Source organism: Euprymna scolopes, chromosome 21 (genome assembly GCF_053919585.1).
Source record: "Euprymna scolopes isolate OS-2025 chromosome 21, ASM5391958v1, whole genome shotgun sequence".
Classification (NCBI taxonomy): Eukaryota; Metazoa; Mollusca; class Cephalopoda; order Sepiida; family Sepiolidae; genus Euprymna; species Euprymna scolopes.
The window spans coordinates 98943042-99015130 of record NC_136502.1 but is presented as its reverse complement, the minus strand read 5'-3'; the positions used below and the strand labels follow the sequence as shown (position 1 = coordinate 99015130).

The window sequence follows — 72089 nt, the reverse complement described above, 5'->3', positions numbered from 1 at the left end:
GATTACTCCTTTTTATATATTACTCTTGTTGTAGATTACTCCTTTTTATATATTACTCTTGTTGTAGATTACTCCTTTTTATATATTTCTCTTGTTGTAGATTACTCCTTTTTATATATTAATCTTGTTGTAGATTACTCCTTTTTATATATTTCTCTTGTTGTAGATTACTCCTTTTTATATATTACTCTTGTTGTAGATTACTCCTTTTTATATATTTCTCTTGTTGTAGATTACTCCTTTTTATATATTTCTCTTGTTGTAGATTACTCCTTTTTATATATTAATCTTGTTGTAGATTACTCCTTTTTATATATTTATCTTGTTGTAGATTACTCCTTTTTATATATTACTCTTGTTGTAGATTACTCCTTTTTATATATTACTCTTGTTGTAGATTACTCCTTTTTATATATTTCTCTTGTTGTAGATTACTCCTTTTTATATATTACTCTTGTTGCAGATTACTCCTTTTTATATATTACTCTTGTTGTAGATTACTCCTTTTTATATATTACTCTTGTTGTAGATTACTCCTTTTTATATATTACTCTTGTTGTAGATTACTCCTTTTTATATTTTACTCTTGTTGTAGATTACTCCTTTTTATATATTTCTCTTGTTGTAGATTACTCCTTTTTATATATTAATCTTGTTGTAGATTACTCTTTTTTATATATTTCTCTTGTTGTAGATTACTCTTTTTATATATTTCTCTTGTTGTAGATTACTCCTTTTTATATATTACTCTTGTTATAGATTACTCCTTTTTATATATTTCTCTTGTTGTAGATTACTCCTTTTTATATATTTCTCTTGTTGTAGATTACTCCTTTTTATATATTACTCTTGTTGTAGATTACTCCTTTTTATATATTACTCTTGTTGTAGAGTACTCCTTTTTATATATTACTCTTGTTGTAGATTACTCCTTTTTATATATTACTCTTGTTGTAGATTACTCCTTTTTATATATTTCTCTTGTTGTAGATTACTCCTTTTTATATATTACTCTTGTTGTAGATTACTCCTTTTTATATATTACTCTTGTTGTAGATTACTCCTTTTTATATATTTCTCTTGTTATAGATTACTCCTTTTTATATATTTCTCTTGTCATAATTTACTCCTTTTTATATATTTCTCTTGTTGTAGATTACTCCTTTTTATATATTTCTCTTGTTATAGATTACTCCTTTTTATATATTTCTCTTGTTGTAGATTACTCCTTTTTATATATTACTCTTGTTGTAGATTACTCCTTTTTATATATTTCTCTTGTTGTAGATTACTCCTTTTTATATATTTCTCTTGTTGTAGATTACTCGTTTTTATATATTTCTCTTGTTATAATTTACTCCTTTTTATATATTACTCTTGTTGTAGATTACTCTTTTTTATATATTTCTCTTGTTGTAGATTACTCCTTTTTATATATTACTCTTGTTGTAGATTACTCCTTTTTATATATTTCTCTTGTTATAGATTACTCCTTTTTATATATTTCTCTTGTTGTAGATTACTCCTTTTTATATATTACTCTTGTTATAGATTACTCCTTTTTATATATTACTCTTGTTGTAGATTACTCCTTTTTATATATTACTCTTATTATAGATTACTCCTTTTTATATATTTCTCTTGTTGTAGATTACTCCTTTTTATATATTACTCTTGTTGTAGATTACTCCTTTTTATATATTACTCTTGTTGTAGATTACTCCTTTTTATATATTACTCTTGTTGTAGATTACTCCTTTTTATATATTTCTCTTGTTGTAGATTACTCCTTTTTATATATTTCTCTTGTTGTAGATTACTCCTTTTTATATATTTCTCTTGTTGTAGATTACTCCTTTTTATATATTACTCTTGTTGTAGATTACTCCTTTTTATATATTTCTCTTGTTGTAGATTACTCCTTTTTATATATTTCTCTTGTTGTAGATTACTCCTTTTTATATATTACTCTTGTTGTAGATTACTCCTTTTTATATATTTCTCTTGTTGTAGATTACTCCTTTTTATATATTACTCTTGTTGTAGATTACCCCTTTTTATATATTTCTCTTGTTGTAGATTACTCCTTTTTATATATTACTCTTGTTGTAGATTACTCCTTTTTATATATTTCTCTTGTTGTAGATTACTCCTTTTTATATATTTCTCTTGTTGTAGATTACTCCTTTTTATATATTACTCTTGTTGTAGATTACTCCTTTTTATATATTACTCTTGTTGTAGATTACTCCTTTTTATATATTTCTCTTGTTGTAGATTACTCCTTTTTATATATTTCTCTTGTTGTAGATTACTCCTTTTTATATATTTCTCTTGTTGTAGATTACTCTTTTTTATATATTACTCTTGTTGTAGATTACTCCTTTTTATATATTACTCTTGTTGTAGATTACTCCTTTTTATATATTACTCTTGTTGTAGATTACTCCTTTTTATATATTTCTCTTGTTGTAGATTACTCCTTTTTATATATTACTCTTGTTATAGATTACTCCTTTTTATATATTTCTCTTGTTGTAGATTACTCCTTTTTATATATTACTCTTGTTGTAGATTACTCCTTTTTATATATTTCTCTTGTTGTAGATTACTCCTTTTTATATATTTCTCTTGTTGTAGATTACTCCTTTTTATATATTACTCTTGTTGTAGATTACTCCTTTTTATATATTTCTCTTGTTGTAGATTACTCCTTTTTACATATTTCTCTTGTTGTAGATTACTCCTTTTTATATATTTCTCTTGTTGTAGATTACTCCTTTTTATATATTACTCTTGTTGTAGATTACTCCTTTTTATATATTACTCTTGTTGTAGATTACTCCTTTTTATATATTACTCTTGTTGTAGATTACTCCTTTTTATATATTACTCTTGTTGTAGATTACTCCTTTTTATATATTTCTCTTGTTGTAGATTACTCCTTTTTATATATTTCTCTTGTTGTAGATTACTCCTTTTTATATATTACTCTTGTTATAGATTACTCCTTTTTATATATTTCTCTTGTAGATTACTCCTTTTTATATATTTCTCTTGTTGTAGATTGCTCCTTTTTATATATTTCTCTTGTTGTAGATTACTCCTTTTTATATATTTCTCTTGTTGTAGATTACTCCGTTTTATATATTACTCTTGTTGTAGATTACTCCTTTTTATATATTTCTCTTGTTGTAGATTACTCCTTTTTATATATTACTCTTGTTGTAGATTACTCCTTTTTATATATTTCTCTTGTTGTAGATTACTCCTTTTTATATATTTCTCTTGTTGTAGATTACTCCTTTTTATATATTACTCTTGTTGTAGATTACTCCTTTTTATATATTTCTCTTGTTGTAGATTACTCTTTTTATATATTTCTCTTGTTGTAGATTACTCCTTTTTATATATTACTCTTGTTATAGATTACTCCTTTTTATATATTTCTCTTGTTGTAGATTACTCCTTTTTATATATTTCTCTTGTTGTAGATTACTCCTTTTTATATATTACTCTTGTTGTAGATTACTCCTTTTTATATATTACTCTTGTTGTAGAGTACTCCTTTTTATATATTACTCTTGTTGTAGATTACTCCTTTTTATATATTACTCTTGTTGTAGATTACTCCTTTTTATATATTTCTCTTGTTGTAGATTACTCCTTTTTATATATTACTCTTGTTGTAGATTACTCCTTTTTATATATTACTCTTGTTGTAGATTACTCCTTTTTATATATTTCTCTTGTTATAGATTACTCCTTTTTATATATTTCTCTTGTCATAATTTACTCCTTTTTATATATTTCTCTTGTTGTAGATTACTCCTTTTTATATATTTCTCTTGTTATAGATTACTCCTTTTTATATATTTCTCTTGTTGTAGATTACTCCTTTTTATATATTACTCTTGTTGTAGATTACTCCTTTTTATATATTTCTCTTGTTGTAGATTACTCCTTTTTATATATTTCTCTTGTTGTAGATTACTCGTTTTTATATATTTCTCTTGTTATAATTTACTCCTTTTTATATATTACTCTTGTTGTAGATTACTCTTTTTTATATATTTCTCTTGTTGTAGATTACTCCTTTTTATATATTACTCTTGTTGTAGATTACTCCTTTTTATATATTTCTCTTGTTATAGATTACTCCTTTTTATATATTTCTCTTGTTGTAGATTACTCCTTTTTATATATTACTCTTGTTATAGATAACTCCTTTTTATATATTACTCTTGTTGTAGATTACTCCTTTTTATATATTACTCTTATTATAGATTACTCCTTTTTATATATTTCTCTTGTTGTAGATTACTCCTTTTTATATATTACTCTTGTTGTAGATTACTCCTTTTTATATATTACTCTTGTTGTAGATTACTGCTTTTTATATATTACTCTTGTTGTAGATTACTCCTTTTTATATATTTCTCTTGTTGTAGATTACTCCTTTTTATATATTTCTCTTGTTGTAGATTACTCCTTTTTATATATTTCTCTTGTTGTAGATTACTCCTTTTTATATATTACTCTTGTTGTAGATTACTCCTTTTTATATATTACTCTTGTTGTAGATTACTCCTTTTTATATATTTCTCTTGTTGTAGATTACTACTTTTTATATATTTCTCTTGTTGTAGATTACTCCTTTTTATATATTACTCTTGTTATAGATTACTCCTTTTTATATATTTCTCTTGTTGTAGATTACTCCTTTTTATATATTTCTCTTGTTGTAGATTACTCCTTTTTATATATTACTCTTGTTGTAGATTACTCCTTTTTATATATTTCTCTTGTTGTAGATTACTCCTTTTTATATATTACTCTTGTTGTAGATTACCCCTTTTTATATATTTCTCTTGTTGTAGATTACTCCTTTTTATATATTACTCTTGTTGTAGATTACTCCTTTTTATATATTTCTCTTGTTGTAGATTACTCCTTTTTATATATTTCTCTTGTTGTAGATTACTCCTTTTTATATATTACTCTTGTTGTAGATTACTCCTTTTTATATATTACTCTTGTTGTAGATTACTCCTTTTTATATATTTCTCTTGTTGTAGATTACTCCTTTTTATATATTTCTCTTGTTGTAGATTACTCCTTTTTATATATTTCTCTTGTTGTAGATTACTCTTTTTTATATATTACTCTTGTTGTAGATTACTCCTTTTTATATATTACTCTTGTTGTAGATTACTCCTTTTTATATATTACTCTTGTTGTAGATTACTCCTTTTTATATATTTCTCTTGTTGTAGATTACTCCTTTTTATATATTACTCTTGTTGTAGATTACTCCTTTTTATATATTACTCTTGTTGTAGATTACTCCTTTTTATATATTACTCTTGTTGTAGATTACTCCTTTTTATATATTACTCTTGTTGTAGATTACTCCTTTTTATATATTTCTCTTGTTGTAGATTACTCCTTTTTATATATTTCTCTTGTTGTAGATTACTCCTTTTTATATATTACTCTTGTTATAGATTACTCCTTTTTATATATTTCTCTTGTAGATTACTCCTTTTTATATATTTCTCTTGTTGTAGATTGCTCCTTTTTATATATTTCTCTTGTTGTAGATTACTCCTTTTTATATATTTCTCTTGTTGTAGATTACTCCGTTTTATATATTACTCTTGTTGTAGATTACTCCTTTTTATATATTTCTCTTGTTGTAGATTACTCCTTTTTATATATTACTCTTGTTGTAGATTACTCCTTTTTATATATTTCTCTTGTTGTAGATTACTCCTTTTTATATATTTCTCTTGTTGTAGATTACTCCTTTTTATATATTACTCTTGTTGTAGATTACTCCTTTTTATATATTACTCTTGTTGTAGATTACTCCTTTTTATATATTTCTCTTGTTGTAGATTACTCCTTTTTATATATTTCTCTTGTTGTAGATTACTCCTTTTTATATATTTCTCTTGTTGTAGATTACTCCTTTTTATATATTACTCTTGTTGTAGATTACTCCTTTTTATATATTACTCTTGTTGTAGATTACTCCTTTTTATATATTACTCTTGTTGTAGATTACTCCTTTTTATATATTAATCTTGTTGTAGATTACTCCTTTTTATATATTACTCTTGTTGTAGATTACTATTTTTTATATATTTCTCTTGTTGTAGATTACTCCTTTTTATATATTACTCTTGTTGTAGATTACTCCTTTTTATATATTTCTCTTGTTGTAGATTACTCCTTTTTATATATTTCTCTTGTTGTAGATTACTCCTTTTTATATATTAATCTTGTTGTAGATTACTCCTTTTTATATATTACTCTTGTTGTAGATTACTCCTTTTTATATATTTCTCTTGTTGTAGATTACTCCTTTTTATATATTTCTCTTGTTGTAGATTACTCCTTTTTATATATTACTCTTGTTGTAGATTACTCCTTTTTATATATTACTCTTGTTGTAGATTACTCCTTTTTATATATTTCTCTTGTTGTAGATTACTCCTTTTTATATATTTTTCTTGTTGTAGATTACTCCTTTTTATATATTTCTCTTGTTGTAGATTACTCCTTTTTATATATTACTCTTGTTGTAGATTACTCCTTTTTATATATTACTCTTGTTGTAGATTACTCCTTTTTATATATTAATCTTGTTGTAGATTACTCCTTTTTATATATTACTCTTGTTGTAGATTACTCCTTTTTATATATTTCTCTTGTTGTAGATTACTCCTTTTTATATATTACTCTTGTTGTAGATTACTCCTTTTTATATATTTCTCTTGTTGTAGATTACTCCTTTTTATATATTTCTCTTTTTGTAGATTACTCCTTTTTATATATTTCTCTTGTTGTAGATTACTCCTTTTTATATATTTCTCTTGTTGTAGATTACTCCTTTTTATATATTTCTCTTGTTGTAGATTACTCCTTTTTATATATTAATCTTGTTGTAGATTACTCCTTTTTATATATTACTCTTGTTGTAGATTACTCCTTTTTATATATTACTCTTGTTGTAGATTACTCCTTTTTATATATTAATCTTGTTGTAGATTACTCCTTTTTATATATTTCTCTTGTTGTAGATTACTCCTTTTTATATATTAATTTTGTTGTAGATTACTCCTTTTTATATATTTCTCTTGTTGTAGATTACTCCTTTTTATATATTACTCTTGTTGTAGATTACTCCTTTTTATATATTAATCTTGTTGTAGATTACTCCTTTTTATATATTAATCTTGTTGTAGATTACTCCTTTTTATATATTACTCTTGTTGTAGATTACTCCTTTTTATATATTTCTCTTGTTGTAGATTACTCCTTTTTATATATTACTCTTGTTGTAGATTACTCCTTTTTATATATTACTCTTGTTGTAGATTACTCCTTTTTATATATTACTCTTGTTGTAGATTACTCCTTTTTATATATTAATCTTGTTGTAGATTACTCCTTTTTATATATTACTCTTGTTGTAGATTACTCCTTTTTATATATTACTCTAGTTGTAGATTACTCCTTTTTATATATTACTCTTGTTATAGATTACTCCTTTTTATATATTACTCTTGTTGTAGATTACTCCTTTTTATATATTACTCTTGTTATAGATTACCCCTTTTTATATATTTCTCTTGTTATAGATTACTCCTTTTTATATATTACTCTTGTTGTAGATTACTCCTTTTTATATATTACTCTTGTTATATATTACTCCTTTTTATATATTACTCTTGTTATAGATTACTCCTTTTTATATATTACTCTTGTTGTAGATTACTCCTTTTTATATATTACTCTTGTTATAGATTACTCCTTTTTATATATTACTCTTGTTGTAGATTACTCCTTTTTATATATTACTCTTGTTATAGATTACCCCTTTTTATATATTTCTCTTGTTATAGATTACTCCTTTTTATATATTACTCTTGTTGTAGATTACTCCTTTTTATATATTACTCTTGTTATAGATTACTCCTTTTTATATATTACTCTTGTTGTAGATTACTCCTTTTTATATATTACTCTTGTTATAGATTACCCCTTTTTATATATTTCTCTTGTTATAGATTACTCCTTTTTATATATTACTCTTGTTGTAGATTACTCCTTTTTATATATTACTCTTGTTGTAGATTACTCCTTTTTATATATTACTCTTGTTGTAGATTACTCCTTTTTATATATTACTCTTGTTGTAGATTACTCCTTTTTATATATTACTCTTGTTATACATTACTCCTTTTTATATATTACTCTTGTTGTAGATTACTCCTTTTTATATATTTCTCTTGTTGTAGATTACTCCTTTTTATATATTACTCTTGTAGATTACTCCTTTTTATATATTTCTCTTGTTGTAGATTACTCCTTTTTATATATTACTCTTGTTGTAGATTACTCCTTTTTATATATTACTCTTGTTGTAGATTACTCCTTTTTATATATTACTCTTGTTGTAGATTACTCCTTTTTATATATTTCTCTTGTTATAGATTACTCCTTTTTATATATTTCTCTTGTCATAATTTACTCCTTTTTATATATTTCTCTTGTTGTAGATTACTCCTTTTTATATATTTCTCTTGTTATAGATTACTCCTTTTTATATATTTCTCTTGTTGTAGATTACTCCTTTTTATATATTACTCTTGTTGTAGATTACTCCTTTTTATATATTTCTCTTGTTGTAGATTACTCCTTTTTATATATTTCTCTTGTTGTAGATTACTCGTTTTTATATATTTCTCTTGTTATAATTTACTCCTTTTTATATATTACTCTTGTTGTAGATTACTCTTTTTTATATATTTCTCTTGTTGTAGATTACTCCTTTTTATATATTACTCTTGTTGTAGATTACTCCTTTTTATATATTTCTCTTGTTATAGATTACTCCTTTTTATATATTTCTCTTGTTGTAGATTACTCCTTTTTATATATTACTCTTGTTATAGATTACTCCTTTTTATATATTACTCTTGTTGTAGATTACTCCTTTTTATATATTACTCTTATTATAGATTACTCCTTTTTATATATTTCTCTTGTTGTAGATTACTCCTTTTTATATATTACTCTTGTTGTAGATTACTCCTTTTTATATATTACTCTTGTTGTAGATTACTCCTTTTTATATATTACTCTTGTTGTAGATTACTCCTTTTTATATATTTCTCTTGTTGTAGATTACTCCTTTTTATATATTTCTCTTGTTGTAGATTACTCCTTTTTATATATTTCTCTTGTTGTAGATTACTCCTTTTTATATATTACTCTTGTTGTAGATTACTCCTTTTTATATATTACTCTTGTTGTAGATTACTCCTTTTTATATATTTCTCTTGTTGTAGATTACTACTTTTTATATATTTCTCTTGTTGTAGATTACTCCTTTTTATATATTACTCTTGTTATAGATTACTCCTTTTTATATATTTCTCTTGTTGTAGATTACTCCTTTTTATATATTTCTCTTGTTGTAGATTACTCCTTTTTATATATTACTCTTGTTGTAGATTACTCCTTTTTATATATTTCTCTTGTTGTAGATTACTCCTTTTTATATATTACTCTTGTTGTAGATTACCCCTTTTTATATATTTCTCTTGTTGTAGATTACTCCTTTTTATATATTACTCTTGTTGTAGATTACTCCTTTTTATATATTTCTCTTGTTGTAGATTACTCCTTTTTATATATTTCTCTTGTTGTAGATTACTCCTTTTTATATATTACTCTTGTTGTAGATTACTCCTTTTTATATATTACTCTTGTTGTAGATTACTCCTTTTTATATATTTCTCTTGTTGTAGATTACTCCTTTTTATATATTTCTCTTGTTGTAGATTACTCCTTTTTATATATTTCTCTTGTTGTAGATTACTCTTTTTTATATATTACTCTTGTTGTAGATTACTCCTTTTTATATATTACTCTTGTTGTAGATTACTCCTTTTTATATATTACTCTTGTTGTAGATTACTCCTTTTTATATATTTCTCTTGTTGTAGATTACTCCTTTTTATATATTACTCTTGTTATAGATTACTCCTTTTTATATATTTCTCTTGTTGTAGATTACTCCTTTTTATATATTACTCTTGTTGTAGATTACTCCTTTTTATATATTTCTCTTGTTGTAGATTACTCCTTTTTATATATTTCTCTTGTTGTAGATTACTCCTTTTTATATATTACTCTTGTTGTAGATTACTCCTTTTTATATATTTCTCTTGTTGTAGATTACTCCTTTTTATATATTTCTCTTGTTGTAGATTACTCCTTTTTATATATTTCTCTTGTTGTAGATTACTCCTTTTTATATATTACTCTTGTTGTAGATTACTCCTTTTTATATATTACTCTTGTTGTAGATTACTCCTTTTTATATATTACTCTTGTTGTAGATTACTCCTTTTTATATATTACTCTTGTTGTAGATTACTCCTTTTTATATATTTCTCTTGTTGTAGATTACTCCTTTTTATATATTTCTCTTGTTGTAGATTACTCCTTTTTATATATTACTCTTGTTATAGATTACTCCTTTTTATATATTTCTCTTGTTGTAGATTACTCCTTTTTATATATTACTCTTGTTGTAGATTACTCCTTTTTATATATTACTCTTGTTGTAGATTACTCCTTTTTATATATTTCTCTTGTTGTAGATTACTCCTTTTTATATATTTCTCTTGTTGTAGATTACTCCTTTTTATATATTTCTCTTGTTGTAGATTACTCCTTTTTATATATTACTCTTGTTGTAGATTACTCCTTTTTATATATTACTCTTGTTGTAGATTACTCCTTTTTATATATTACTCTTGTTGTAGATTACTCCTTTTTATATATTAATCTTGTTGTAGATTACTCCTTTTTATATATTACTCTTGTTGTAGATTACTATTTTTTATATATTTCTCTTGTTGTAGATTACTCCTTTTTATATATTACTCTTGTTGTAGATTACTCCTTTTTATATATTTCTCTTGTTGTAGATTACTCCTTTTTATATATTTCTCTTGTTGTAGATTACTCCTTTTTATATATTAATCTTGTTGTAGATTACTCCTTTTTATATATTACTCTTGTTGTAGATTACTCCTTTTTATATATTTCTCTTGTTGTAGATTACTCCTTTTTATATATTTCTCTTGTTGTAGATTACTCCTTTTTATATATTACTCTTGTTGTAGATTACTCCTTTTTATATATTACTCTTGTTGTAGATTACTCCTTTTTATATATTTCTCTTGTTGTAGATTACTCCTTTTTATATATTTTTCTTGTTGTAGATTACTCCTTTTTATATATTTCTCTTGTTGTAGATTACTCCTTTTTATATATTACTCTTGTTGTAGATTACTCCTTTTTATATATTACTCTTGTTGTAGATTACTCCTTTTTATATATTAATCTTGTTGTAGATTACTCCTTTTTATATATTACTCTTGTTGTAGATTACTCCTTTTTATATATTTCTCTTGTTGTAGATTACTCCTTTTTATATATTACTCTTGTTGTAGATTACTCCTTTTTATATATTTCTCTTGTTGTAGATTACTCCTTTTTATATATTTCTCTTGTTGTAGATTACTCCTTTTTATATATTTCTCTTGTTGTAGATTACTCCTTTTTATATATTTCTCTTGTTGTAGATTACTCCTTTTTATATATTTCTCTTGTTGTAGATTACTCCTTTTTATATATTAATCTTGTTGTAGATTACTCCTTTTTATATATTACTCTTGTTGTAGATTACTCCTTTTTATATATTACTCTTGTTGTAGATTACTCCTTTTTATATATTAATCTTGTTGTAGATTACTCCTTTTTATATATTTCTCTTGTTGTAGATTACTCCTTTTTATATATTAATTTTGTTGTAGATTACTCCTTTTTATATATTTCTCTTGTTGTAGATTACTCCTTTTTATATATTACTCTTGTTGTAGATTACTCCTTTTTATATATTAATCTTGTTGTAGATTACTCCTTTTTATATATTAATCTTGTTGTAGATTACTCCTTTTTATATATTACTCTTGTTGTAGATTACTCCTTTTTATATATTTCTCTTGTTGTAGATTACTCCTTTTTATATATTACTCTTGTTGTAGATTACTCCTTTTTATATATTACTCTTGTTGTAGATTACTCCTTTTTATATATTACTCTTGTTGTAGATTACTCCTTTTTATATATTAATCTTGTTGTAGATTACTCCTTTTTATATATTACTCTTGTTGTAGATTACTCCTTTTTATATATTACTCTAGTTGTAGATTACTCCTTTTTATATATTACTCTTGTTATAGATTACTCCTTTTTATATATTACTCTTGTTGTAGATTACTCCTTTTTATATATTACTCTTGTTATAGATTACCCCTTTTTATATATTTCTCTTGTTATAGATTACTCCTTTTTATATATTACTCTTGTTGTAGATTACTCCTTTTTATATATTACTCTTGTTATATATTACTCCTTTTTATATATTACTCTTGTTATAGATTACTCCTTTTTATATATTACTCTTGTTGTAGATTACTCCTTTTTATATATTACTCTTGTTATAGATTACTCCTTTTTATATATTACTCTTGTTGTAGATTACTCCTTTTTATATATTACTCTTGTTATAGATTACCCCTTTTTATATATTTCTCTTGTTATAGATTACTCCTTTTTATATATTACTCTTGTTGTAGATTACTCCTTTTTATATATTACTCTTGTTATAGATTACTCCTTTTTATATATTACTCTTGTTGTAGATTACTCCTTTTTATATATTACTCTTGTTATAGATTACCCCTTTTTATATATTTCTCTTGTTATAGATTACTCCTTTTTATATATTACTCTTGTTGTAGATTACTCCTTTTTATATATTACTCTTGTTGTAGATTACTCCTTTTTATATATTACTCTTGTTGTAGATTACTCCTTTTTATATATTACTCTTGTTATACATTACTCCTTTTTATATATTACTCTTGTTGTAGATTACTCCTTTTTATATATTTCTCTTGTTGTAGATTACTCCTTTTTATATATTACTCTTGTAGATTACTCCTTTTTATATATTTCTCTTGTTGTAGATTACTCCTTTTTATATATTACTCTTGTTGTAGATTACTCCTTTTTATATATTACTCTTGTTATACATTACTCCTTTTTATATATTACTCTTGTTGTAGATTACTCCTTTTTATATATTTCTCCTGTTGTAGATTACTCCTTTTTATATATTTCTCTTGTAGATTACTCCTTTTTATATTTTACTCTTGTTGTAGATTACTCCTTTTTATATATTTCTCTTGTTGTAGATTACTCCTTTTTATATATTTCTCTTGTTGATTACTCCTTTTTATATATTACTCTTGTTGTAGATTACTCCTTTTTATATATTACTCTTGTTGTAGATTACTCCTTTTTATATATTTCTCTTGTTGTAGTTTACTCCTTTTTATATATTAATCTTGTTGTAGATTACTCCTTTTTATATATTTCTCTTGTTGTAGATTACTCCTTTTTATATATTACTCTTGTTATACATTACTCCTTTTTATATATTACTCTTGTTGTAGATTACTCCATTCGTAGATTACTCTTTTTGCTGTTCTTGTTCTCACCAATTAAACATCCTTATTCACTAATTTGTTTCCTCAACTCATTCTATCATTTCGGTTTGCTTTGGTATTCTTTTCACTTACCACAACCATGTCTGGGTGACACTTTCGTCCACCCACAAGTCTGATGCGTTATGTCAAATAATTGTAGTAAAGTGATGTTGAAGCAGAGAAATTTTTATAAGTATATATTTTATAATTATATTTATTTTTTATACTTATATATTTTAATACCTATATAGTTTTATAATCATATATTTTTATACCTATACAGTTTTTATAATTATATATTCTAACAATTATATTTTTATAGGTATATATTTTCATTAAATACCTTATTATATATTTTTATACTTAGTTTTTTTTCATAATTATATATTTTTTTTAATTTTATATAAGTATATGTTTGTAATTATATATTTTTAAAATATATTGTTATATCTATGTATTTTTTATACATTTTTATAATTATATATTTTTTATAAATATTTTAATCATTATATATATTTATAATCACATATATAAAGACGAAACGTTGATGAACACATAATACAGTTTGTTCCTTTTTATTTCTCTATTTTGTTGGAATACTATTTCCTTCATATATATATATATATATATTATAGATTTTTTATAATTATATTTTTATAAAAAATATATAATTATATATTTTTCATAATTATTTTTTATAAATATTTTAATGATTATATATATTTATAATTATATATATATAATAATTATACATTTTCAAAATTATATACTTTCATAATTATATATTTTTCATAATTATTTTTTATAAATATTTTAATGATTATATATTGTTATAATTATATATAACTTTTTTATAATTATATAATTATACATATTTATAATTATATATTCTTTATTATTATAGATTTTTTGTAAGTAAATTTTTAGATTTTCTATAACTATATTTTTAATTCTATATATTTTTATACCTATATTTTAATACATATATATTTTTATAATATATTTCTTATAATTATATTTTTTATATTTATAGTTTTTTAAAATTACCTATTTTCATAAATTATATTTTTTATAATTATATATTTTAATATATTTTTTTAAATGTATATTTTTATAATTATAGATTTTGTAAAATTATATATTTTCATAATTATAGATTTTTATCATCATATATTTTTGATAATTACATAGCTAAATCAAAACTTGCAAATCTTAAGAGTTGAGACATTAAAATCATCAGAGATATTTTGAAGGCATCCTACAGTTTAAAAGAAAAAGAGTTTTAAATGATGTTCCTTATTGTGAAAGATTTTTAAAAAAATAACAGAACATAAGCATATAAGAAATTATGCCCTTTTCAATTATATCATTTTGATATCAATTTCATGGTACTCGTATCAATTTTATATTTATTTCATATCAATTTTATATTTATTTTATATTAGTGTAAATGTATAACAAGCGTCATCATTATCACTTTAACGTCTGCTAATTTATGCTGGCATATGTTGGATGGCTTTTAAAATTGAGGTTGGTCATTACTAAAATGGATGACCAATTTGGGAATTCCAGGCACTGTACATAGCAAGACGTCGACACCTACCTGCAAAAGGAGCAAAATCCTAACGTCATTTCTGCTAATGGGAATATACATGCAACTGGTGACCACTTATGAATTTCATACTACCATGGAACTCCCTCCTTTGGAGAAAGCCGGTTAAACTTGCATCACATTAGTGTCGTTTCCATATAACTGTTCTAAATCTACTTGCTAAAGAACTCTCATTCTTTCAGTAATGTGCAAACCAACTTTATTGCCTGACATCTTCCAAACTTAACCTCCCTCTGAGGTCATCAGATCTAAGACTGTCTTTAACACTCACATTATACCTCACTTATATCATTCTCATTTCCCTGGAGATAAACTTTTGGCACTTCTGCAGTATACAGACGGCGGTAATGTTAGAGGGCAATAACTCCATTTTCTTCTTCGCCAAATACTACGGCAAATAAGTAAAAAAAAAAATTTAAAAAAAACAAACTTGAGTGGCATTAGCAAGAAGCGAAACGGAAAACAAAATTTTGTAAACAGAAAAAACTAAATAAATCAAATTAATTCATAAAAAAATGTTTTTAAATTAACGTGTGCTAGGTACAAACCTACATAACTTAAGTCAGTGAGCGAATGCATTATCGATGGCCCAGGACAACATGTTATAATGTAATAAATTTAGCTTTTTAAAACGGAACGTAACACTTCGTGCAGCGTCGAAAGCAAATTTTTATCTGACCTCCCCCCTCACTTCAAACAAAACATTTCTACACAAAATAATTGACGATTTTTCCCAATTTTTCGATATTTTCTGTCAGAGAGCTCGCTCTTTCTAATAACGCGGATGACAAGTTTTAGCGGACATATGAACATACACAGACGTTTTCTCTTTATATAATAAAATATAAGCTAAAGTTAATTTCTTCCTGATTTTTTTTTTTTATTAATGAATGAAAGATTGGTCGATAAACAGACAAGTCTCTTGTTCCATTAGCCCTGACTGGATGTTCCCGGCACGAAAACCGAGGGAGGAGCGGTTCCCATTTCAACTTAGTTTCACTTTATACGAAAAAGCCAAACCAACACGAGAGGGACTGAAATAGCAAGAATTTTGTAAAAGTCGATGTAAATAAATCTAGACGCGATACGTGTTCGCAAATCGTAGATATTATGATCTACACAGAATATAAAAAGTTGCAAGAAATAGTAACCCGACAGAGAACCCCCCCCTCCCAAATAAAAGCCTTCGCTGGACATACAAAAAATGTGCGCACACATTTTGCCTTATATATATATATATATATATACACAGAAGACTTATTAATTGATTTGGCTTCAGGATCGCTCACTAGCGATAACACACAAATGCGTACACGTTTGTGTGATAAGACTGTTTAATGTTTGTGTTTATGAAAATGTTACATAATAGACACGTTTCTACTTCAATCTGCACCATCATCATCATCTAATAAATAAATCTCACCTGTCTGTTTAAATGTATGTATGTATGTATGTATGTATGTATGCTTGCCTAAAACTTTCGACAGAGACAACGGATTTTCACGAGATCGGTATCGTTTTGAAGCTCGACCCTTCCAATATCGAAAAATTAGCTAAAAATATTAATTCCTTCACCCTCAACTGGGCACTTTTCTACAAGAAGCGGGTCGCTTTCTCCGCCAATATTTTCGAAAGTCATCTCTTTTCGATTGACTAGCCTTAATTTAAACCTTTGCCACTTCCGGTTTAGCAATGGACGCAACAGCAAAAACATCACTGTTTTTTCCCCACGTTCTTTTCCTCCTTCGTGGTACAGATTCAAACCTGCCTGCCTACTACCACTTTTTTTTTTCTCTCAACACATACCTCCAAACACCCGGGCAACGCTGGGCACCCAGGCTAGTGTATCATATATAGGGCTATGACAAGAGAATATTCTTTTCATTGTTTGGACTCTCGAGTATATATCTGACACAGTTAGACACAATTAATAAACCGAGAACCACATCACTCTATATAAAAGCATATCATATAAGATATCAACAGATACACATTTGAGAGTCAAAACAATGAAAAGAATATGCTGTTGTCATAGTTCTAATCATATACCATATCCGGAACTTGGCCATATTTTTTTCGTATATCTTGAAAATAAAATACTAATTGAATTTTTTTTTTTTTATAAACTTGTAATAGTTATAAAAAACCATTTGAGAAAGACGACAGAAATATTCCTCACCAAATAATTTTGAAAATATCACAAATATTTTCTTAAGTTAGGGTCAGAGATCATCTTTACTCACTTGCAAAAAACCGAATCTCCCTCCTACATAAAAAGTTATATATTCCTTGGCACCTTTTTTTTTTTTTTTTTTTTTTCAAAGTGTACAGATAGTTATTCAAGTGCAACTGTTTACTGACAATGATCGACAAGACATGATTTTAAGGTCAACAAGGTCGAGACAAGCTTAAATATAGTAGGCATCTCCACTAAAAATTATGTGACCTACTAATGTCATAGGTGAGGGGTCAGCTTGGTCATCACGTGAAAAGTAAACAAGTCGAAGATATTACAAGAGACAGGTTTGAATATTGTAATCAAATTCAATTACAGCAAAAGTTTGAATTTGGCAAAAAAAAGTCAAAATATAAAGATTCCCGGGCAACACCAGACAGTGACAGCTAGTATTAAATTGTAAGTACTTTAACAAACACTTTCTGGTTTCAGACTTAAAAAAAATAAAAATAAAAAATAAAAAAAAGTTTAGGTGACCTCATTCCTGGTATTTAACACGGCCTTTATAGGAACGCAAGTAAATAGGGATTTTCATGTCTCCCTTTACCTCTTGTCAGCACATTCCCTTATTACTTCTAAAGAATTTTTATTAACATCTTTCTGGGACAAAATGATTTGCAGACTTATCCCTTTTTGCGGTCGCTGAAACGATTTCCATAAAATCCACCATTAACTAAACAAGCTGAGTATGCAAGGTCCTCCTCCACAAGTAAAAAATTTACTTTCACCATGACTAATGTTCCTGCAAAATTTTTTTTTAAATCCAAGGAGTGATTATTGAAAAAAGTGCGAACAAACAAACAAATAATTTGGGGGCAATTTTACCTCTATAATAGCCCTTAGGAGGGCAACTAGATTTAGCCCAGAAAATCCGTTCTGGCAATAGTTTACTTTCACCATGACTAATGTTTGTGTAAAAGTTATAAAAAAATAAATTAATTAAATTTTTTTTTTTTTTTTTTTAAATCGAAGGTATGGTTATTGAGAAAAGTGTAAACAAACGAATGGGAATAAATTACTAGGTCCAATCCCTCCTTTATCGGGGGACCAACAAGATGAATCACCATTGAACAACAGCCAAGGACTATAGTCTCCATTGCCATAGAGTGAAGAAAAAAAAAAAAAAAAAAAAAAAAAAAGGTATAATTTATTTAAAAGAATATTTGCTTATTTTTTTTCTAATCAAATTACTTTTTATGTATCGCCATCATAACTAACTGAAATCAAAGGTCTCCCACCTTACAAAAGAAAAAAAAAAACAAATTGACGGAATAGCTTTATTTTTAAATAAGAAAATCAAATTTTATGAGTAACAGAAAAGGCGGCTGCCTTGTCCACCATTTTGAAAACAATCTTAAAAAAAAAAAAAACTAATTCAAAATTGTAAGATTTAAACTAGAAATTCCAATTATCACTTAAAAATGATTTTCTTTACAAAAATAAAACTACTTGAACACTTTACATAATTTTTGGAATATGATATTTTCATTTGATCATGGGTACGTAAATTTTTTTTTTTTTATCTAAGGAGGAATTCTGAACAGAAACTGGAAAAAAAAAAAAAAAAAAAAAAAAAAAAAAAAATTCACTGCTGCCCGAGACAGAAATGTTCATATATTAAAATAAATTAAAAAAAAAACAAAGAAATTCGAGATCATTTTTATGTTATATGTACAAGTCCATTTGGGGAATGAAATATAAAAAAGTTTCTTTTCAAATGCAGATAATGAAAATGTCATTGTGAAATGCTTCCATATTGCATAAAGGCCATTTTTATATTTAAAAAAAAATAAAAAATAACTTTCTGAGCAATGACTGAAGGTGGGTGAATGTTGGCAGCAATCGTCCATTTCAACTTGTTTCATCAAAAGGTCAACACACACACATATACAGCATTACAAGTATTACATTTTCAAACGATCAATTTTTATCTATTATTTAGCTCTGTTATTACCAAATTGAGCACTTTTAAATATACTTATGCATAGGTAAGCAGGTATACAATTGTTTAGATCTTCAGATAGGTTGAGCAAATTATGTCCATGTATGTAGTCCAGAGGGAGGAGGGGTATCTAAAGCATTTTTGGAAGACTGAAAATCCTTGAGAATCGATGAACAAGAATCATTCAACACTCGTCCAACAATCAAGTGAGATAAAGCTGAAGTTAACGTTTGACAAATTTATTAAAAGAATGTTTTCCTAATAAAACAATTTCTGATAAATCTAATATATAAACTGCTATATGTCTGCCTGTCCGTTTCCATATTTTCAAATTCTATCTCTTTTGAAATTAAAAGTCGCAGAGCGGCACTAGGGGCCTCACATGATTGGATTTCTTACAGAATATTCTTTTATGGGTCTTTCGCCGGTATAGTTTTTAAGGGGTCAAACATGGGTCAAAATTGAAAAAAAAAAAAAATTGTTATACATTTTGTACATTCATCTTAGTTTATTTTTTAATCAGTTCATATGTGTGTCACATTCGTACAGTGGTAACGTCACCAGCTTTGAATGGTAAAGTTTCGGTTTAAGCTGATGGCACCCAAACACTTTTTTTTACTTTTGAAATCATGACTCTTCAATAATATAAACGAAATCTGGACAAATTAAAATATCATACTTTAGCATATTTTATGCTCGGGCAAAGCCGGGTGCCCCCCCCCCCCCTCACTAATGAGAGAAAAAAAAAATTATTTTGAGAATGTCTAATGAAGGAAATCACATTTATTCCAATGTCCAGAAAATATGAGTTTCTATATTTTTTTTTTTTTTAAAAAAAAAAAAAAAAACACATTAATTCAAGTTTTTATAATTTCTACATGAAATGAAAAAAAAAATTCTGCTTATTTAGAATTGCACTTCTAATAAAAATTTTAATTAAAGAAAATGCAGAAGAATCTTTTTGATATATGTACCCATCACAAAATCATCTCTGACTACATTTGCAAGGAACAAACCACACGGCCAACGTTAACCACGAGAAATACAGTTGAACTTAACATTTATAATAAGCATAAATGTCAAAGCCGGACGATCTTATAACATTATGATAATTATTCCAAATTAAGAATATCCAAAGATAAAAATTAATTTAACAAGGTTTACATAAGAATGTTTATTTACATTTGCACTTATGAAAATTTTAATCAAAAGAAAATACAGAAAAATCTTCATGATGTATGTACCTGTAACAGAATGAAACTGGCATATTCCAAAAATCACAATTTTATCAATTTCTTTTTTTTTTTTTATATAAGGATTCAGCTGGGCACCATGTTTTAAATTTGGCCAAAATTCCAAGGCGACAATTTCATTTGAATACAGAGATATTTATATTCAAAATAAAACTTTCATCACTAAATTTTTTTTTTTAAGTACTCGATCAATTTTTGTGATTTTTGGAATATAACATCTCCATGTCATAAGTCAGTACACCATGAAGGTTCTTTTTTTTTTTTTTTTTTCCTTAAATAAGCACAAGTCTAAATAATCATAATTATTTTTAATATGGAAGTTACCGTATATTAATTTTTTTTTTTTTATAAGTTCTTCAATGATAAAACAATTATTATTCAGCGGAAACACATTGGGATTTAGCCAATTGTGAGTTCATACCTTTCCCAACGTTATTCATATGTAATTGAGCCCATCCAGCATAACTGATCCTACTCAAGAAATTGATACATTAAATTATTTGGATTCTTTGGAATACTGTTCCACCTTCTCCAAGTGTATCTTGTCAAACTCTTGAATCTGCACAGAATTTCGAATGAAACCTTTTATTTAATTCACTTGGGTAGCATGCTCTTGTTCCAGCAGCCATGACTGGGTAGAAATTCCAAGTAATTTGCAATTGTATTTGGAGTTTCGGCCACACTGAAGATTGAATCTTCAACCTCGAGATGAGAACAGTAGTCTGAAGAAACCCTCATCTCAAAAATTCAGATCTATTAACTTGAGCAATTTCGCAAAATGCAGAGAAAAGAACAGTTTTCATTCATGTCCACTTTTAAGCAAAGTTTATATGAAAATTTTTAAATAATTCTCACCAAAAATTGTTCTTATAGTGAATTCAGAAATTATATTAAAAAAAAAAAAAAAAAAAGTGGGGAGAAGGGGGGATATAAAAAGAAAATTCCAGAATTCTCTATATTAAAAAAAATATATACACATGACAAAATTAAAATATCATATTCCAAAAATTATGTAAATTGATCAAGTATTTTCATGTAGAAAATCATATTTAAGCAATCAATGGGAATTCATAGGCATTACTACATAAATCTTGTAAGTTTGAATTAGTTATGTTTTCTTTTTTTTTTAGACCTTTTTAAAATGGCAGACAAGACAGCTGCTGTGTATTCATCTTTTTTTTTTTTTTTTTTTTTTGCAGTAGGTTATCCTCATCCTCATAGTTGTTGTTTCACCACGTTTCAACTGACCCATCCACTGGTCTTCGTCCGGTGGTTGACCATGACGAGATAGGAATGTCGGGTCTTATAACTGTACATCCAGTAATTACTGCCTTCCATAGTTGTTGTCTCATCAATTAATCCTCCGGCCTGCTTGGGTAGGATTGAAACTGCTATCTTCAGACAATCTCACCTGAAATCGTAGAGACTTAATGCATCTATCCATTATGCCACGTGCCCTGAAGGATGATCAAGGTTGGATTTTTGTGTTCTTATCTGGTTTTCCATTGTCAGGTCCATACCGAAAGGTGTATTATTACTTTTTTGTTGTTTTAATCCTTAATAATTTTTGTATTCGTTTTTTGAAGACCATTATTCTCATCTTGATAGTTTTTGTTCGAAACGTGGTGAAACAGAAAATATCAAGATGAGGATAACAGTCTGCAAAAAAATGAATGCATTAATTATGAAACCTCATCTCAAAGGATTAAAAAAAAATTAAAAGTGTTATATATATATATATATATATATATATATTTTTCTAATTAAGCCGATGATGAAAGTTCTCATATGGGATTTCTCTCTTTTTACTATTAGGTCCCATTTGACTAGAGACAGACTTCTCTTTGGACTACTGCACTGCCTGGAAAAAAACAATTTTCATTATTTCAGCTGTTTTGAAAACTTTCCAGTCGGATTATATGCATTCTCACGCTGAACTTATTTTGGAATCCATTCTATCTAAAGAACTATTTTGCATTTTGGATCAACTCAAGAGGAGTTTCATTCAAGCTGAAATATTATGCGCGGTTTGTTTTTATATTAGCTTTTTACATAGCCAATATTTTTTTAATTAGCAATTTATAACTATAATAAATTATGGTTTCACTTAATGCCTTAACTAGCAAATTCTAGCATTGCTACAAATATAATTTGCTGATTTCTTTATGTCCTCTGATGAAAAGATAAGAATAGCATTCTTTGAAACTCCATGGAATAAGGACTTTGTAAATTATTTTTTGGAGTATTCAGTCGAACAATAAATTTTGATTGTAGAGTTGTAAAGTTTTAATTTTCTTTCTCTTTTATATATATAGCAATCTTTGCTTTCGTATAAGATGTATCACCTGAACAGATCTCTAGTTACTGGTAACTAGCTGAACGAAACATGCTCATGACTGCTTATGTAAAAACAAATAAGGAATGTGTGTGTGCATATACACATATAGAGTTGAGCATATTGGAAAGTGATACACGATATACCATTAGCGTATTAAGCGATGCTCTTTGTGTAAACAAATCGAACTTAGGTATTCAGACGATGTCAAAACATTGTTAATCCACTACCCGCACAGCAGCTGCCGATTTAGTGTAATGGTTCAATGCCTTGACTGTTGCACAGGCGGTCGGGTTTCGATGCTGGATTAAGGTAGTTGCCTGTCTAGCCGCACTGATGAGCTGGGATACAGCGAAACAGTACTGTATGTGGATGACTATATATAGCTGCTCTATTATTAATCATAAAATGATTTTCTTTATAAAAATAAAACTACTTGATTAATTCATATGATTTTTGGAATATGACTTTTTGTTTAGTCATGGGTGCATACAGCATACAGATTTTTTTTTTTCTTTACTTTTGTTTTTTAATATATGGGAAATACTGGACAGGAACCAAATCACTTGTGACCTTTGACTAAAAATTTCATGAAGAATTGCTGCCGAGGTACCATACTATTTTGGGTTTCATACATTTTTTATTTCATTTTTTTCTTTTTGGTGGAGGGGGGGGGGGGGGGGCAAGTCAAAATGCGTCAAGAAAATAATGTCAATGTGTGTTCGTTAAAATTTAGCATTTGAAATTTACTGATACCAATTTGACCTCCCTCCCTCCCCACCTGAGAAAAAAAACAAAAAACATGCAATCAGGATCATGTGAATCCGAAGCGTTGAATGATGCTCAGTCTTTTGCCATGTCAAGAAATGTATAAAACAAGGTTCCATTTGCATTATCTGCACAAGAAAAGATTGAAAGTAATTACAACTTTTTTTTAACACAATATGAATACATAAAATGAAACTGCATGAAAAGAACTGAAAAATGCATGATGCTGAGATGTTTTTTTTTGTTTTAGTGAAGTTTTTTTTTTTTTTTTTTTAAGAAACGAGTCCTAAGGATGCATAGAAATGGCATCAAAGAGAAGAACTTCCTGCAGTCAGAGATTTAACCAAATCTTCAGTAATCATTACAGAGTTTAGAGTAAAAAAAAAAGAAAAAGAAAAAAATAAAGTATTTGTGTGAAGGCACTGCTTGAAAAAGGGGGATCATTGAGGGAGGAGAGGAGGCGGACAATCAAATATTCAAATATTAACATCCACAACTTAAAATGGAAAAAAAAAAAAAAAAAAAAAAAAAAAAAAATCATACGTATCCGTCATACTTAAAAATTTTGCTCTCTTGCACGTTAAAAACATGTTCCTTTTTATACTCCAACTCTAAAATGGCACCACCACCATCACCACCCCTCCGGCTGCCACAAGAGACATGATTTGCAAACTTGAAAAGCAAAAGTCTTTCATTGTGAGAGTTTATGTGCATGCAACCTGACTCGAATCGACCCGAGGGAAGAAGCTATTTAAGTAGAAGGCTTTTCGGCATCTACAGTCCTCTACAGTGAAGGGGTAGGATTTTGTTGCTAAACGGGTTTGTGGGGGGGGGGGTTATACATAAAGGAGTACAATAGCTTCTTATGACTCATTCTTAATGATATGCAACAGTTGTCAGATTTGATTTATTTTACATTTTTTCAATACTTTTTAAAAATTTATTTTGAAATATTTCTGACCAGGTCTTTATTTATCCATCTTTATCTCAAATTCATACTTCTCACGTTTTGCCTTCCAAAACTACCTCTGCTAATTCAATCACTCTTATCCATTCTATCAACATGGCCATACCAACAAAGTCTCCTGCCTACATCTTATTATACTGCCCTGATGCACTTATTTGAAAAGTAAAATCTGTCAGGAAATTTAAAACCTGAGGACACTGCAGAGAAACAAGAGACAGTTACGTCGCAGAGAATGTTACAACTGGCATGTCGCATGTCTAATATTTTAGATTTAATAAAAATTTAAATAAATGAGAAAAGAAAAAAAAATGTTAATTTTTAAATACTAGTGGTTTAATCGCCACAACAGGGTGGAAAATGACTGGCTCTTCCGAAGCTGCAAATCTTTGCTCCGTTGCACGCTAAACCTTACAAAGAGGTCATCCTCCAGAAATGTTCCGAACTCTGTATCTCGGGGTGATTTCTGTCATGTCAAGTCAATTTTGGACTGGTGATGTAGGAAGGGGTGGAGTGTATAAATATTGAAGGTAGATACAATGTTTTATTATCAGAGGTAACCAAGTTGGATATTAACTGCAGGCCACACACACCTCCCCTCCTGGCAAGCCCCACTTTGTTCATTAGTTCGGACATGTACCATCACACCATGTATATAGACATCCGGTCATCTTCTGAATGATCAGTTATCTGCTAATCCAAGTTCAGGTCGTTCATTTGCAGACTTTCTCATGCACCTCCTCAGTTTCTTTTATTCACTCGAAACCAGATCCTTTTTTTTCTTGGATCCTATTCCTTCTTGGCCGAAGGGTTCGAGTGAAACGGATGAATGATAGTCAAAAACGGAAATGACAGCAACATTTTTCACTGCTTCTTAAAACCTTTTAATATTGGATAAATGTTTTCAAATGCATCATAAATTTCTTGGCGAACTTTAGCACCTGAAATAGAAAATAAAATTATTACTAATTTAATGAATATTAATTCGCGTAATATCTAATCAATATAAAGAGACATTTCCATAAAAAAAAAAAAAGAACACAAAAAACTCAAAAATAAAATAAGATGTGAATTTCATTAAAAAAAAAAAAAAAATTGGTGTTTTTTACAACCTGCCCCAGCGTAGTATAAACACCCCCAACGACCCCATGTTAAGAATGGCTTTTGAAATAAACACACACACACACACACACCCCACCTCCCTATGTTAAGAACGGCTTTCGAGGTTGGGAAGGGGAGGGGTTTATTCCAAAAGTTGTTCTTAACATGGGGTGGTAAGGTGTTTATAATACGCTGGCCACGTCGTAAAAATTTACCAAAAAAAAAAAAAAAAAAATTTTCTTCATGATTTCAAAAAATTTAATTTTTAATTAAAAAATTAAATTTAAAAAATTTTTCTAATTAAAAACATTTTTTTAAAATTTTAATTAAAAAAAATTAAATTAAGAAAATCCAATGTAATTAATAGAAATCCACTTTTAAAAAAATGTAATTTTTTTAAATTAAATTAAAAAATAAATTAAAAAGTATTTATATTTAAATTCATTCTAACACTATTTTTTTCAATTTAATTTTTGTTTGCTCACCAATTCAAATGACTTATGAATGAGACATAGGAAATTGATTAGGTTTGCATTAAGAAGAAAACTGATCACTAGTACTTTTAAATACTTTTTTAAATACTTTTTTAAATACTTTTAAATACTTTTTTAAATACTTTTAAATACTTTTTTAAATACTTTTTAAATACTTTTAAATACTTGGCAAACCAAGAGGTATGAAAAGCATTTCTCCTTTAAGCAACGATTAAAAAACTTGGCAAGGATAGGAGCAACTTTGGTTTGCAGATTCCTAAGTATAAAGACAGGAATGTTGTCAGGATAAGCTGACATCAAAATTCTTGATAACTTTGGCAGCATCACATACAGATATATGAATGTCGCTTAATATTTGTTCAATCATTGGCGAGATTCTGGAAGCAAGTGACCATATCTGAAACAAAGTTCTTTTCAAAAGTTTCACTTTGTCAGATGCAGAGGAAATCACAGCAAGAAGGGCTTTCATCCGTTCATTATAATGTTTGCTATTTTCGAAAAAAGAAAGAAGGCTCTTGAGAAACAAGTTTCTACTTAATAATTCCAAATTTTAAAAGTTTAGGTACAGGACCCTTTCGAATTTTCTATAATCCCTTTGCAGCAGTTGCAACTTTAGTTTCAAAGCATCTGTTCTGTTGATAGCAATTAAAATGATGGTTTCTGTGAGTATTGGCAACAACACAATACGACACCATAGCTGTTTAGTCTTTGTTAGAATTTCTTGGAGAGTATAACAACACTAAATAGCAGTAATTGACTAATCAGACGTCTTAAAGATGACAGACCACATTCTTTTTGAAAATGGAATGCAGAGGAATTTCAGAGATAAAAAATCCAAAGCAATTTTAATCCTTGTATCAATACATTCTGCAATGGAACAGCAAACATTTCTGATCTTAGATTTGATCTTTATGGTAATTGCAAACTCCCAGAGAAACTAAAACATATGCACTGCAAATTATCACAAAAAGTTTGGCTACAAAATGTCCATCAGTATCAGGTACACAAGTGCATTTGTCAACTTCCCTTTATCATCAATGTTGTGAAAAGTATATTTGCATTTAACATTTGTGAACATTAAAATCATCACTGATATGAATATTGGGAGAATATATATATATATATATATATATACATACATACATACTGTATATTTCAGCGTATAAGGCGACTGTCAGATAAGACGAGGTACAAAACTGGATCAAATTTTAATAAATTCATCATATATATCGGTTGTATAAGACGACTGCTTAATCACAAAACCATGTTTGTTTAGCCTAGGTTAGAGATTGCAACACCTGCTATCTTATGAAATCTTGTTTATTTTAAAAATGATTTTTTAACTTTAAGGGCCGTCTTATACACCAAAATATACAATGTGTGTGTGTTTATATGTATATATATATATATATAAGTGAAATTGTCTGTCTGCTCCGTCATTTTAAAGTTTACTGACTCAAGATTTGACACAAGGGGGAATGAGATTTGGGAAAATCTTTTTAATCGGTTTTCAGCCAGAAATTTGGCTGTCAAGGGGGTCAAAGTTCAATGATTTGACCTTTCAAAACTCTACCAAACTCCTCCGCCAATTGTGGGTCTAACCACTTGAAATTTTAGATGTAGGTTACTTGGATATAGATCAAACTTTTTAATTTGATTTGAACCCAAAACAAATGTTATGGGGTTAAAATTGGGGTCAAACTGCTAGTATATATATATATATATATTATATATATATATATATATATATAGGAGGCGACACAAAGACAATTTTTTTGTGAAATAGAAGGCACACTGAAAACACCAATGTCAGATTCTGTATTATCTAAATGAGCTGGAAAGTTGGAATAAAAATCGATAATGTTGACAAAAGAGACCTGGTAGTAAGGTTCCACTGCAAAAGTCGTCATAGAAATATAAAGAGGTGAGTAGAGGAGTTGTGAGCAGAACAGAGAAAAGGAGTTTATCAATTATTTTAGAAAACCATTGAAGAAAGAATATATAACCTGAGGAAATTGATAACTTTCAGCATTCTTATTAGTTGATGGCAATACCAAAATTATACCCAAATCATATTCTTATTAGTTGATGGCAATACCAAAATTATACCCAAATCATATTCTTATTAGTTGATGGCAATACCAAAATTATACCCAAATCATATCCACATAGTACTTACTCAAAACTGCTAACCCAGAGAATTCTCTTTTGTCAGAAACATCACCGATGGAATGTGAGGACTAAAGGACAGATTAGGAAGTAGCAAAAATTATGATGCTGTCAAAAGTAAACACAGACTCCACTTTCTACTCTTCATCAATATGGCTAGCCGTTTGTTGCCATGGAGTTTGACAACTCTTGTCATTAGAGTTGCTAGGTGTCCACATACTTGTTTCATCGCACAAGCCAAGCCCTGCCCAATGTAGGGGCCAGGTTAGTCAACAACAGCTTGGCCATGGAACAGGCAACATTTGTTTACATGGTATCATTAGCAGGTCAATTTTCTGACCAGACTTAAACCTGAATTTTTATCCAAGTAGCATGAAATATACCTGGAAGCATAGACAACAAAATAAAACAAAGTTTATGTAACATCTTTCTTTTTAAAACGTTTCTTTCTTTCTCTTTCTCTCTTTTTATCACCCCCTTTCTCGATGTCAAGTATCATCTCACATCTGAAATTGATTTGAAAATATGAATTAATGTCAAACCAAGACCAGCTAATTTTGTTCTTGTTAAACTCCCCATCCCACACCAAAAATGAATATTACAAAAAATAAAACGTGTTCATATTCTGTCCAAGGAAATCCTGAAAAAGAAAATATCACCTTTGTAGTAGTTTATGACTTTTAGGTGAACAAACACACAGACATACAACAGCTCTTTATACAATAGAAGATGAATGAAACAGTTTATCTACAAGGCTGGGAATACAGAAAATTTGCAAAAAGGAAAAAGGGGGGCAAGGGGGTTCATCCGAACCTGTGTCAATGAATAAAGATCACCTAAAGCCTGTGCCAGTTTAATCATTCACCCATTGGACCTACGATAATTGGAAGACAAATTCTGTACAAGGAATGCAAATAGATTCTCGTTATTCTTTCCAAAGTGGAAGATAGTTCTGTTTTCCTTCAATTACAACATTCAGATCTGACATTTTGGTCAGTTCAATTGAAGTCAAGCGATTGTGCTGGACAACAAATCAGTTAAAGGATGCGCTGTTCAAATTCTTGACCCACAAATCTACAGTTTGACTGTAGTCAAAATTTAAATTTTTAAAAATAGATTTTTTTTTTATAGATATAAAATGTACCTATTTATTTTTATATTTTCCAAACCTGTGGAATATACATGGAAAATACCAGATGTTCTTGAATATGTGAGGAAAGCTGCTCTAAAGGTTAGGATTAATATCTATTCCAAACCTTATCCATTTTTTTTTTTTTTATCAACTAAATGAAAAAAAAAAAAAAAAAAAAACAATGTATACCTGTAAGGACGACTTTGCCAGAGACGAATATTAACAACACAATTCGAGGTTTCACCATCCGATATATCAATCCAGGAAATAATTCAGGTTCGTAACTAAAAAAAAAAATAAAAAAATAAAAAATTTAAAAAAAAAAAAAGGATAATCAATTGTTGGCTTTTTTTTTCATGTTTAATTTACTTTAGGACAAAATATTTAATTGATTTTCATCATAAATTTTTTTTTTCTGATCTCTTACCTTATTTTCTTGTCTAATACGAGAAATATGCAATGAAAATACAAAAAAGACGAGCATTAAGGTGAAGGGAAAACATTTTCAAAAATCTTTCTGAATTAATTTTGCTGACAAAATAATAAAAATGCTCATTTTAAATTTTCCTGTTTTTGTTGATACATTTTTCCCCCAGTTATTTACTTTAAAGACATGAAAGAGAATTTAATGTTTTAATAGATAATGTAATTTGGAAAAAAAAATTGTTTTTTTTTTTTTTTTGTTTTTTTACTCATACATCAAGACTGCATAACGAAGGAGATAAAAATAGAGAAACAAAGACAATTTTGGCATCGTTCATAAATTCTACTCATGATTCTATTTTGCATAAATAACTGGTTGCTATACTTCAGCCACAAAAAATGATGAAGTTGTATTCAGAGTGCAAACCTGGGTAATCTAATGTGGAGAGCAAGCTTGATAATCTTAGAATAGTTCATTGGAAAAGCAAGTATCGATACACACGGTGCTAGTACCATCACAGGAGAGAAGTTGCCAGAATGCTGTTACATCTAGTCTTGGATTTCTTCAGGGCCGACTCACAAAGACCTTCCTATAAGGATATAAGGCCGCAGTCATCATATTTAGTTTACCATTTGTTTTAAGAACTTGATTTCCAAACTAACCTATCTCTGACCAAGACTTTATTCCTCAGGTCCATTTTTATCACTCCATCCCATGTTTTCCTTGACTTTTCTCTGTGAACTGAACTTGCTAACTCAACTGTTCTACATCTATTAACCCATGAACTCTCATATTTTTTTTTTCAACATGGCCATACTTTCAAAGTTTACTCTTCTGCAAACATCTGCATGCAGTGTCCAATTTTTCATTTGAGGTCGTCAAAATTAAGCCTGTCTTTAAGATTCACATTACACATCCACTACATCATTCTCATATCATTTCTTTCTATGCAACACACTTCCATACAGCACATTTAGTAAAAGCTTTAAATGTTAAAATAGAAGTACATCAGAACTTTGTACAGAGTTTGCTTCTTTTTTTTTTGCTTTTTTTTTTTAAAGCATTGTACAGAAGAGATGTTGTATACTGATGATGTAGCACTTGCTTGTGAAATAGTAAAAGGTTTACTTTCTAAATTAAAAACTTGAAGGAATACTATGAAAAGTATGGATTTGAGGGAGATGTCTCCAAAGCCAAAGTATTGATCAGTGTTTGTAGTGGTTGAAATCCAGATTTCTATGCTCAGTTTGTTGTAAAGGAGCTGAGTGCAATTTTCTGTGCTACTTGAAAGAATTGGATGCACAAGAAGTGCAGTGGAATTATTTGAGAGAGAAAAGAGCCAGTTTGTGTTCAAGAAGTCTAAGACAACAGGGATGATTGCAAACTCAGTAGCAGGTGCTAGTGTGATTAGCTACAATTAGGAGTAAATGAAGTTCAAGGAAGTTTTGCCATTACTAACCAACATAGTGTTACCACTGTTGACAAAGAGAAGGGTCTATCAAGCATGTGTACAGAGTATGATGATGTCTGGCAGTGAACACTTATCAGTGAAGTTGAGGACATGTGTTGCATGACAAGAAATACGAGAATGATACGATGGATGTGTAACGCAAGTCTTAAAGACAAGCTTAGTTCTAATGAACTCAGAAGGAGGCTACAATAATATGCCACATTGTAAGAACAAGAGTTTCTAGGTTAATAGATGTAGAACAATTGTGGTAGAAGAATCATCTTATAGAAGAAGGTAAAGGACAACATGGGAGGAAGTGATAAAGATGGGTTTGAGAGAAAAAAGGATAAAGACCTAGCCAGAGATAAGTTAGTTTAGAAGTTATTTTTCTAAAAGCTGTCCCACACATGCCAGCATATACACTCATGAACAAAAAAAATGGGCCAGGAAAGAAATTTACAATTTATTGCACAAAAAGCTGCATTACACAAAATGCAATTAAATAATAAACGAAAATGAGTAAAAAATATAAAGAGCAAGATATTTACTTTAATAAAAACTTAGTATGGAATGGAATTGCCCTTAGATCTTTTTAAAAGATCAATTCTTTTTATCATGCTCTCAACCAACTTGGAGCACTGTGAAGAGGAGATGTTATTCCATTCTCTTTGTACTGCTTCCCATAATTTTTCTTTGTTGGAAAAAGTTTTTCTAACTAATGTACGAGATATTATAGCCCAAATATTTTCCATTGGGTTTAAATCTGGGCTTTGACCAGGCCAAAACATCACATCAATTGAATTATCAGTAAGCCACTTCTTTGTGACTTTTGCTGTGTGTGCAGGGGCATTATCATGTTTAAAAATAATGTCATTGTTCATTACTAACTTCTGGATGCTTGGTAATACACCCCTTTCTAATATTTGAATGTATTCTTTGGCATTAATTGACGCATCACATCTGATAATTTCCCCAACTCCTGCAGCAGAAAAGGTCCCCCATACCATTATTCCTCCGTTTCCATGTTTTTACTGTGGTTTTTATGCAATTCGGTGAAAATCTTTCTCCGGATCTTCGGATGCAACGTTCAGGGGCAAAATCTGGCAAGGCAAAATCTTGATTCGTCCAACCAGAAAACATTTCTAAACCAATCTGCATCTTTCGTATCATAACATGATGCAAATGTCTTTCTGTCACTGATGTTCTTAGTTAACAAAGGTTTTTTTGCACATCTTTTTGATGAAAATCCCATTTCCTTCATCCTTCTGGATATTGTCACTCTAGAAAGAGAATTTCCTTTTGCTGTTTCGAATTGTTTGCTATGGTCAACATAAGTTTTTTTGCGATCCTTCAAAACGGTCATTTTAAGCCTGTGATCGTCCTTCATTGTGGATGCTCTGGGGCGACCAGAACCAACTTTCCTGCTCACTGTGCCTTCAATTTCGAACCTTTGCCCAATTCTCTTCACAGCTGAAAGAGATGTTGCCACCTTTTCTTCTTTCAAAATGTCGAAAATCTGCTTGTAAGTCAAATTTGCCTGTCGTAATCCTGCAATTCGGTTTTTAATTTTTTCATTAAGATGTCGTCTTACTTTTCTTGGACTCATCTTTAATACTAATAATCTGAAAAATACTAAATAACAGCTAATTATTAGCAAACAAGCGATAAAAATTTTAAAAATTGTTTTCTTTCCAATTTCAATCATGGCCCATTTTTTTTGTTCCAATTTTAATCATGGCCCATTTTTTTTGTTCACGAGTGTACAACCAATGTATGTGTAGTGGAGATTTGATAAAGTTTTCCTTCTCTCAGATGAGTTGTCTTCCCAGACAAATGAGCACCTATCAAAAACATTGGTTTTCAAGTGTTGGAGACACGTACACAATGAGAGGAATTTTATAAACATCGAGAGCTTATCCCCATTACGAGCACTCAGTTAGGATAAATAAAACAAAGATCTATCCTTTTAATATGTAGAAATTATTAACACTTTGAAGATACAAAAAAAAGTTTAAATATAACTCAAGAAAATATAAAAAATATAGTGATAAAAAAAAAGTAAAATAAAAACATCTAAAATAATTCATAGAATTATATAACCTTTCACTTAAAGGTCAGTGTTTGAGAAGGGAAATAACTCTCATTGACTAATTTTAGGAAGGGCACTAACAGAAAAAAGGTTTGAATAAAAGAAAAGAAATTAGTGGTTAATCCGTTTATAAATATGTATCAACACTGAGCTTTGAATTTTTTAATTTATCAGCAAAGAAATTCGACAATTTACTGCAATAACTTGAAATTAGTATTTTAATCAAAGTATTTTTTTAATTAAACGTTGATACTTTATAATGAATTCATTTATATGAGCATGAGATGTTAAAAAAAATTTTTTTTAAATAACTAGTTACTTTCCTTTTAGCAAGTCAAATTATCAAACCACCTACAAAGATGTCTGTGCAGAATGTGTCTTCAGTGAAGCAAAGGTTGCACAATCCAAACTGCACCTCTCCTAAACCAATATTTTTAGAATGTTGCATAAAGGAGAAACAATGCCAGAATATGCAAAGAAAGACTGGTTTTATTTATTTTTAGTTTTCCTAGATTAGTTGTCAAAAGTTTGAGAGTTTAGTTTATCCTATGATTTAATTTATAGCTGGATTCATACCTTTTCCCAGGGTATAAGTGAAATTAACTTCGAACACACTGTAGAAATAGTAATGAAAATAGAGTGCTCAATATTTTTAAATATACAAGAGTAAAAAAGGTTGTAGAAATATAGAATAAATCTTTGTATTTATTTTTCAAATTCAATCACATACATCAGTAATAATAGATGGACCCAAAGTTATGGGGCAAAACGTGTCATTTTTGGCCATTTTGGACCCCTGGGGACGCAATGGAAATTTTCACAAAAGATTTTTTTTACTGTGCACATCTGTTTAATGAAATACAATTTGTGGCAAAATTTCAGGAAAAACTAATGGACGGTTATCTGGCAATCGTCCGGAATAATGGATGCATGGGCCCACAGACGCACGCCACTGAAAACATAGGTCTCTCTCCAATAAATCGGGGGACCAATATTGACTTACCGTTTAATGTAACTAGAAATAATTTAGTCTGCTAAAATCTCCCAAAAATCTATGATTATATTTGACATTTGTAAGCTGAAGTGTTTTTCAATTTTATTTTTTTACATAATTTTTTTTTCTGTAAAGAGTTATCACTTGCTAAGGCTAAGATGCACTCGAGGATAAGGGACGATGACTTGTAAAGACTATGACAAGTGTTTTGTTTAGTTTCAGGGAATCAATTATGCAGCAACTTTGTTTTTTATTTTCATAGAAGTCACCAATTATCAAGGCCCGGAGGCCACTCAAGGATAAGGGTTAACATGTTTTAGAAATCGGAAGTTTTGGGAAAGAAACTACATGGAAATTCCGTTTATTGTTAGACACATGAAAGGGAAAAAAAAGTCTTTTCCCATGGTGGTAGTAAGACGAGTTCTTGTTGTGAATGTTTTACAGAGAAGCAGCAGAGACTAAAGCCTTGAGTACTTTCCTTGTAAATAACAAAATAAAAAGACTAGCAACATTGGTTCAGCCACACTCAGGTTACTTCATTTGTAGTCGATTCCACTCCACCACTAGACTGGAAGAAATGTCGCAGTGGTCAACTCAACAGCTGGCTCAAGACAGTGAAGCAGGATGCTGAACTGATTCTGGGCCCTTCCATTTACAGGGTTTGTTAAGGAAAAGGAAGTCTTTTTCCATTGTTATAATAAGACAAGTTCTTGTTATGAATGTTTTACAGAGAATGATGCCGAGTCAAGTATGTTCCTCGGAAATAATAGAATAGAAAGACTAGCAACCGTTTTTCTGTGATAAAAAAAAAAAAGACGCGAGAAAAAAAGATCAGTCAGATAGAGGAGTAAGGATTCACTGCCTCCAAAAATCTCTCCTTGTCAGACACCTTCATTGGTTCAACCATGTCCTTCGACAACACCCAGATGACTTCATCCAGGACGTCATCGATCCAACTACATTACCAGGCTGGGAGGAACGTCACTGTGGTCACCTCAAAACCTGGCTCAAGACAGTGAAGCTGAATGTTGAACCGATTCTAGGCCCTCACCTTCATGGGGTCTGTCGCTGGAATTGCGAATGGTTTGCATTCATAACAGAAGCAGTCTTGATTGCCATGCTTGGTGAACTTGTTGGAAAGAGTCGACCCAACCGATCCAGGGTGAATGCCACAACCATAATCATGACAAAGTCGGATCTGAATTTGATCAAAACAAGAAACCGTACTCTTGATAGCAGAACTCCATCGATCTCATAAATAACCCTAATCTTCGATATTTGAAAGGTATAGAATCTGGGATGAGAATAATCTACTCCAGATGGTAGAAATAAAAAACAGGTCCCATTTCAAATTCCTGGGATGTGATCAACTACAATAAAAGACATTAAAGGTCTGAGAGGTAAAACAGCTGTAATGGCGTGAAGATAAAACTAAATAAGTTGGAAAACTTGTAACAAAAATAAATACTGCAGCTCTATGCATTCAAAGTTGCCTTAATAAAATGAAATACCCGTCAGCTAGGGATCGAAAACAAACGGTTGGATTTTGATCAAATATGATATGCAGATAAATTGGATGAATGTGACCTAGTCAGTCATCAAAAAGGTTCAACAATTCATTCCTTAGATTTTCATGATAAAAAAAAAAAAAAAAAATGTAGATCAACCTTCAAAATCGATATCCAAATAAGATCAGAATGCAACTCCATAAGTCCACAAATACATTTATTTGCTATCGAAAAGCAAACTCTTGATGTTTGAATCGCTTAACTTCAATAAGATCTTGGGAAAAAAGAAAAAAAAAAAAGATCTTCAAATTATTGCCCCTATCCAATACACTTTATTTCTTTGAGAACTTGCAAAAAATAGTTTTAAACTACCCCCCCCCCACACACACACAAAAAAAAAAAAGAAAAAAGTTCACTTTTATTCAGATTATAAATGTTTTATCTTTCTTTTCATAACTGACTAATGAATGTCATAAAATGAGTCATCGAGAGTTATCTCCCATTTCTTATTGGATGTATAGAGCATTAAGAAAAGAGTGTTCTTGCAACTAATCTGCTTGCCGCTAAGTGGAAAGTGCCCTGTGGCAGCTATGACATGACAACTGACACCTAACCATGGGTATGTATAAATTTAAGTCCACTGTTGGTTTTGCTACTCTCTGGACTCCATTGCGACCAGTGTGCTCATCTATGAATAACTAGATTTGTTATTGTCAGAAACAAAAGACAAAAAAAAATTCAGTTCATGGCATCCAGTGGGGAGACTTCAATAGGGAGCTTGAAATCATCCATTTCTTGCTACTACCCTCATGTCCTTTCTGACTCAACACGGTAGTACCTGTTAACGTCTCATCTATGGGCTAAATAGAATGATACAAACGAATATATCCTTTATTTCCAATAATACACATACATTCATATATCCTTTATAACTTTTTGAACAACTTAGAGGCTTTCTGTCAAAAAATGGATAAAGCAAAGAGTTGATATGCCATAAAGCAACCAATCAACAGCACAAAAAATATGAAAAAGAAAATTGTTAGAAAAAAAAAAAAAAAAAGAAAATCAGATGTTATAATAGCTTTGCATAAATCAGTGAGTCCATGAAAAACAAAAAGATCTGACAAGTGAAAAAAAAAAAAAAATTTGAAAAATTATCAAAGTATATAAATACAAGTTTGTACAGCTCTGAATTTTTTTTTTTTTTTTTTTTTTTTTTTAGATTATTAATGTGATTTTTTTTTTTTTTTTTTACAAAGGAATCACTACTTATCAAGACCCGGAGGCTATTCAAGGATACGGGTTAATAAGTGTACAGTTGTCATTGAACAATAGCGTAGTAATTGTTTGCAGTGGAAATTGGATTACTTATGAAGATGGCTCATCAAGAACTTGTTCACGTTGGACTTGAAGACGACCATATTGTAGTCAACTGAAAAGCATGAAATGGAAGAAAGTTCTATAGGTGTGTAGTTCTTTGGACTACTGTAATTTTTAGTGTTATTTTCACAACATTTTTGGAAATGTAAGCTCAGACTTTACTCAAGTATACCTTGTCGAACTCTGAAATCTGCAAGGAATTTCAAATGGATCTCGGATTAGCATGCTCTTGTTCAGTCAGCCATGAATGGGTAGAAGTCCTAAGTAATTCACAATTGTATTTGTGGGTCGCTCATACTGAGGATTGAACCTTTAATCTCCAGAGATGTAACCTTTTACAGCTGAATTTCACCAAATACTCTATCCACTACACCACGGGTCCTTAGGAATTTGACAAGGTACACAAAGTCTTTTGCCCCTTTCGTTATTCAAACAAAAAGAAAAAACAGTAACATTAACGTTTGGTGTATTTTAGGTCAGAAAGCCAGCATCTTCAGACAGTCTTATCTGTAGCACCAGGAGATGAGAGGGGTGCGAGGCAATTTAAAAACTGCTTACCTTGAAAACTGTTGATGTGTTAAGACTAGGCCTTCTAATCGGATTGGAAACTTTACATCACAACTGCCAACCATGTTCTGGATTTTGAAATCAAGAAATTTAGCCTAAAAGAAAAAGGAAACAAAATAAGTATGAATAAATGTGAATGCACGTTCACAAAAACATTTCTGACAAACAAAAAAAGAAAAAACAATTTCTGACAAACAAAAAAAGAAAAAACAATTTCTGACAAACAAAAAAAGAAAAAACAATTTCTGACAAACAAAAAAAGAAAAAACAATTTCTGACAAACAAAAAAAGAAAAAACAATTTCTGACAAACAAAAAAAGAAAAAACAATTTCTGACAAACAAAAAAAGAAAAAACAATTTCTGACAAACAAAAAAAGAAAAAACAATTTCTGACAAACAAAAGAAAAAACAATTTTTGACAAAAAAAAAAAAACATTTCTGACAAAAAAAAAAAAAAATTTCTGACAGTCAGAAACAATGATAGGGACTATGTTGATGTCACATTTGTTAACTATATGCATTTGTGAAGAAGCAGCCGCACGTAATGAACATTATATATACATGCAAGAGACATTTTTATACTCTGTATACACACATTCATAAGATATCAGAGACGCATATATACCACTAGACAATACGAGCCCATGTAATATATATTGACACATGTAAAAGATAAAGACACTTATATATACAAGGCACGTGTGTGTGTGTGTTTATATATTTATTTATTTCTGTGGAAATATATTTTATTTCCTTATAATATATACCAATCATGATTTAAGAAGCTCAATGTAATTAGAGCAATATAATGAATGAATGACAAGACTATATTGTAAAGTTCATGATGTTGACCATCTTATAATTTATTCCTTTAATTAAGTTGACATTTACAATTCTTGAAAGTATTTGTTTCCTTTTGACAGATTGATTGTTGCTATTTCTTCTGAGGAGTTAAAGGCAAAATAGATCGACTATAATTAAGTGATAGATTTTGTGCTACGAAACAGATACTGTCAAGAATTGTAAACGTCAACTGAATTAAAGGAATAAATTATAAGATGGTCAACATCATGAACTTTGGAATATAGTCTTTTGTTATTTATTCACTATATATAAGTTAGAAAAGCATTTCATCCAAGGCATGAAAATTGTTAAACAAAATGTTTTTACTATAGGCTTTAAAAATAAAGGTACAAGATTCAATTTGAAATTTATTTATCTTCAAAATGCACTTTTATAAATTTTACAAAGTAAGATATAAAAATTTTAAATTGAATCAAAAAATTACCTTGGATTTATTTTATGTAATGTACATTCTGTTGCACTTTTTTAAAAAAAATAATTGAAAATTTTATATCTATATCATTAATTGCTAGATGAAAGATAATGTTTTTAAATTGCAACAAAATGTACATTACATAAAATAAATCCAAGGTAATTTTTTGATTCAATTTAAAATTTTTATATCTTACTTTGTAAAATTTATAAAAGTGCACTTTGAAGATAAATAAACTTCAAATTGAATCTTGTACCTTTATTTTTAAAGCATATAGTAAAAACATTTTGTTTAACAATTTTCATGCCTTGGATGAAATGCTTTTCTAACTTGTAACTTATCTTTTTAAGATTATATTTTAAAACTCTCCTCTCTATTTCAGTTTGTATTTCTCCTCACACCACAACCCATTTTTGCAACCCCCTCTTTGTATTATTACAAGTCTGAATATTCTGTTTCAGTTTGTATTTCTCCTCACACCACAACTCATTTTTTGCAACTCCCTCTTTGTAATACAGGTCTGAATAATGAGATTTTTTAGATTAAATTTTTTAAACTTCTTTCAGAATAGAAAATCTTTAAAATTTAATAAGGAACATATTTCATATGGGTTTCATTAAAAAATATTCAGTACATAACGAGAAAAATAGAGATGAAAATTTCAAAAGGATTGTATAACTGGTTACGGTCAATAGTAGTCCTTGCCAGCAAAAGTCTGTTATTGCTATTCTATTATTATTATTTAAAACATTTTGTGTCCTGCTCTTTTGCGTGAGGACTAATATATTATTTTTAAAATATAATTATCCACTGACACGTGTTTCGTCGTCTACGACTCATCAGAGTGGCTGAATAGATCTCGCTAGATTCAGCCACTCTGATGAGTTCTAGACGACGAAACACATGTCAGTGGATAATTATATTTTAAAAATAATATATATATATATATATGCCGCTCCCCATTTAGGGAGTACTAAATTGGTCAAAGGGAAAATTATTCCCAACTCGCATTTAGGAAAAAATGCACTTTCATATAAATAATTGAATTCGTTCAAAGAGTATCGCTAACAAAAAACAAATAAAAACATATATACACACACACACATATATATATATACACCCACCCACCCACTGGCTACATAACATTTGAAGTGGAGAAAGAAAAAAAATGATATCACCCTACCCTTGCTTAATTATAAACATCATATCATTCAAGTATCTTTTTTTAGGGTTACATTGGCTTTAAAGACAGAAAGAAACCAACAAATAACTACTTGCTCATCAAATGCGCCTTTATTTCAAAAACTCTTCGCGTGGAGAGAAATGATAAGAGAATGGTATGATGGACATGTAATACAAGACTTATTTGTAAGGTAGATTAAATCTAGACACAGAAATATGTAAAAAACAAAAGACTTCACTAGCCTGATCACATTGAAATAATGAGAGTTCTTGGATTAGTAAATATAACACAGTTACAGTATTAGGTTCAGTGCACCGGAGAAGGCCAAGGAAAACACTAAATAAGCGATAAGGATGGATGTGAGAGAAAGAAGGATAAATAAAGACCTGGACAGATATAGGTTAGTTTGGAAGTCAATTTCTTAAAGCCTTCCAACACATGCCAGATGTTTAACCAAATATGATGAGGATGCTAATGACGATTTCAAAAACCAACAAATGCAACAAAGGTAAATCTTTACTTACTGGAAATCCTAACTTTTGGACGATTCGGGCATATTTTCGGGCAGCTAATTTAGCCATTTCTTCACTGTAAAATTTAAGAAAAAAAAAATGTTTAATTTACTTATACAAACAATTTTAACAAGAAAGATACATAACTTGATACAAAATAAGGTTTTTAACAATTCATATTTAACTGATACAAAATAAGGTTTTTAACAATTCATATGTAACTGATACAAAATAAGGTTTTTAACAATTCATATGTAACTGATACAAAATAAGGTTTTTAACAATTCATATGTAACTGATACAAAATAAGGTTTTTAACAATTCATATGTAACTGATACAAAATAAGGTTTTTAACAATTCATATGTAACTGATACAAAATAAGGTTTTTAACAATTCATATGTAACTGATACAAAATAAGGTTTTTAACAATTCATATGTAACTGATACAAAATAAGGTTTTTAACAATTCATATTTAACTGATACAAAATAAGGTTTTTAACAATTCATATTTAACTGATACAAAATAAGGTTTTTAACAATTCATATGTAACCGATACAAAATAAGGTTTTTAACAATTCATATGTAACCGATACAAAATAAGGTTTTTAACAATTCATATTTAACCGATACAAAATAAGGTTTTTAACAATTCATATGTAACCGATACAAAATAAGGTTTTTAACAATTCATATTTAACCGATACAAAATAAGGTTTTTAACAATTCATATGTAACCGATACAAAATAAGGTTTTTAACAATTCATATGTAACCGATACAAAATAAGGTTTTTAACAATTCATATGTAACCGATACAAAATAAGGTTTTTAACAATTCATATGTAACCGATACAAAATAAGGTTTTTAACAATTCATATGTAACCGATACAAAATAAGGTTTTTAACAATTCATATTTAACTGATACAAAATAAGGTTTTTAAGAATTCATATGTAAATCTGTCACATTACAAACAAGCTTCTATAATAATCAACCGCCACGTGTCAGCGGATCATTGCAGAACAACTGCAGAAAATATACATCGTTCCAGGAGGCATTTCTAATTTGCATTCATTGATCGTGAGAAGGCATTTAACTGCATGCTAAGGAAAAATTAATTAAAAACAAAAACCTTTTGCAATCTATCATTTTACAAATAGATGCTAATGTTTAGCGTAAAAAATTTTTTTAAAAATTTGGTTCAATTAAAAATTTAATGATAAAATGGTATCATAATTAAATTTTACTTTCTAAATTATATTAAAAAAGAAGAAAAAACATTTTGGGGAAGAGGTAGTGCATTCATATATAAGGTTCGATACTAAGGGAGATAATTCAGTATATACCATTAAAAGCAGTTAAAGAGAATTGTTTTGATGTAAAAACTAGCACCAAATGATGATCATATTGCTGAAACTAATTTTGACAAAATAAATCGTTTATTGTTTAAAGGGAAATACATTTTATTGTGATATATATAGATTAAAATTTGCTTTGGTTTCAAAAAAAAAAAAAAAAAAAAAAAAAAAATAGCATTTTTGTCATTTTTAACAAAATATTACTGCTGTCGAATAAAGGAAGAGTGTCAGACACAGAGCAATGATGTACAGAAGTGAAGCTTGACCATTGAGTGTTGAGGACATGCATTGCATGATGAAGAGTAATATATGATACGATGTAAGTGGCTTAAAACAGCTTTGATTTCAGATGAAGATTAAATCTGGATAGTATAAAGAGATGTGTATGAAACAGAAGACTTTGTTGGTATGGTTACATGAAAAAAAAAATGGATGGAAGTTCTTGATCTAGAACTATTGAAAAGTGTTCATTTAGAATTACACTTAAAAATACAGAAAGATGTCATATTTCAAAAATCATGTAAATTGATCATGGTTTTTTTTTTTTTGTTTTTAAAGAAAATCAAATTTTGTGACCAGCAAAACCATAGATCTGTCAGCATCCATGTTTTTTAAGATTAAAGAGTGGACAACTCAATTAAACTGAGATTTACAGAGTGCTATGGCTGCCAAAAATTGATAAAGTAAGAATCGTAAAATTTGATTTTCTAATTTAAAAGAAGAAAATTACTTTATGTCATTTTTGGAATATGACATCTTCGTTCCACGACAAGTATGCACAAAGGTTTTTCTGTAGTTTTGTTTAAGTGTAATTCTAAATAAGTAGCAAATCAAGACATCAGTATCCGTTGGTAGAGAAAGGCCAATGAACCCATAAAAATTAACTCGAGAGAAAGAGGGATGAATAAAAACCTAGCAGAGATTGGAAGTCAATTTCTTAAAACCATCCAACACATGCCAGCATCTACAATAGACATTAAGTTGATAATCACCATCATTCACACAATGTCTTTGATTGCTTCCATGATGAGATGGCACAGTTTTCAATGTAAACTATGTTGCATCTCACCTATGAAGCTTTTTAATCATGCACATGTCAATACACAAACTACCATGATACAACTATCTGAAGCAGATGTACCCGCCATGAATTGAACTGCTTTGATCATGTGATATACACACCGATAACTGAATCTTACAAAATGTTAAACACTTTTTTCTTAATTTATTCTACTTGATTTTTTATATAAAAATATTAAAGCTTTCAGAGTCACCTCCCTTTAAATGATTCAATCATAATATCATAGTTTATGGAGGAAGGACCATTCATAGACTGCTTAATACATTCGCTGCCAGCTATAGCTCTATTAAATTTATTATAATTGCTAAGCTATTTTTCTGCAATTCTCAAAAACTAAAGTCAACAAGTAATGTATATGAATATAATATGGAATATATATTAAATTTGTATTATTTTTTTACAGAAATTGCCACGAGCCACTTTTCAGTTTGTATATTTTTTGTAATGAAAATAACTCGAATCAGATTTTATTTATAGTGAATCATTGAACTTATAACTTATATACGTATTCACTAGAAAAAAAACATAATACACGGCAGGTGCCAAATAAAAGATAACTCATTAACATACTATTCAATATGTGTTATTTTGAGATGCCAGTTCAATTAAAGACAGTTATCGTACGTGCCGAGCGCTCATTGACAAATAGAAAAAAAATTTTGTTACGAGTTTACTCGTAGCAGGCAAGGCTAAGCAAATGCCAGGGTACAAGAATACTCGTAGTTGGCAGCGAATGTGTTAAAAAAAAAAAAAAAAAAAAAAAAATTAAAAAAAAACAACTTGGTTGAAAAATCTGCATGTTTAGTTCAACTTAATTTTAATGAGTTGTTAGCAAAAAAAAAAAAACAAGAATAATATATCAAAGGCACTTTTCTACAATCCAAATGCAGCAGTACTCTATGTATGAGAAGAGTTACAAAAATAATGCCTCCTATGGATTAGAGGGGATCGCAATTTGCTTTGTTATGATGACTGAACTTATGCATTAATCACTCGAAAGTTTCATCTGTGTTGCAGATATTAACGGTGCAAGACTCTAAAAAAGCAACCCTTATCATGGACGCGCATCAGAAGCAAAGATGCATCATTAAATTCCTGGCAGTGCATTGAGGATGGTGATGACTATGTAGAAAAATAAATTGTTCGCTAGTTTTAAATGGTATTACTCTCGTCTTCATAGTTTGAAGTTGAAAAAAAAAAAAAAAGTTGAAAAATAGGAGGCTTTACTTTTGGAGCAACCCTTGTACAAAAAATAAAAAAAGAACAGTTAGATATAGATGAATATTGTACATCAAAAGTTAAACCTCACAAATGCCAATAATCGACAACCCAACATCTATAAAAACGAAAATGTGTGTGTGTGCATTTTTTCTGTATGTCCATTAAAGGCTTTTTTCTGGCTGCTTCTCAGTTTGCTCGCTCATTCACATAACTTTTTATATGCTTCCTATTACGAAAAGGGGGGGGGTGTATCTTTTATTTGAGCGACTTTTACACGCTATTTTCGTGATATCTTTTACTCTCCACGTGATTCTTTGGCTTTGTCAAATATAAGCGAAACTGAACCGTAGCAAAATTAGCCTCTCTGGCACTCATGCTCAGGACATCCAGAAAGCAATGAAGTTTGATCAATGCAGCCGAAATGCGTCATATCAGACAATTGCTATTCATTACGACACTCCCCTTTAAATGGGGAGCTGGTTTTCTCAAACATCTTGGGGGAAGCAAACAACATACGCAGAAACTGGCTTGCAGCCAAAGTTAAGTGCGTTTCATTCTCTATGGCGTGATGGTTGACCTCATTTAATTCACGCACCTGTCACATCACTTTTTAATCATTTGGCTTTTTACTCGTTTCATTTCACACATTTTCAGTTCTCTGCCAGCATAGTGTGATGGTAAGTTATCAGCCTATTAACCTCAAAGGTTCGGGTTCGAGCTTACCTACCTACCAAAACTTTTTTTTTTCTTCTTTTAAACCTCCAAACACCCGGGCAACGCTGGGTACCCCCGCTAGTTCATAATAAAACGTCTCCCTTTCTTTTCCCTTTTTCATATCGGCATCCTATCACTTGGTCAATTATATGTCTTTCTTTCGCAGTCTAATCCTGAATATATCAATCCATGGGAATTACTTTGTCCGCATTTTTTCCAACTTGAAATGTTTATTTCAAAAAGTTGATAAATTTTAATCATTTTAATCCTAACGTCTTACATTTCTGAATTTTTGAGATGAGGATTGATTACCGGTGGCATAGTGGATATAATACTTGGTAAAAGTTAGTTATAAGTAGGACTGTGACAAGAGAATATTCTTTTCATTGTTTTGACTCTCGAGTATATATCCGACACAGTTAATCAACAGAGAACTATATAACTATCTAAAAACAAGATATTAACTGATATATACTCGAGAGTCAAAATAACGAAAAGAATATTATCTTATCATAGCCCTAGTTACAAGTAGGGATGTGACAACAGCATATTCTTATCATTGTTTTTCACTCTCGAGTATATATATCTGACAGTTAATCAACCAAGAACCACATCACTATATAAAAGCATATAAGATATCAATGAATACACACTCAAGAGTGAAAACAATGAAAAGAATATGTTGTCGTCATAGCCCTAGTTATAAGTTACACTCTGTTGAAGGTTCAATCCCCAGTGCAGGTAACACTCAAAATACAAATGCAAATTACTTAGGAGTTCTACCCAGTTATGGCTGACAGAACAAGAGAATAATATCACATCTAACGTAAATAAGTTCTTGATGAGCCGTTCCATATAAGTTATCAAATTTACCAAATTTTCATTACTAATGATTACTATATTGTCCAATGTCTAATGTACACTTTTTAACCCTTATCCTTGAGTGGCCTCTTGGCCTTGATAATGTGGTGTTGCCTATGTAAAAAAAAAAAAAAAAAAAAAAAAAATTACCCTCAAGAGGTGGACATCTATATATATAGAAGGCAAAAGCGATGTGCACGTTTTTGCATGTCCAGCGTCTCGAAAGGGTTACTATTTTTTACGACTTTTTATATACTCCCTAGATTATAATATCTACGATTTGTGAACGGAAGTCGTATCTACATTTATTTACATCGACTTTTAAAAAATTCCCTCTATTCCGTCCTTTCGGGTGATTGTTGGTCTTTTTCGTATAAATAAAGCGAAACTAACCGGAACAAAGTACAGCGCCTGGCCTGTCGTGCAGGACGTCTTGAAAGCAATTAGCTTTAATCAATGTCAGGGAAACCCTTCATATCAGACAATTGCTATTCATTTGGACGTTACCAGAGTTCCTGCTTTTTCAGGGGGAATGACCTCGTGGGGAAGAAAATAAAGGTACTTGTACAGTTTAATCAAGACATTAAAAAATGGAAATATTGAAAAAAAGGTTATATTGTACGTATTCGTTTTGGACTGAAAATCTCTGGAAAAAATTTCATTTAATTTGATAGAGTAGTTTCTTTTTACAGCGGAAAAACACGTTTTTATGAGAGCGCGTTGAAGTCAGCCATTATGAAATTTATTGAACATGCCACGGGGAGATAACTCCAGTTAAAGCGCCAACACCCCTCCCCATCTTTAATACTAGCTTTTCTTCCTAAACATCAAACCTTTTGCTCGGTATCATAAATTATTTTTTCGCTGTAATAAAAAAAAAAAAAAAAACTACTTGATGAAATTAAGTGAAAAAATTTTTCGGAGAACTTTGTTCCATAACGGATACATACAACTTAAACTTTTTTTGATATTTTCATTTTTTAATGTCTTGGTTAAACTGTACAAGTACCAAAATAAATACCACAAGAGAAAGCGGAAAGCTCCACTGGCCCCAGGCCAGGTTTAAAAGTCACTTTCATTTCTTAACTTAATTATTATTGAGTTGGCAACTTTTTGATCGACATCGCTAAATTTGAACGCTTTTCATTTCCTATGGCGTCATAGCATAGTGGGAAGATATTAGGGTTTCTTTCACTTTTTTTTCCGCTTTCGCATTGCGGGTTCAAGCCTGTCTGCCTACTAACACTTTTTTTTTTCTTAACACACACCTCCAAACACCCTGGGCAACACCAGGCACCTCCGCTAGTTACCTATAGTATCCAACAGTAAATAAAGTTATATCTCTTGGACTAGAGGTTTTTTTTTTTTTGTTTTTTTTTTTAACTTTGATCGAACACATCCTCCACCAATGCCAAGATTCTTTCCCCTATTTTGACATGGGAAGAAAATTCAATTGCAAAATTCAATCAAGGAGTAATTTTAATCAAATGTGAATTGAAAGAAACTTTCGGCGTTTGAAATATTTTCAAAGTTTCAAATGATTTTCCTCATCTTTTATGGTCACCATTTTTACGTTTCAGCAGTCATAATTTTGTTGTTCCATATGTTCAGAGTGCAGATGATATTTGTTTGCAAGATTTTAACCCAAGGAAAAACTGAATTTGATTTTTTTTTTTTTTTTTTTTTAGATTTATTTATCGTTTTTTACAGCTTGGTTACCTTCAAATCTAATGTCAACAAATTCTTGTTCTAAAACAAAATCCCATAAACCATCAAATATAGTTCATAGCATTGATCAACATTAGTACTACCATAGTGTTCCTCATCTTTCTACGGATAATCATTCCATCCTATTAACCCTTATCATCCAATGACTCTAGACAAAGACCCAACAAAGAAAAAAAAATATACTCGTGGAATATAAACCACTAGCATGGATACCCGGTGTTGCCTCGGATGAACATGAAATTAGGTTTATAATAAATTCATAACTTACAATATTGCAGCATTAAGAATTGATTATATAATGTTAAATTGAATTTTTTAAAAAGATTCTTAATGCTGCAATATTTTAAGTTATAAATTTATTATATTTTTTACTAGAATATCTTGTCCTATTCTTTTCCAGTTTTAACAACTAGTCCTTTACATTACTTTTCATGCTCGTATTTTTCTATTGTAATCCATGATTTTTCTAGGCTTCCAGTAAATTCACTTGTTCTTTGTTTAATTTCAGTCTTATTTTTTTGCCCCATAAACATAAAATACACATATGTAATAACAATGTACGGCACTCGTCTGTTTTCAATAAAATCCCCCAATTATCTCCCTTTCATTGTTTCATTTTGTTTGATTTGTTACTTTTCTTTTTGTAAGAGCAGTGAATTGGTAGCAACAGTAGTCGCTGGAGCGACATGGTTGTTATGGAAACCAGTCATAAAAAATTGAGAGGGCACAAATGCACAATAATACTGTGCAATGATTGTGCGTTACGGTTGATGCAAAATGATTAACAGAAAGCAGGTGAAAGAGGCACGCTAAATTATTTTTAAAATGTTTTTAAAAAAGCCCAAGTAACTCTTTACATTACACCCAACACTCTTCCGCTCAACAAATTTGTCATAACGACCAATCAAAGGGATGAATGAAATGATTACCTTTTAGCACCTGTGCAGACCATTTTCCCAGAGCTGAATATAAGCGCCGTTGTCCGCGGGTCTCGTATTCTCATAATCACAGCAGCAAATCGTTTGGGGTTGTACTCAGCATTTCGAGCATGAAGTGCAATTTTCTTGAGGTCCAATTTACAACTGAGGTTAACTGTGCATACAATGTTTCTGTAAAAAAAAAAAAAAAGATTAAAAAGTTTGTTGGCCATGATATGCAAACACAGTCGAGGTGTAGCAAGATTAAACATTGAGGTGTAAAAATGTGGTTAAAAAAAAAAAAAAATTCTGAGCACAATTTAAAAAGAAAACAAAAAAAAAAAGAATATATTGTTCTATCAAACTTTTATTGTCTAAATAATTTAACTTTGTTCGTTTTATTAAAAAAAAAAAATAAAATAAAAAAAGTTGAAAAGATATTTTTCACTCAATACTGAAGTTTGGAAGATTGTCGGTGAAAGATATACAATCGCCAAAAGATAAGCGTTTCATTATTTCTAGTTGCCACTTTGAAAAATCACTTGCAAATGCGACTATTTCACTCGCAATGTAAAGCCCTGTCTAGTTGTGTTTTAATAATTGAAGCCTACTTTGCATATCCTTAAATACAAGTTTGAGATTTGCAATTCTGAAGTTTTGAGGTGAGGTATGAATGTTTGCATTGTTCGAACAACTATTCTCATCTTGGGTGTTATTGGCATAACGTTTCAGTCATTGAAACCTACAACCTTCGTCGGGTGTAAAATCCATGTTTTTTTTTTTAACGAAGGAAAAGGGGTTAGCTCTGTATTGTAAGAAATCAAACCATGGGTTTGAAGAGGTTTCCATAAATTAAAAAAAAAGGGTCAATCCTCAGGAGGTCACTAGGGCACCCTTTAAAAGTTTCTTATGATTCAATTTTAACTGAATCCTTATACTAATTGTTAATATTAGTGAAAAAAATGTTTTACGTCGTATTAAAAAAAAAAAAAAGTGCAAAGGAGGCGGAGCTAAGAAAAAAAGGTTTTTATTGGGGATTATCTCCCTTGGATTGGGAATTTTGTCATTTTTTTTTTTCTTATTTTCCCCAATTAATGGATTCCAAATGTGATTAAATTCACTACTTGGACGGCTTAGAGTGTTATTGCTGTCCACCATATATGCTGCTTCCTTGTTTTCTGATCCTCTTTCTTTCTTCCATGTCTAGTATTTTAAACGTTATTTACACGCATGTGAAAATATATACATTCATACGTTAAAATCAGTTCATTTTTAATTGAATACAAAATCTGCAGAAATTAAAATATCAGTTGAGTGTATTTTACAACCGGGCAACGTCGAGCAGCAAGCTAGTAAAAAAAATAAAATATTAAAAAACAAAAAGGGGAGATTACTCTAACTGACTTAACAGAATTGAAAGAAAAAAGGATTTGTACAGATGTCTAAATAAACAAATAATAAAAAAGGCAGGAAATATACAAGCCTTGTTATTTGGAGGAGGGGGTGGAGGTCTACAAGCAGATTTTTTTTTTGGTTATCAGTAAGATCACATAACTGTAAAAGATTTAACACCAAACATGTCAATTTGTTGAAAAACTAAAAGCAAGCGAGTAACCATATTTTCATCGTCATTGTTTTGGGTTACTAAGACAAAAAAAAAAAAAAAATACTCAAACCATTACATATTAATGGGGACAAGTAAATCAAATTAAAAAATATACAAACTAATTTTATTTATCAAATAATAATAAAAAAAAAATAGATTGTAACAGGAAGATTCATGAATAACCAAACTGAACGCATTAGCTCGTTGGGGGGAGGGGTTCACCCGAAACTTACTTGCACTTGTAGTGGCTATCATCCTGGTCAGATTGAGCTGGTTTTCTCCTGAGTACGAACTGAATCTCAAACCATCGCAATCCAGTTTCATCAATCTTAGGTCAGGTTACAGGACTGATAAACTAATTCCATTTGCTGGAGACCAACTACTTGTTGCCGTGATAGTACTGCCATGTCGTCCTTAATTGTCACCCAGGTCTTCAGCTGCCCACTGACAAATTTGTGCCAGCCAGGCAGAGAGGGGAGAAGAGGGGATCTTGTGAATGAGCTCTCCCTCTGGTCAATAAGTTGCATGCCGAAACCACTGGAAACGTCGAAGGACAGATGGCATAAGCCTAGTTTTCAGTGAAGAGTAGAAACTGGAACACTATCTCCATGGTGACAACACAGAATGCGGCAAAGACAGTCGTTGTCAGAGACTTCCAGTTTAAGCAGATCCATCATTCTCATAGGCCACGACTCGCAACCATAGAGAAGAATGGTCCTCACCATTGCCTGATAGATGCGTCTCTTTGGGTCCAATATCAGGTCCTTGCTGATTGACCGTGATACCTGGCAACCATTCACACTGGACAGAATTCACCTAGATAATGTAGATTCCTTTATCTATCTTGGTTCTACTACCACGCTGACTGGGCAGGCAGCACCGAGATTGAACAGCGAATAGGAACAGTATGGTCTGCCTTCTCCCATCTCAACTGGTCTCTATGGCCTCCAATGGAAAATATGTTTGGATATGCAAAAGAAGGTCATATTGCCACTTAGGAACTACTGTGATTAAAGGCCAGATTTATAGGGGGCATTCTATGTAGGGAGTTGTGCAGCAAGATGCTTGTTCATTTTAGTAATAAATTTCTGCCCGTTGGTACAATCAGAAAGAGGGAGAAGGGAGGGATTCCAAAAGCAAACGGTCCAAATAAAGAAGCTATTAGAGTAGGAAGTTGTCCAGCACTTGGGAACCTCTAAAAGGCGGGATTTGCTGTTCGTCTGGTTGGACGAGAGGGTACAAGTACACAAAGTTCATTGGAGCACATTCCATGGAAACAAGCGCAGATATGCAAACTTGTGATGCTGGGACAAGAGCTGGAGCTTAGTAGACAGTGACAGATCTATTAAGTTGGAGATCATTTTGTACTTTGTTCAAGAGGGAAAGACTAGTGGTTGGAGCACCAGCCCGGAGGTGGCAACAATACTCCATGCATCACCGAGTGATGGCTTTTTGCAATATAGGATATTAGTAGGTATGAGAAGTTTTCTAGCCCAATATAAGAAGTCTAGCTTCTTTGCTGCAGATTTGGCAGTATCTTCTACATATTTATTCCAATTCATGTTAGCTGTGAATGTTAGGCTGTTGTTTAGCTGTGTCTAACAGCCTATCAACTTCTAAAACGCCATTTAAGGCCATAGATATTTTAAACGTATTTGGTATTTAAAAATACTTCATATGGGATCCTATTAAGAACAATGTTTTCTCTTTGTCCTTTTGTTATTGCTTTCAAAAGTAATTTGTTGTCACTTTCTTGGAAAGTTTTAAGAGAGGGAGGGAGGTATTATTTTTGTTTTTGGCTTTGCAGAACATGACTTAAGTTTTACAAAGATATAAAAAAAAAAAAAAGCTTTAATGTATGGTGCATCTGACTCAGAAAGCCAATATCTTTTGACAGCCTGATCTGGATTAAATACCGGGCTGTTGGGAAGGGCACTTCCAGGCCAGAGACATATGGCAAAATTCTACTCAAAGAGAATCACTCCTGCTTTTTTCCTCTTGCACGCCATCATTCACTTACATTGTAAGAAAAAAAAATATCAATGGATAAAAAAGCACATACAAGTTGCAGATTGAGAAAGATTTTCTTTTCTTTCTGACTATGTATATATTTAAACAAGGCCGATAGCTATTAGTCGCGTGCTCTCGTGTAATGAATGAATGCGTGAATGTACGATTGACGTGAAATTCTTAAAGATAAACTAAAATGACCGAAAAATGGGCTGAAATGACTTAAATAAATAAAAAGTAAATGACTTAGAATGACTTTAATGAACTTAACGATGAATTGAATGACCTTAAGAATGACTTGAATGCTTAAAAAATAACTGGAATCCTTCAAAAACAACTTGAATGATCTGGAGAAGGACTTGAATGGCTTTGAGACTGACTGGTTGTAAAGTGGGTGATCATTTTACATTAAATTAATACAGAAAAGTGATCCCCCACTTTATATTACAAAGTTACAAACATAAGTACAGCATGTAGTAAGAACAGATACTACACTTTGAGATATTAAATCCTTTATTCATGTTAAAAATACATTAAAAATCAACACTGAACAAAAAACTTAGGCACATGGCCAACTCAAAAGGGGGGGATTGTGGGGTTTGTTGGTCATCCTTGTCACTCTAGAACTAAACAAAATCAAAAGTTTCTCCCAGCTAGTATCTTTTTTCACCATAATACCGCATTCACCCTTTCATACTGGGGGACGTCCTACTTAACTCCCAATTTTGAAAACATTTTTTATTGACGTGTAAAAACAAAAAAAAGATAATAAAAATGGTACAATAATTCATTTGTGTCGAGGGCGGGGGGATTAGTAGAACCCTCCAACCCCGTCTAGTTGATAGACTGCCCGTTCCACTAGGTTTGTAAAAGGAACCTCGCTTCTGCAGGTCAGTCTCTAAGTGGGGATGCCCTCTAGATGGGGGTGAATGGAGAAAAGAAAATTTTGGGGGTAAGGAATGGGGGTTAGTTTGTATTTCTTTCTCCAAGGGTGAAATTTAGAGGAAAGGGTGAAAACAAAAATTGCAAGTAGGAGGGGGGTGAGGATCTTGGAGGCTTCCTAATCGGGGAGGGATGGAACACACACTCAGCTAGCTGAGAGGCTACTTGTTTAATTTTACTTTACGGAACTGCGCGTTCTACACCTAGGCAGGGAACACGTATTCAAATTTGGCTCCTCTTCGTACGCACAGACTTGCTACATGTATCCATCTTCTGTCAAATGCCGCGCGATGCAGCCTTCTTTTATCACATCTGATCTTCACCCTTAGTTGGTGTTTAAAGAAAGCGATCAGATCCTGATGAGAAAAAGACACCACCCCCCTCGCAACCTTGCAGACGCGACGTCCAAATCACCATTCTCGCTATGGCCAGAATCGTAACGTAGACCATTTATCTTTCCCAGTCTCACGGTGGCCTCACTTTGTCCACAAAATTGGATACAGTAATTGGGCGAGGATGCTCAGGATCGATGCGAGCCGTCACTTTGCTGACATACGACCAGTACTGGTGGATTTCGCAGCAATCGAAGAAAGCATGATCAGTTGTTTCTACGGCCATTGTCCCACAACAGGGACAATCAGGTGACTCCAAAAACCTGGAACTGCATTGTATGTTGTTGAGTGGAAGTGCATTTCGGGCCAATCGCCAGGTCAGAGAAAACTCCGAATTGTTCAGATGACTCGAACCTGGCGCCCAGCTCCACGCGGAGCAGATCTCACTCTGTTGCCAATCCAAATGCACACATAGCGGGTCGTCGGCACCCCCTTCACTAGATCCCTGTGGAGTTCCCTACGGGTAACAGTCACAAGGTCGCTGGACTTGGTAGTCGTTTTAGCACGGCTCGGCACTCTTTCATGTAGGCAGATTCTCCCCGCGGCCTGCGATGGCTCTCGATAAAAGGGTTGAGAACGAGGTCGGGGAAGGCGGCAGTAACCACGGCATGCCACGGTTGGTCATCTTGCATATAGTGGCTCAGGAAGGCCAGCCTTTCAGCGTCTCGATGACACTTCAAGTCCGGCATTCCCAAGCCTCCCTCACATGGGCGTTGAATACAGACCTGTCTGCTCACCCAGTGTCTTCCTCTGTCCCAAAGAAGCGAGTACAAGAGTTCGACAAGAGCTATTAGGTGTTGTGCAGGCAGGGGAAGTACGGCCAGTCGGTAAAGGATGATAGGAAAGACGTAAGTGGCGCACGCCTCAGCTCTACCCTTTAAGGAAAGTTTCCTAGGAAGCCACGAATTGACTGCAGCCTCCACCTTTGACCGTACCTCCAACCAATTTTTGTCAAGCTGGAGACTCGGTCCAAACCACACGCCGAGGATCCGAACCGGGTCATCCGTCCAGCTGAAGGGCGCCGGGAGGTTAGCGTTACCACTCCAGGCACCCAAGCGCAGTCTTGCTGCGGTTTATCTTGGTCCCTGTAATTCTTTCGTACTGAGCGAGCGCCTCCGACACGATCTCAATGTCTCTGAAGCTCGACACAAAGACCGTGACATCATCGGCCATGCGGATACCTTGGTGGCTGAGCTACTGGGTGTTGCAATTCTACGTAGGGCCGAACCGAATTTGCCACCCCACATCTCAGCTTGCAGAGCAGGGGCTCCAAAACCAGGACATAGAGCAGGGGCGAAAGCGGACAACCCTGATGAATCGACTGAGAGATAACAAAGGGTTTCGAGCGCTTTCCGTTGACTTGCACGACGGCTGTGGGCTGTCGTTACATCACGGAGATCCACTTGCAGAAGTCCGGTTTAAAACCGGTGGCCTCTAAAACAGATGCCAAGAAATGATGGTCGATCCTATCAAAAGCTTTGGACTGATCTAAGTTGATCAGCGCGGCTTTTGTGTCGTCATCTATCCCTCTCTCTAGGATCGTGCGGATCAGGTGCAAGTTGTTCTGAATCGATCTCCCCTTCACCGCATAGTTCTGTTCCGGTTCAACCAACTCACCGATAACAACCTGCAGCCGATTCAACAGGACCTTGGCCAAAATCTTCAACTTTGTGTTTAGCAGAGTTATGGGCCTGTAATCGTCTAACTTCCCCACCATGCCCGTCACCCTTCCTCAGCAATGCGATCACTCCCTTGGTGACTTGCCCTGGGATGGATCCCTGAGCAAACCAATGGTTGAACACATCCGTCAGAAGAGGCAGAAACATGGGCGAGAGCCTCAAATACAGTTCATACGGCAGACCATCGAGTCCCAGCGATCTGTCACAGCTGACCTGCTTCAGCGCAGTAAAGAACTCCCACTCCGTCACCCAGCCCTCGCAACTAGCCGCTCTAGCCACCTCGAGATGGGGAGAGTCAGCCAAATAGTCGCTAAGCTCAAGGACCGGAAGATCGAGCTGCTGCGTAAAACGCTCCTCAAAATGTTCTCCAAACCCCTCGCAGATCTCCCGAGTCGATTCCAGGGTGCGTCCATCCGGATGTCTTACCTTTGCAATGTACTTGTCCGAGCCACACCTAGAAATTTCACGACGCGCGTCAGTGTTGGAGTTGACTACTTCATTGCCTACCTTTCTAAGCCTTGCTCTGACTACTTGACCTTCATAAAGCTCGCTATTCTCACGCAGAAGGTCCTGCTTAGCTAGTTCCTGACTAACCCTATCACCCTCCCCTGTAGCCCAGGCTAATTTCTGCTCTAGCTTCTTCGTCTTGGCCTTATCTAGTGCGAGGCGCTGGGCATACTTGATGGATAAGGTTCTAATTTTGGCTTTTAGACCTACCCACCACTTACTCCCGGTAACCGCCCCCACTAGTGCTTTTTGAATTAATTCTATTAGCTTCTCTTGAAGTCTTGTATCTCCAGAAGGGAAGTGTTTAACTTCCAGTGAGTCACTAACTTAGGCCTATTTCCTAGCTTCAGCCGGGCCATAACTAGTTTATGGTCCGTCTGGCCTAGCCAAGTGAACGTGGGACAAGATAAGAAGTCTACTTCACCTCTCCTAACTAACATCCTGTCCAAGTAAGTGTTTGGATAGGAGGAAACGCTATTGGTTCACGTCCACATCTCTCGCCCCGGATGCTCAACCAGAAACCTGTCCACCAGACCGCATCTAGTCAGCCAGGCTGGACTCGCACCTCTTCGATCCTCTAGCATCGCTTCCCACCTTATCTATCTCGGGGTCTAAGATGGCGTTCCAATCTCCCATTAGCACTACTCGCTTCCGACAATCTACAAATGCGTCAAGATGACTAAAGAATGAGACCCTCTCACGAGCGGTGCTGGGCGCATGCCCCGCGATCACCTGAAACACAAACTTTTATGGCAACATCGGCCACAACCAGCCTGCCCACCACAATTGGTCCTTGATCAATGTAGGGGAAACCCTTCATACCAAGACAATTACTATTTATTTGGATACTGCCAAATTGCCTCCATTTTTGAGGGAGCTGGTTTTCTCCCATATTACAAACAACCTTCATGGAATGTTTGAAAGCAACGCCATTTCTGCAAATCATCTTTTTGATTGACTACGTTAAATTTGAACACTTAACACTTTTTTTTTTTTTTTTTACATAGGCATCACCACTTATCAAGGCCAAGAGGCCACTCGAAGATAAGGGGTAAAGAGTGTACTGGACAATATAGTAATCATTAGTAAATGGAAATTCGGTAAATTTGTTAACAAGTGAAACGGCCCATCAAGAACTTGTTTATGTTAGACTTGAAGACGACCATATTGTAGTCAGCTGGGAAGCAGGAAAACGGAAGACAATTCCACAGGCGTGCAGTTCTAATAAAGAAACTTTGTTCATGGAATCTACGTTTAGGTTTAGGAACAGATAAAGAGTGGGGGGAAATTATTGATAGTGTTTTCAGCTAGACGAGTGTTTCTTGTGAAAGTTTGGCGAGGGGGCGGTCGCGTCATGGAGTAGGGGTAATACGTCAGGTTTTCTTTCACTTTCTTTTCCACCTTCGCGTCACAAGTTCGAGCCTGCCTATTACCACTTTTTTTTTGTACTCAACACACACCTCCAAACACCCGGGCAACTCCGCTAGTTATATATAGAAATAATTTTATAACATCAACAGCAGATTTTCTACAGTGTAATGTTGACTACAATATATTGTGTACTAAGTCACTGCGGGGAGGCAGGTGGAGCTTCCTCCAGATGCTTCACGATGGGTCCCAAATTAGAGCAGGCAATCAATCAATTTGATTAAAAAATAGGCAATTTCATCGATTTTGATGAGAATAAAAATATGTGAGTGTGACACACTTGTTGATCATCATTCAATCCCAGGCAACATCGGATCTCCCAGCTAGTTCATTATAAATGAAAAACAATGCTAAAAACTCATCCCCAATATCTTGCCTTTAATTGATATCATTTATAGTATTTTTTTGTATTTTTGAGATGAGGTGTTTTCATTGATTGAGATTGTCGGACTGACTTCCTCATCTTGGTTGTTATAGTCACAACGTTTAGGCCGTTTTGCCCTCCGGCCTTCATCAAGTGTTTTGTATTGAACTGGGGAACTGTTTGTTAGGAGTCTCAAACCCAACCCTTTATTATTATTACGGGGGTACCGTGTTCGGACTCCAGCTAAGCTTTGGGACATAGTTGCTGATTCTCTGTTTTGAATGTTACTTTTCACTGCCTTCGTTCAGGATTGAACTCAGCACCTTTGGGTAACTGTAAACTTTGATACAACGTCTAGGACCACTCAGCCATATGTCACTAGTGACATATGGCTGAGTGGTCCTAGACATAATAATAATAAAGGGTTGGGGTCGAGACTACTAACAAATGGTTCCCCAGTTCGATACAAAACACCTGATGAAGGCCGGAGGGCAAAACGGCCGAAACGTTGTGACTATAACAACCAAGATGAGGAAGTCAGTCCGACAATCTCAATCAATGATATCATTTATGTTTATAAAAAGCTTCAATGTAGAAGAATGGAAAAAAAAAAAAAAAAAAAAATTATCAGCTTACTGTAGTTGAGGTGTAATTCCAGACCCTTCTGATGCTGGTGTGGCTGGGGTCAGTGGAGTCATGGGACCCCCACTTGCCGACGTAGGTTGTGGATAGAGACTGGAATTTGATGGGGGCATAACTGGTGACGAACCCAGGCCTCCAAGTGTACTAAAATTCGGTGATAATAATGGACCCTGGAAGAAGAAAAAGAATTTAAAATAAGAGAAATTTAAACAGTTATGTCAATTCAAAAAAAAAAAAAGGAGAGGGTTGAGGGGGGTAAAACTCATTTGGTTTAAAATCCCAAATTTAAACAAACAGAAAATAATTTCTGACAATATGAGGATTGATTTTTATTAATAACACTAAATTATAAAAATCCAGTGAGAATTGTCATTAGTTTGGTCTGCTCTTTCCTTTTATTTCTTCTCTCAATAATTCTGTAATTTAGAAAATGCGGCAGTTGCTCAAATCTATGTTAATTAACCATGTTGGGCATTGTTGTACGGCAAAAATATGAGCGCGCTTGCGCGTACAATAGTGGCTACTACATATAACAAAGAATTACATTGCTTAATATCTGAGAAACTACTTATTTGCAGAAAACTTTAAATGTGATATTCGTTTTCAGCACACCTGAAAACCCCTAGAAAACAAGTTTTTAAGGTAGGTTTTGTGTTGGTCTACCAAGCCACAATTAACCATTTTTATTTTAATTTATTTATTCTTTCCTTCCAGAAAAAAAAAGTTGTGTTTTATTTATTTTCCATTTTTCAGTTATTTTTAATAATAAAAAACGTTAATTCATTATCTTGTAATTTCTTTGCATCATCACAGCATAAACAAACATTTCATTTAAAAAAAAAAAAAAAAAAAAAATGTAATTTTTTGTTCAATATGTGTATTTAAACTTTTAAAAATAAATATTTTTTACTTATTTGAACTCTAATGTTTCATAAATAGAAATTTTGATAGATTTAAATATATTTTGTTCAAATTTCGAAAAAATAAAGAGGGGGGGGGATGCAGTAAAAAAAATATTTCCCCTCATATATTGTACAGAAACTGCATTTTATATGCAATTTCATTCTAAAATGTATAAGTATTGCAAATTTCATTAAAATCTGACCATTGGTTGATTTTTGCTAGATTTATTAAACACTGGTATGTTTTCACATCCAGAATGCTTACTGCATGGGAACATATTTAGGGTATAGGGAACTCTGGTGGAGGTAGCACCTTTCTATTCCTAGTTGCTACGTCAAACAAGGCAGATAGGGGTCACTGGTCTTCACGTATCTCCTAAATCTCTCACATCTGAGCTCCAAAAGGTATAGCGTGGGAACTGGCCTCAGCAGGCTTGCCAAAACTTGTGAGGGGACAGTGCTGGTGCAGCACCATTGGGCAGACAGTTCACCAGACTGGACTAACGGGCAGGACTGAACTCTGTTTAGAGTAACTTCCATGCATCCATAACCAGGGCGAACCATCAAGGAGGACTTCGGCCATGGAGTGGAGCCTCGTAGGCAGTTGGCTGGCATACTCGTCTCCTTCCAGCAGCTCCTGCATCTCTACCTAGCCCCTAGCTGTCTCGACCCTGTCTTGCCGCTGGACCAGGCTGATTTGGGACGAGAGAGTGAGGCTGGTTCTGCGCAAATCAGCTTCACTTAAAACAAACTCCCAGCGCATGTCATCCATTATCACTTCCTTCGAGTCCTGTGGCTTTTGGCGAGCGACAAAGTGATAGGTGTGGGCACACTGAAAGTCGTAGACACAAACCGGAACACAGGTGGCTCAGGCCATAGGGTTGCTCTCCACTAACGGGAGTGGAAATGGAATTTAGCAGCTGTCTGTCTGAGCAGCAGCCCTCCTTAGGAAAGCACTGCTCGCCCCCGTGGCATGGGGAACGGGCTAGAAAAGGTACCCCAAACATTGCCCACTCTACTATATCCTGGATGGCTTACCGTGGTCAGTGGGAACCCTAATAATGCAGTCGAAATAAAGAAAAAAATACCTATCAAGATTGCGACATGGAATGTTTATACACTCTTGGATAAAAATAACCCAGACAAACCACAAAGATGCACTGCACTCATTGCAGGCGAACTCGCCAGGTACAATATTGACATTGCTGCTCTAAGTGAAGCAAGACTTGAAGGTGAAATTAATGAAAGAGTTCAGAGCTACACCTTCTTTAGGAGTGGCAGAGGACTTGAGGAGAGGCGTGTGGCAGGAGTTGGCTTTGCAGTGAAAAATGCGCTTGTGTGTAAACTAGCTGAACCTCCAAAAGCAGTGAATGACCGTTTAATGACACCGAGACTCCCTCTCTCAAATAGAAAGAAGTTTGCTACTCTTGTCAGTGCATACGCTCCTACGATGACAAACCCTGATGACATCAAAGACAAGTTCTACGAAGACCTGAATAACATCATAGGTGCAACATCAAATCCAGAAAAAAATCATCATACTTGGTGATTTTAATGCAAGAGTAGGCTGTGACAGTGCTGCCTAGGAAGGTGTTATAGGAAAACATGGTATTGGAAAATGTAATAGCAATGGTCTTCCTTTCCTTCAAACCTGCTCTGAGCATGACTTGCTGATAACAAACACTGTGTTTCACCTCTTTATTTGCAAAAGGACATCATGGATGCACCCTCGCTCAAAGCACTGGCATCTAATTGATTATATATCATAAGGAAATGGGACAGGCGGGATATACGTATCATTAGGGCCATGTGTGGAGCCGAGTGCTGGGCAGACCACCGTCTCATAGTGGCTAAGCTTAATCTGTATATCCAACCAAAGAGAAGACCTCAAGGAAAGAGAGCTCCAAAACGATTTAATATCAACAAGCTGAAAATAAAAACTATCCAGAAATTTTTCTCTGAAACTGTCAAAGCGCCTTGAACCTGTTAGAATAGGCAACCGAGATGTGGAAACAGCTTGGAAGGCAATCCGCAAGGCAGTGTATAACACAGACATGGAGTGTTAAGGGTAAGTCTCCAGGAAACACAAGGACTGGTTTCATGAGAACTGCCTGGGGATTACCCAGATGCTAGAGGAGAAGCATACTGCATACAAAACACATATTGAAGATCCATCCTTCAAAACTAAAGGACATATGGAAGAGTTTGCATAGCAAAATTCAGTTGAAGCTCAGACAGATGCACGATTCTTGGCTAAGCAAGAAAGCAGACGAAATTCAAATATATGCTGATAGGAACGATATGAAGAATTTCTATGATGGTTTCAAGGAAATTTATGGTCCAATTCCATCCAAATCATCACCTCTCCTCAGTGCAGACGGATTCACTATCCTCACTGACAAAGACATGACCCCGAGAAAATAGGTGTATCATTTTAAAAGTGTACTAAACCGTCCCTCTACCATCAGTGATGAGGTTATTGACCACCTCCCCCAAATTACTGTAAGCTAGGAATTGGATGAACTTCCAACCCTCGAAGAGACTGAGAAAGTAATCCGCCTGGAAATCCCCTGGGAAAATGCCTGGCTCAGATTCTATCCCAACTGAGATATATAAAGAGGGTGGCAAGATCCTGACTGAAAAACTGCATCAGCTTAACTACATCATCTGGCAGGAGGAGGTACTTTCCCAAGACTTTAAAGACACCTCCATTATACATCTATACAAGCATAAAGGTAACCACCAGGCCTGCGACAACCACTAGGGACTATCCCTGCTATGCATTGCAGGCAAGGTACTGGCCAGAGTAATGCTGAACAGACTCATAGTTCATCTGAAAAAAAGACCTCTTGCCGGAGAGCCAATGTGGATTCTGTAAGGATCGTGATACTACTGATATGGTGTTTGCCGCCAAGCAGCTCTAAGAAAAGTACCAAGAACAAAATGTAGACCTTTACTCCACCTATGTTGATCTGACCAAAGCCTTTGACAATGTAAGCAGAGAAGGTCTCTAGAGAATAATGGCAAAGTATGGGTGTCCTAGAAAATTCATTATCATCATACGTTAGTTTCATGATGGAATGATGGCCAGAGTGCAAGATTGTGGAGAGACCTTTGACCCTTTTGAAGTCACAAATGGAGTGAAACGGGTGTTTTGGCTCCCACCCTGTTCAGCCTCATGTTCTCTGCCATGCTGACGGATGTCTTCAGAGACGCTGATGTAGACATTGGAATCATTGGAATATGACGGATCAATCTTCAACCTCAGGAGGCTACAAGCTAAATCTAGGGTTGCATCGGACACTGTAAATGATCTTCTGTTTGCTGATGGTTGTGCCCTTAACGCTACCTCCGAGGCAGGCATGCAACACAGTGCAAACATATTCTCAGAGGCTTATGAAACTTTTGGTCTCACAATCAATACCAAAAAGACTATGGTGATGCATCAGCCTGCTCTGGAAAAACCATGTGCAAAACCCAACATTTCAATCGGGGGACAAAGACTCAATGCGGTTGACAAAGTTTACCTACCTTCGCAATTTCATTATTTTCGTACGATGAAAAAAATTTTTTTTTTTAACTATTACTAGTTTATTTTGCCCTTCTTTTAACTGGTACAAAAGTTACATTGATAATATCAACTTATAATAAAGTTACATCGTTTTAAATATAGGGGCGGGGGTAATTCTGTGGTGAATTTTGGCAGTGCCTATTATTCAAGAAAATAAAAGGTACTCATAAAGGTTGTTTATCGCGACAAGTGCAAATCTAGACTTGCACCAATTTCCCTGTTAATTTTCCCTTGTGAGAAATTTTCCACGTACAACCGCCATATTGTTTTTGGCCGCCTACATGCTTTGTAAGCCGGTCTGTCATTGGTTTGATTTGAATGTGCCAAACCTTGTCTTGCGCCAATTTGTATTCAGGTATTATTTTTTCAGTCTGAGAATGAACACGGGAACAAGCAGACTCACAACAGCGGCACTTTGTCTAGAGTGCCAGGATTTTACCTTCTTGGACACCAAACAGTGAGTGAATGAAGGACATTTCTCTAAATACAGAAACAACATAATTGCTGAACTTATTCTACTGTGTTCGGCATGATATATTTGATTATAGGAATTTATTCCTATTTCTTCCAGAGACCACGAGGTCCCAAAATATGCTGTATTGGGCGACAACATTCACGCCGTGTTCACCATGTACAACATGGATCCTTCTAAAAGGAAACCTGAACTAACATTCCCACAGAGGAATCATAACTAAAGGCTCCATGCGTATGGATAGCAAATTCAGCCACTGTTTTTGCAAAGGACCAAAGATCTTTCATTTCTGATACATTATGAATAAAATTTGAGTTTTAAAGGTATGGCTTTGTTTGTGGAATTTTATTTGCTATCTGCAGGGAGGAAATTGGGCGTGTGGGGAGGAAATTGGGCGTGTGGGAAAGAAATTTCTTACAACCTATAGCTATAATCTCTTGCCAAAAAAATATCCATCATCCCCACAAAAACACGGCCAAACAAAAAATATCCATCCAAAAAAAAAAAAAAATTTTGGTACTCATGCAGAGAGTGATCCTCCGTGCTGAAATAATAACGTTATTATTTAAAAAGCCATTCTTAACGAGTGTTTTGTATCTATTCTGTACTTTAAACTTACAATTGAATTAAAAAAAAAAAAAAAAAAACTTTAATTAGACTTGGAAATACGATTTAAAAAATAACGCGGCGGATCACTCTGCATTAGCACCAAATTTGTTTTTAATAATTCGGAAAAAAAAAAAAAAAAAAAAAAAAAACAGGCTACACACGCCAAACTTCTTTCCTTTTCGAAATAACGCTCTCTCTCAAATGAATGGGAACCGAGCCGATGCGTATTTCACTAAAGGGGCCTCGCCTGACGCCTTACTCGTGCACGTGCAGTTCAACCGATTTACTTGTTATATATTTGATTTTTGCCCACTTTTTCGAATCTGTGTATAGTAACACAAAGCCAATTCACTTTTCATTAAAAAATTCACTTTTCATCCAAAAAACAAAATCAGTTAACCCCCCACCCCACCCTCGGGTTTGTATTACTGTACACTACACAGATTTGAAGTTGTCAAAATATAAATATATAACAAATAAATGTTATCACAGGCAATATAAGTTAATTTTTTACCTAATTGGATATTTTTTAGTATTTTTATTCAAGGGAACATGTTTATTCAGCTCGAAAAACATACAGTGTTTACCGATGTATTGGAAAGTTAAAAATGGTGACCAACAGTCAACACTCTTTGACACGGTAAGTTTGGGAAAATAAGTTAAAAATTCACTGAATATATGTCAGGCTGGCTGTGTCACGGTAACATATATTGAGCGAGTTTCTAACAGTATTTTGTCTAGTTTTTTAATTTTTAACTCCTTTTCCCAAACTTACCGTGTCAAAGAGAGTGTCTGTCGCCATTTTAAATTTTCCAATACATCGGTAAACATGTTTTTCGAGCTGAATAAACATGTTACATTAAACAAAAACACTAAAAAATACCCAATTAGGTAGAAAAGTAACTTATCTTGCCTTTGATAACATTTATTTGTTATATATTTGTTTTTTGACAACTTTTTCGAATCTTTGTGTACAATGATACAAACCCGTTCATTTTTATTTTCTTTCTTAATTTCTTTTGATTTTCCCACGTGTTTCCGTGATTAAAAAAAATGGGGTACCGATTTAGAGGAGGGGGGCACCCAAAGATTTCATTTTGTTTCGTCGCCTTTCTAACGTTATAAATGATTACAGGGAGCGGACCTGAACGAGAATATTTTTTTTACCTGCTCCAACGTGGTATAAACACCCCCAACTTCCCCATGTTAAGAACGGCTTTCGGAATAGACACCCCCACTTTCGAAAGCTTGGGGGTGTCTATTCTGAAAGCCGTTCTGGTAAATTTTTACATTAGGTCCACCTCCACAATTTTCTTTAAAATTATGACTTTTAAAGGTTTTCGATTATGCTGAATACGAAAATCGCATTGAAATTGGGGGGGGGGACAGTTTCAGAAAAGTGGATTTTTCCGCTAGGTGAAAAGGAGAGGGCACTCTCAGAAAAGTGCATTTTGTTTCCGCTAGGTGGCACTGTCGGTTGTAGATAAGTAGATTTGTTCATGGCGCGCGCGCGTAAAAAAGATGGCCGCCAAAGAATACAATGCATAATACAGCTTTTTATATGGTGAAAATTACTTATTTCTGCAAAATTTCTATGCGATTTTCGTATTCAGCATAGTCGAAAACCTGTGTAAGTCGTAATTTAAAAGAAAATTGTGGAGGTGGAGATAATCTAAAAAGAAATACCAAAAAATACCGCATGTAGGGAGGTTGGGATGTTTATACTACGTTGGGGCAGGTCGTAAATAAATACCCGAGAATACCCCCCCCCCCAATTTTTATAGTAGTATAGTTTGAGGTTGGCGTGTCTAGTCCGAAAGCCATTCTTAACATGGGAGATTGGGGGGGGGGGGTTATACTAAGCTGGGTTAGGTCGTAAAAAAAAAAAAAAAAAAAAATACCAACTGCAGAATACCGGTTAAAATTATAAGGGGGGGGTATTCTCGCTCAGGTCCGCCGTTACAGGGTTTTTACGACGTAGCCGTAGGCATGCGAGTGAAAAAAATGTTTCCATGTTTGGGGGGAAAAAATATGTTTTTGACATGGGTTCGTATGTGTGTGTGTTTTTTATATTATCATTGTTGTGTAAATAAAGATTTTTTTAAATTTCAATATATATATATATATTGAATTCTTTATTTATAACCGTAAAAATTTGAGAAGAATTGCTTACTTGTGGTTGTGGGGTCAACCCCGTGGAATATGTGAAATGTGCCGTAGGATCCATGCTTCCTTATAGATATGTCCAATTCTCCAAGGAGGAAACGATTATATTTAAAATTCCCTTCTTTCGAAGATGGTACAGGTCCTTCTAAGCATTTAAAAATATTCTTCTTCTTTTAATAATAATATAAACAACTCTGACTAATAATTAATTCAGAAACAAAAGAAAAAAGGGGAAGAAATATATTCAACTCGATCCCATTTTATAGTAATAAAAAAAGGATCGAAAAACTCCGACAATTTTGAAACTCCATGTTTTTTTCTGGAATCGCAAATGTAAATCCGACGATTAAATATATCTATTTAACGTTGTCAGTTATCTCCGATATTTCAGAGTTGAAAATGAATGCAACTTAAATCATGAGTTTTCCTTTTTTTCATCTTGAAAATATATAAAGTATGCGACATTGAAAAACGGTGACGCGCAATGTATTATGGGAGGAAAAAAGCCGCTCATTTGTTTTCTTCCCTTTTTTCACTAAAGATTAACTTCCGCCGGTGCGACATGAAAATTGTTCCTCATACATGATCTTCCTACTAAAAGTAATACGTTTATTGGGTGATTTTCTCTGTCTTTTGTTTATTTTCTATTTTTGAGTGATTATTGAGACTAAAAAAAGTGACAGCCTTGTGTCCGCTATGTTTTCGTCGTTTTATCTTAAGCACTCAGCACTACTTGTGTTTCAAGCCAATAAAGCTTTAGAATGAGTTAAAACACCAAAATCTTATCTAGGTAGGTAAGAAGATTAACTTACCCTTCTCTTAGTAACATTTATTTGTTATACATTTGATTCTTGAGCATTTTTTTGGTTTGTTGTCTCTGCTAATAAATCCCTAAATACAACGTCTATTTTTCCATATACATTAATCATATAAAAACATTAGGTACCTCCAACGCGAGACACAGATTTAAACCCACCCAATACCCATATATAATACGATCTAACTTTAATTTAATTTATCATCATAACTTTTGTACCATTTAAAAGAAGAAGCTTCAAATAAACTAGCAATATTTCTTTAAAATGTTTTGCAGCGTACTAAAGTAATGAAAATGTGAGACCCAAATCGTGTTTACATTATCGACGCTTTAAAACAACGTTCCTAGACATCATTTTGAAGGCGTAAATATAGGCGTGTTTTAAAAATCTTGTAAAAAATCAATTAATGGTCAGATTTTGGTGAAATTTTTTATGCATATTCAATTTTAAATTAACTTATATTTTAAACGCAGTTTTCGTTAAATATGTGAGGGGAAATATTTTTTAGGTGTTCTGAGTTTAAAATTGACATAAAATCAATATCATTATGTTTGAAAAAAAAATCAAAGTTTTTTATCAATAATATATAGTATGATTAGTAAAATTGCAACAAAAAACAGAATTCTAAAAAATAATTAATTTTTAAAAGATTTAAATAGAATAAAATTCCAATATTCGGCGATATGAAGTTTTAAACATGTTTTTTTGAGTAAAGTTTTCTAATTTTTGGAAAACTATTTTCATAATTTATAAAAAATGACTATTGGCAATTATAAAATAGCAAATTTAACTACAACTTGAAAGTATATAATTACTAAAAGATTTTTATTTCTTTGTCAACTTGATTTTAGCGCCTATTTTCAGAAAACTCTATGGAGATCTCTAATTAATAAAAATTAACATAAAAACTACAACCTGGATGTCTTCAAGTCCAACATAAACAAATTCCTGATGAACCACCCCCTTAAGTAAGACACTTTATCAAATCTCCAATACTAACAACTACTACTACGATACTATCCCATTGATTACTGTACACGCAATAACCTTTATCCATGAGTGGTGTTGCAGACCAGGATATAAAATACCCTAACTCGCTACAAGAAAAAATAATGAAACGAATTGAATGAAGGAAACAAAGAACTCAAATGCTGGAATAAAATAAACATGTCGTTTATTTTCTGTTGAGAAATGAAAGTCTTCGGTGTACACGTGTTCATTCAGCCGTTGACGACTACGCGCGTGGAAGGAAAGGGGGAATGCAATAGAGAAACGCGGAGTGGCAAGCTGGCCTGTAGAAAGAGTGGGTTAAGCTCAGTAGAGCGTCGTGCACATGTCTGTTTTGATGGGCCAAAGGCAAAGAGGAGAGAGAGTGACGTTAGAGCATGCGGTCGGTTCGTCGACTAAGCAGATCGAATGCTGGTCTGGACGAAAAAAGGGAAGTTGACAGGTTCTGTTGACTTTTATACTGGGGTCAGTGTTCTGACTGCACATGTCTGGCTTTCACTTTAAAGGAAGTGACGTCACAGCTCGGGTGTGTGTATGCGCATGAATGTGAGTGTGTGTATGAGGCTGTGTATATGCGTGTGTGTGTGTGTGTGTGCGTACGTGTGGGTGTGTATATGTAAGGGAAAACATGTTTGAACAGTGGCTTCCAGGCCTTGATAAGTGGTGACTACCTTGTAAAAAAAAAAAAAAAGAAAAGGAAAAAAAACGTTGCTTCCCTGATTCAATTAAAACGACCAGCGGCATCCGTAAAAAGTATGCCCAATTATAAGAGAGACACAAAATGATGACATCGGTGATAGTGCATAAAATGTTGGTGATTTTACACAACAATTTGAATATCCTTAATAAAATATGTGTTGAAATGTACTTCATCTCTGAGATTGAGTTATGGTGAGAAGAATGTCCTGCCTTAAATGTTCTAATAATCCGTAATTGAATTAGTCACATTGCAGTAGTGACAGTTGAAACGCACAAAAAAAAAAAAAAATCAAAAGCCTGGCTTTCAAGTTGTATTAATAATTCTACAAAACACAACGATCTCAACTCTTAAAAGTCCAACTCTCCTTGAATTGTAATTAATAATTTTCCCAAAAAACTTGATAAAATGACACAAATGACGTCAACTTAATATTTTCTAGTTTTTTGTTTTTTTTTGTTTTTTTTTGTTTGTTTGTTTTTTTTTTCTGAACATTCAATGTACTTCCAACTAGTCGCATCAACTTTATTCAATATTTATTTTCAAAAAATTGTCACGTCGCAGTAATGAACATATCCAAAAATTACAAAAAGCGCTAACGTAGAAAATTGATTATTAATGAAAACAGTTTTTGAAGACAATTACCAATAACAGAGTTTTTCTAAATTGGCTTAAGATTTGCAGTTTTCAGGAAAAAATTTTCCAAAAACTATTTTCATTAATAATATCGTTTTTCATAATTTTTGGATATGTTCATTAATACGATTGTGTAGATATGATTGGTTTCAATATTTTGAATTTTGCTCTAACAACAAATAAGCATCCAACAAATTTTACAGAAAAACACTCGTCTAGCTGAAAACACTATCAATAAGCCTAAATGTAGATTCTATGAAAAAAGCTTCTTTTTTAGAACTGGGAAACTCTCTTCTGTTTACCTGCTTTCCAGCTGACTACAATTTGGTCCTCTTCAAGTTCAACGTAAACAAATTCTTGATGAACAATTAAGTAATCCAATTTCGCAAATTTCTTGATGAACCCTTACGTAATCCAATTTCGCAAATTTCCACTACAAACGATTACTATGATATTATCCCATTGATTACTGTACACTCATTAACCCTTATCCTCGAGTGGCCTCCTGGCCTTGATATATGGTGACTCCTGTGTTAAAAAAAACAAAAAAAAACGTAAAATAATTTTTAAAATGCAAAACAAGGCCAAAAAAACAAAAAGGAAATGGCCTGTCACTACTCACTTGCTACTCAGTTTTTGATAGGTTGCCAAAGCTTGTCTATAATATAAATCTCACCTGCCTGTTTAAATGTATGTTTGTATGTCTGCCTATAACTTTCGAAAGAGGCAACGGATTTTCACGAGATTGGTATCATTTGGAAGCTCGACCCTTCGGACGACAAATATCGAAGACTTGACTAAAAACTTTAAATCCTTCATCCTCAACTGGGCATTTTTCTACAAGGAGGGCCGCTTTTTCGCCAATATTTTCAAAGGTCATCCCCTCTTTTCGATTGACTAGCCTTAATTTAAACCTTTGCCACTTCCGCTTTAACAATGGATGCAACAGCAAAGACGTCAGGGTTTTTTTTTTTTTCTCGCATTCTTTTCCTCCTTCGTGGTACGGGTTCGAGCCTGCCTGCCTACCTGCCTGCCTGCCCACTACACTTTTTTTTGCTTAACACACACTTCCAAACACCTGGGCAATGCCGGGCACCCAGGCCAGTTCTAAATAAGCATCCAAACTGTTTTTTGTGATGAAGCATTTTTAAATGAATGCAAAAAAAAAAATCGATTTCATCAGAATATCTTTAAAGTCTCATTCTCAGCATCACATCGTTCACAAATAGGTGAATTCACAAAGATTGAACATAGATCCTTCCTTTACAAAGCAAGTCTCTCAATCCTATCATCTTGAACAGATCCCTTCACCATAACCCGATTTAATACCCTTTGGAACAATAGCAGAGTGTCAGAGAGACTTTCTTTCATCCATAAGAACTCCTAAGCCCGTCGACACTTGCAACATAAGAAAAAAGATCAAATAGAAACCCCATTTAACACAAAACAAACTATAAAATTTAAGGTTTCAATAACTTTTTATCATCAACAAAAAACTAGATTGAATGTTCATGTTTAAAAAGGTTCATTTTTATGTGCATCAGGTTCTTTTTTTTTTTTTACATGGGGGTCACCACTTGTCAAGACCTGAAGGCCACTCAGGGATAAGGGTTATTGCGTGTACAGTAATCAATGAGATAGTATTGTAGTAATCATTAGTATTGGGGGTTTTGATAGAGTGTCTTACTTAAGGGGGCGGTTTGTCAGGAGTTTGTTTATGTTGGACTTGAAGACGTCCAAGTTGTAGTCAGGTGGGAAACAAGCAAGCGGTAGGGAGTTCCATTGGCGTGCAGTTCTAAGAAAGAATGAATCCTCACAGATCTCATGACAAACCTTAGGGACTTTACTTTTAAAATAGTACAAAGTTAGTCATTAGAATAAACAGAGAAAAAGAAAGAGAATGTTCATAAAGAGTACTTATTCCTTGTTTCTTTTTGTTGGTTGAGTAGCGGTCATAAAGAGGAGTGTTTGCTGGCTTAACAGTGATGCTTTTCTTGTGTTGTGATACACACAAACAAAGCTATAGTTCTTTCTGAAGGCGGTCTGGCATGCCAAGCCAGATTCATCAACATATGCTTTGGCTGTCTGGTTCCCTTCTCTCTCGTTTACAAAAATCCTGGGTTTTTATCTCTTTTTAGGCAGCTCCCACAGACACATTGGTTGTTAAATTTATTTTAATCAGGCCCCACTCTCATTGGCTAATTAAATTTTATTATTTTTCTCTTTTTGACCAGATGGGTGCGTCGAGCCTATGCGTAGTGATGCGTTTACACACTTTGTCTGTGACAGCTGATGGGTAAACATCCGGTTGGGAGTTAATGAATCCTCACAGATCTAATGACAAACCTTAGGGACTTTACTAAGCCACAAGAATTTGAAAAGAACCTGCTGCACCTAAAGTAGCATATCCAAGAAGTATTGAAAGATGATACAGAAGGATAGGGTAAATGTTTGGAGGTTGAAGGTTCAATCCTCAGTGCAGGCAATACAAAGAATTACTTAAGACTTATGTCCGGTCATCTCCTTCTTGGATTACCACCTTTTTTTGGTGAAGGAGCTAGAGCATTTCAATGATCCCTAGAGCTATGCTGGCAGGAACGAAAGCTCCTGGCAGGGTCACCCTTGCCAGAAAGGTCGATAAATAGAAATCAAAGAGTGATCTCTGGTCCTAGGGGTTGAGCATAGGGCTAACGACCCTTTCTCATAAAACAAGTATGTTACGG

At 32.4% G+C, this 72089-nt stretch overlaps 1 protein-coding gene across 1 annotated transcript; it reads right to left on the bottom strand.

Moving 5' to 3' along the window:
* Positions 1 to 23689: 23689 nt before the first annotated feature.
* LOC145242621 (uncharacterized) lies at positions 23690 to 66723 on the bottom strand. The gene is made up of 7 exons (XM_080105738.1): positions 66215 to 66723; positions 58482 to 58657; positions 48930 to 49109; positions 41046 to 41109; positions 38053 to 38156; positions 29839 to 29933; positions 23690 to 25694 (listed from the first exon to the last, which is right to left on the bottom strand). The coding sequence occupies exons 1-7, from the start codon at positions 66266 to 66268 to the stop codon at positions 25618 to 25620; spliced, it is 750 nt and encodes a 249-aa protein (XP_079961864.1). The 5' UTR covers positions 66269 to 66723; the 3' UTR covers positions 23690 to 25617.
* Between the last annotated feature and the right edge of the window lie 5366 nt (positions 66724 to 72089).

Excerpts from the sequence above, each read along its gene's own strand:
- LOC145242621 (XM_080105738.1), bottom strand. The coding sequence starts at position 66,268 with ATGGATCCTACGGCACATTTCACATATTCCACGGGGTTGACCCCACAA. Across the intron at positions 49,110-58,481 it reads GGAATTACACCTCAACTACA|AAACATTGTATGCACAGTTA; the intron begins GTAAGCTGATAA and ends TTTTTTTTACAG. Across the intron at positions 29,934-38,052 it reads ACACATCAACAGTTTTCAAG|TTACGAACCTGAATTATTTC; the intron begins GTAAGCAGTTTT and ends TTTTTTTTTTAG.